Source organism: Neophocaena asiaeorientalis, unplaced genomic scaffold, assembly GCF_003031525.2.
Source record: "Neophocaena asiaeorientalis asiaeorientalis breed wild unplaced genomic scaffold, Neophocaena_asiaeorientalis_V1.1 scaffold129, whole genome shotgun sequence".
Taxonomy (NCBI): domain Eukaryota; kingdom Metazoa; phylum Chordata; class Mammalia; order Artiodactyla; family Phocoenidae; genus Neophocaena; species Neophocaena asiaeorientalis.
In genome coordinates, this window is record NW_020172446.1 from 2,763,308 (window position 1) to 2,835,396 (window position 72,089).

Below are 72,089 nucleotides of genomic sequence, written 5' to 3' on the forward strand. Positions count from 1 at the left end.
GTTTTTAAGGTCCAAGCTGGGTTGGATCCAGCCCATAAACAAACTCTCAGATGGAGTATCATTCTATCTCCTGCGAAAAAGTCAGGGAGAGGCGCCTCTAACCGCAGAGAGGGGTGGGTATGGCACCATAAAGGCGATTGGTGAGTGGGGAAGGGGGTGACTCAGAAGACACACTGTGTTTGTTCTACACCTGTTTGTCCTTATATCTAACCTAGTGTCTACAGACTTATAATGGGTAACTAAATCAATGACGTCAAAGCTGGACTCTTGGTGTAAAACAGGTACTTTTCTTCAGTCTTAAGTGCCAAAACACATTCCATTGCCCCTGGACCCTTGTCCTCAGGAAGCTGGTAGGAGGCCAATCACAGTTTTCCAAGAAGCTCCAGGTGAGCTGCCAGCTGGCTGTGAATTTAGTCCCTGCTGCCCTTGTCTGGATTTGACCTGCTGCCCTAGGTGTGTGTTGCAGTGTGAGAGCCTGGTGTGTCGGTCAGGAAGCTTCCTGATGTAAGTCACTGAAAGCTCAACTCAGAATTGCTTCAACAATAATGAAAAGTATATTCACAGAACAAGCATTCTGGAAGTCGGGTGGCTTCAGAGTTGGTGAACTTACCAGTCAAATTGGGTCATCAAGGACTTAAGTTCTTGCCATTTCATCTTCAGTGTACTGGCCTGTCCCCTTCAATATCATAGGTCAGCTCCCCTCATGGTCCTAAGATGGCTGCTGCAGCTCTGTGCTTCACACTGCAGGTATCAATGCCTAGCATTAGAAAACGTCTAATTCTCGCCATTCACCTCTCTTTAGGAGCAAAGTCCTCTTTTTTAGGACTTTCCCAAAGGTCCCCAGCAGACTTTCTCTCACATCTTAATGCCTATAATGACTTCACATACCCTTGCCTATCAATGACAGGCAAAGGGAGCAGACAACTGTGATTTGCTTAGAGTCTGACCAATCAGGATTCAGCCCCTGGGGCTTGAGAGGAGGCCAACCTCCCTTGAAGCTACCACCACCTTATACCCAATTAAAGCTGAGGTCTGTTGGGTAAGCAATTAACAATGCTTGCCACACACAGGTCTCTGGTGGGCATTGCACATGCTTTATAGGTTTTTTGAGGAGGACAAACTCTTCCATTGGAGATTTTATCTGCATAAAGTAAATCTATTTTACTTCTACAAGTTCTGTTTTATTCATTTTCAACAGCCCTTGCTTGTTACTCAGACTTCTAAGTGTCCCAGTTTGAACGTCCCAGCTCTGATAATGTCAATATCAGGTGTTTTTACAAGTCTGATTCTGCATTTGTGTCCTGTAGGCTACCATTTGTGATGCCTTGTTTCCTTATGTGTTTATTGATTTTTCTCAATTTTCTTCTAATTTATCTAGAGAAATTCTTTGAGCCCAAACCTAAAAGTGGATTTTTTCAGAAAGAATCTGTGCTTGTTTCTGTCGGGCACTGGAGAACACTGTCTGCCAAAGACCCCTGTACATCCTCAGTTTGGGGTTTTAAAGTTCAGGCTGCATCCCTGGGTGAGAACCAGCTTGGGTCTCAGATTTCTTGGGGATGGGCTTAGGGAAGGAGTTCCCCACTGTCCTCAGTGCCAAGATTTAAGACAGGCTATTTTCCGTGTAGACTGCTGGGAGCAGGGTGGCATTCTTAATTCATCTTTACCATGAGGGTGTGGACATTTGGAACCCCCTATTTGTGAGGGGCTCTGTTACTAAAATCCTCACATTCTGCAGGCCCCAGAGCCTCGCTAGGTCATGGAGTCAGTCAAGTTCACCAGATCTGGCAAAGCCCTCAGGGTCAAAGCTGCCTTCATTGCTCTTCTCTGCTCCTAGCCTGAGGATTTCTAGCTTTCTGGACACTTTCAGATACCTTCCAGATGGTACTGTTGCTATTTCATTATGGTAACTGACTGCTCAGTGGGAGAGTCAGTAGTTAGCTAGTCTGCCATGTTACCAGACACACAAGCTATTTTTCTAATTCTAAATTCATATTCATCGGTTAACAAAAACTGTGAAAGAAAGATTTAAGGCGAAGGAGCCCTTTGGAAAACTCAATTTTCTCTTTTTAAAAATGTGTATTTTTAACAGGCGATTGGTCCACATAGTACAACACTCAAAAGGTCCCATAGGACATTTAGTCTATTTGGACATTAAAGTTTCCTTCCCACCATCCCCTTGCCCAGCAGCCCCTCATTTCCCTCATCTTCCAGAGACAGTCTATACACATATAGAAATTACACATATCCTTCCCCTACTCCAACCCCTTTGTTTTAAAGAATGCAAATGATGGCAGGTTATTTTTCACCGAACAATATATCTTGGAAATTGTTCCCAACTACTACATAAAGAGCTTTTTCATCCTATTCTGTTATATGGATAGTATAACCTACTTAAGCAGTCCTCTATTTTTAGACATTTAGGTTGTTCCCAGGCTTCTAAACAGTATGACAATGAATAACCTGTGGCATATATCATTTTATGCTTCATGAATATATCTGTAGGATAAATTCATGAAGGGGAATTGCTGAGTCAAAGGGCAGGTGCGTTGGTAATTTTGATAGAGATTACCATATCATTCTCTATAATGGTTGTAACAATTTGTACTTAATTCCAACATCAACATATAACGTGTGCTATTGATCTTTGTCAAGCTGATAGGTTAAATAAAGTATCTAATAAACAAGAAACAAGCTTCTTGGCATCCTAGAGAAGTAACTAGTAGGCAGGAGGCCTGAGAAAATACTGTGACCCCTGCTGACCCAGAAAACAACTCCATCAAATCAACTCCTGGGATTTCCAAATAGACAATAGACTGGATTAAAAATTGGAAGTATTGGGGACTTCCCTGGCAGTCCAGTGGTCAAGACTCCGCGCTTCCACCGCAGCGGGTGCGCGTACAACCCCTGGTCAGGGGAACTAAGATCCTGCATGCCTCACAACGCAGCACGTCCAAAAAAAGAAAGAAAGAAAAGGAAGTAGCAAAGAATTTTGGCAAAGAATTCTCTCTGACTTAGTCAAATAGAAGATTAAAAAAAAAAATTCTAGTCTTCCTTCCTAAAACAAGTTCTAAGAAAAACCCCTAAACATCCAAAGTCAACTAAGTACAGAAAGTTTAAGGCAAAGGAATTTCCCTGTGTCCCGCCAGGAAGAGGAATGTTTATAATCTCTGCACTGGCTATCATAGTTACCCAAAGAATTAGCTTCCTTTGTTTTAATTTCTATTAGGTGGGAGAGCATAAGGGATTTTCTAGACCACGGCTATCCCAGCAGAATTTTCTGTGATGATGGAAATGTTTCATATCTAAGCCATCGATATGGAAGCCACTAGCCATGTCTGACTATTGAGTCCTTGAAATGTGGCTGGTGTGACTGAGGCATTGAATTTTTAATTTTATTAAATTTTACTTAATTTAAATGTAAATAGCCATGTGTGGTTAGCGGCTACCATCTTGGACTACACAGTTCTGGGGAGACAAGTTTAGAGCTTTCTTTTGCTAAGAGAGATGCCCATTTCTTACTGGGTCAGGATACTCCAGATTGCAACATCGGGACATAACTGGGGTTGTCTTCTAAACTTTACTCCAGATTTCTCTTCTCTGCTCAGGGCCTACTTTCCCCTCAACTTGTTGAACTTCTAGCCCTTCTCCTCAGACTCTCCCCACATCATGCCCCTTCTGATCTGCTCCAACCCCTCCCAATGCAGGTTCCTTTTCTTATCTCTCCATCTTCTTGTTCACCAGTCATCTTGGCTATGCCTAGAAGGCTTCCTCTTCAAAGCCAGACATGCTCTGCGAGATATGTTCTTGAACAAAGACATTTCAGTCCCTGTGAGAAATTATGTATTCAGCGCATAAGGGAATATTCCGTCCTCCTCAGCACGCTACACTTCACCTTACTCAACAGCGTGGTTTTCCTCATGAGTGCTATGTTCCCTTCCCTTTACGATACAAGAGGTTTTCATGGTTCCCATGTTGGTTTTTTTCTACCTTTTGAGCTTTGAAAATGGAGAGATTTATCTAAATGTCCTATAAGACCCTGAAATGAGTAAAGTGATTCTCTTGGGATCCCATCACTCTCTCCCCCCACCTCCCCACCCCTCCCAGATGCAGCTTTGAGGCTCCGCTTAATTTGAAAGCCTCTTTGATTCTCAGCCTAAGGGTAGAAGGAAGGGCTCCAGGGCTATAAACTGATGGGCAGAGATTTTGATTCTAGGTGTTTGATGATGCATCTCTGCCAGCTTTCTCTGATGGGTGTGTGACAAGCCTGGGCGCCCCAGGCCCCAGGTAGAATCTAGCCTATTGCTGTGGCCACCAGCTCAGGAAGGCACTCCCTCCACCTTCTTTATGAGGTAGTCACTTGTAACCTTGGGCCTCACACACAACTGTTTTTTTAAAGGTAAAAGAGATTGCAAGTGGAGTGATGACTTAGGGCCAATTTTTACCTTTCATTTTCTGTTCCTTCTAATTAGGAGAGTCAGTGGGATCCAGGATCTCCAATTATTGCAGGACTCTGCTTCCTGAAGGGAAAAAGAGTCAAGGTCAAGGTGTTTTTCCTTCAATGCAGACTATCTGCTGTAATCCAGTAGAAATTCTTCAATGATATCCTTTTCTAGCTCTGGTACTGATGCTCTCTTACTCGTGTTTTATTCCTTTCTTTCAGGAACTGGGGTTGCAAGGTGGTATGGAATTAGATGTTAGCCTTCAAAGTCACCATCTTATCCAAAAGCACTAATAATTTCTTTCTTTCTTTCTCTAATTCATAGAAAAGCTCTTTAAGTTTAAATCAGATATTCATAACATTTTGAGTTTTGACCATGTCTGGAGAAAGGGCCTACTCAAATAAATATACTATCAAAACCTAACTGCTATAGCACACAGGGAGACAGGATAGCATTGCCTCTATTTTCAAGATAATCTTTGGATTTCTTTACTCCTGTTCTGTTAGGGGGAAAAAAATGGGTTTAGAGAAATCTGAACAGTTCCCAAAAATAATAACCAGTTGAAAATTCCTTTTGCTACAGTTTTCTCAGGAAGCCGAGCAAGGCTTTCCATTTCCTAGCAGGTCCCTCGAAGGTCAAAAGAACAGGGAATGTTTGCAAAGGCATCTTGTTTGCTTTTGTTCCCACCAGCACTTATATCCCCTGGGAACACCAGACTCTAATAAGCAAAATAATCTAAGGAGAGGAAGAAGTAGCAGGCACCTTTTAGATGGGATGCACTGCAGTCAGAACATCGACCTGGAGATGGCTTTGCACCATATTGGTATTTTGAACTTGGAAAAGTTCCATCTGTTTGGTAAATGCATAGATTATTTTTCATTTTACCTATTGACCCCCTTCATTTAAAATATAAAAATAGTTAACAAGATTTAACTAAATTTTCAAAACCCAATATACATTTTAGCTTGATGTAAGTAATTTCCATTTAAAATTTTGATATTTATTAAATATAATTGTATTGCCTTTTAATTCTAATAGCTAACATTAAGTATTTTAGAAGTAAAATAAGGGACTTCCCTGGTGGCGCAGTGGTTAAGAATCCACCTGCCAGTGCCCGGGACATGGGTTCGAGCCCTGGTCCAGGAAGAGTCCCACATGCCGTGGAGCAACTGAGCCCGTATGCCATGACTACTGAGCCCACGTGCCACAACGACTGAAGCCCGTGTGCCTAGAGCCCACACTCTGCAACAAGAGAAGCCACGGCAATGAGAAGCCCACACACCGCAACGAAGACCCAACGCAGCCAAAAGTAAATAAATAAATAAGAGCTGTGAAAGTTTATGAAAAGTAATTATTTTGATTTTATACTTCATCTATTTATTTTATTTTTATTTTTTATTTTTGGCCACGCCACACAGCATGTGAGATCTTAATTCCCTGACCAGGGATCGAACCAGTGCCCCCTGCAATGGAAGCACACAGAGCCCTAACCATTGGACTGCCAGGGAATTCCCCTTAATTTATATTTTGATAAACTGTATTCAAATTTTTTACACTTTGGATACAATAAGAACATATTTTTTTAATCCTTTAGGTCATTACTGTCAACAGAACACAACTATGTGAAAAATGTTAATTATCACGATTTTGTTATAACTTTGCTGAAATGAAGGTACAAAGTACAAAAAATAAACTTCATGAAATAAATATAGAATAACTTACAAAGTATGCTTGCTTTATTTCATTACTCTCCCAAACATCCCTGACCCATCAACTGAACAGCAAGACAAGAGTTCCAACAGTTATTCTTGGTAACCTTTGATAATTTACTGATTTGGGCATATAAACCTATAGCTTTACATGTATTTTTGAATATTGTCATTTCAAAGATACAGTTGTCAAGACTGGAGAGTGGAACACATTTTATTTAGCAGTATGTTCACCTGATCTATGATTTTTAACATTTAGGCATAGGGTGTGTGGGCCTCTGTGAGTGCATTAGTCCCAGGGCCTGCAAATGTCAGGGGTGACTCTAATCAGAGCTTCCCCAGGGATCATGGTGCGATCTTCTGCACTCAGCTTATCTCTTGAGGAGGAGTTCTTCTAGAATTCTAAGAAATATCATTCCTTCTACCACCTTACACCTAAAAGATGATTTATTTCAAGTCTCTTGACCATCAGGTTCTAGCTGTCACATAATTTGCCTTTTCAGTGCGATGCTCTCCTACTGAACCAAGGCTGGGGCCTTCCAAACAACAAATTAAGAAAAAAACCCAGTAAGAACGAAAGAGCTGGAAACAGGCTGAGTTCTGTGACACCTTGCTATTTCAAGTGAGGTCCTGGGAGCAGAAGCATTGGTGCTCCCTGGAAGCTTGTTCGAAATGCAAAATCTCAGGTCCCACCCCAGACTGACTGAATAAGAGTATATGCATTTTAATCCCCAGTTCATGGGTATGCCCATTAGGGTGTGAGAAGAACTTCTCTAACTCCAGACTGAGACAATTGGAGCAAAGGTGAGGAAGAGGGGGAGGATGGTGACACCGGATCAGCTAGATGCTTGGGGAGGGACACCCATGGGAGTACTTTGTCCTGGGTTTCACTGACAGCAAGGGCACTCGGGTAGCAGCATAGGAACCCAACGTGATGACTGGGCCACTGGGCTCCAGAGTGGGGAGGATATACCAAAAGACATTTTAGGATGTCTGCCCACGCACTCTCTCTTCTGGGGGACTGCTGTCCCTAGATCCGGTTGCACTGGAGTGATCGTGCCATAAACCGTGTGATCCTGAGCCCCCTGGTTATAACCCATATAATCAGAGATACATCTCAGGTCCAAAGGCAGCTAATTCATGGTCTGGTCAGTGACATGACTTGTGGCCTAGCTGGAATATATAAGCTAGGCCATCAGATTCCTCCCTGGAGGGTTTAGGTTGGTTAAGGGCGGGGAGGTAGGCGTTCTGGCAAGTTATAAAGAATTAAGGTTGGGTGGCCCTAACAGGCGATGTGCAGGCCTAAAGTATGAGGCAATGGTGACACTGACTAAGCAGAGGAAGTTGGCCAGAAAAGAAAGTGGGAGAGGAATGGAGGAGATATGCACACATGCAAGGGGGTGGGGGGCAGCTGAGAAAGAGAAGGAGGTGAGAGAGCAGCCTCAGTTGCTGCCCTTCCTCTGACCCATGTTTCGTTTTTCCAGGTATAAGTCTTTGATTCTAGCAACCAACAGACCCTTGACTAGAAGAGTAGGTGAATTAATTCCTAATAGTCTAAACCTGAGTAAGCTGAGGCTATTGAACTATAATCCATCTATTAGAGTTGGCTCAGAAATTGGAAAGAGTGAAAAGAGTGAACTGTGGTGGGAAGACATTGACCTCTGAGGACTGACATCTGGGTGTCTGGGCACTCAGTTTAGTACTCGTGTAGCCTAGAGATTACAACAGCGTGTCTTATTTGCCGTTACTTGGTTTGTCTGTTTTTCAAAATTGGAGGAAAATGTTCAAAAGTCCAACAGAAAGCTCAGATTAGGGATATTGCTGGTTAAGTACTTCTTTTGAGCTTGGATTATCCATATCATTTTTGTTAATAAGGTCTTAATATTTGAACATGTTAGAGGAGATTAATTAGGGAGAATTAAAATAATACTTCTGTAGCAGTCTTGGCTTGAACCTAACTGTGTCCACCACTGGGCTATTTAGACATACGTGGCCACGGGGGTGGGATAGTGCAAGTAGGGGCTCTGAAGGAGTCTGTTCTTGGGGCTCCATTTGTACAGAGTTGTTGAAGAAGGAGCATGACCTTTGCCCATGCCAGCAGAGGGGGTCTTGGGAGGGGAGTCAACACTGCCCTCTGAGCACTAGGGAGAGCGGGGCTTCCAAAGATGCTGAAAGAGCTGTTGTCCCTAAGAAATCTGAAACATCAGGGCACCAACCTCATTGTTCTGATGTCTGGGTGACATTGAAATGTGACAAAAAATGGTGGAGGGGTTCCCCCACTTTAGCAGCAGAGCCTCACGTGGGCCTCTGGGCACTGAGGGCAGCAGTATGACTCAGACACCCCAAGCCTGCTGGGCGAGCTACATTCTGTTTTAAGTTGGCTCTTACGTGTCACATGACCTTGCTTTGTTCATAGTCTACACCAGGGGTCCCAAGCCCCCAGGCCTCGGACCAGTACCGGTCCGTGGCCTGTTAGGAACTGGGTCGCACAGCGGGAGGTGAGCGGTAGGTAAGCAAGCGGAGCTTCCTCTGCCGCTCCCCGTCACTCCCCATCGCTAGCATTACCGCCTGAACCATCCCCCCTCGCCCTCCGACCATAGAAAAATTGTCTTCCACGAAACTGCTCCCTGGTGCCAAAAAGGTTGGGGACCACTGGTCTACACCTTTAAACTCTTGCCCAACACCTGTTTTTTGTTGTTGCTGTTTTCAACTCCTGATGTCATGCATATCCCAAATCTTTACTTGTCTACTTGTGTCCGACAGGACTTACTATTGTGATCTCTTATCTGTTCTCCCCACTGCCATTTTTGCTCTCCTACATTCCATGTTCAGCAGAATAGCCAGCAGGAACTTTTACAAATGGAAACGTTCTCTTAATATTCCAATGTCTTCCCGTCATCCTTAGCATAAACCAAACCCCTCACCCGTGTAGTCTGGCCCCTCCCCATCAGACATCACCTGCTTCTGCTCTCCTCGCTGGTTTCACTCCACCCCTGTGGACTTTCTCAAACACCTTTGAGCTCCTCAGAGCATTTGTGGAAACTGGTCCTGCTGCTTGGGGCTCCTTCTTCTGTCAACTCAAATGCTACCTCTATTGCTAAGCCTTTCTTGACCCCTCTGTCTAAGATGGTTAGCTCTCTGCTGAAGCCACTTTCTATTATCTCCTTGTGTTTATGTTTTCATTGAATGTGTCACTATCTAGAATTTCCATGTGTCTGTTTCTTGTTTGTTTATTGCCTTACTCCCTCCGGTACAATGAAAGCTTCGTGATAGCAGAGCCCTCATCTGGCTCATCCGCTGCTATATTGCCAGCACCCAGAACAGTTTCGGGGACACAGCCGGTGCTCAGTAAATAGGCATGGAAAGCACAATTTAACTCCCTCCTATGTCTGATCTCCCACTGGTTGCTTAGATCACATGCCTACATTTGCTCCTCTGGCTGTGGAGGTTCCCCTTTTATACCTGCTTATACCTCTTATACCTGCTTCTGGCAGTTCTGATAAACTACTCAGATCAAGCCTCATCCCTGGAATTTTCTCTAGTCCCGGAAGAGGAAAGCTAATGGGTGGTTGACTCTGTGCGTTTAGAGTTTTGTTGTTTGAAATTATTCCTATTCCACACCCACTTGACTGCAGAGAAATCCTTTCTACCAGTACTTTGCTCTGTCTTGCACTTCTCTGCATGTTGACTCTTTTCTAAGATAGCAGACCTGCTTACTGGCAGCACCTGGGCCTCACATCCGAAGAGGTCCCCACCAGCCAGATGCTGGTTCTCTCTCCTAAGTTCCCATTTGAAAACTCCTGCGGGAGGACTAGCCTGACTTGTGTCATGTGCCCACCCTGCATCAGCCAGCTGTGACAGGTGGACTGAGTCCCACAGCCCAGGCATGACCACTGGGGTCCACTCCTGAGTCTCAGGGCTATTCTTGGAGAAGGGAAGCTTGTTGTGAGCTGGGAATCTACCCCAATCTCTGTCTCTTACAGTGGCCCTCCACCCTTGGCTGACAGGACTCACAGTGGATATCTGACACAAACTGAGCCAGTAAGAATCCCTCTCTTAGAATTTTGAATAATAAATTAGTGTAGGGTCAATCAACTTTGTTGAGGCATAATTTACGTACAGTAAAACACACCCAACTTAAATTCAAAGAGTTGTGACAAATGTACACGCCCATGAAATTACCACCGTAATCAAGATATAGAATATTTAAATTATCCCTCAAAGTTCCCTCATGCCCCTTTGTAATCAACTCCTTCAAACCATACCTAGGCAAACACTCATCTATTTTCTGCCGCTACAGATGAGTTGGGCCTTTCCCAACTCCTCTGTACAAACGGGATCACACAGCACGTATTCCTCTGCGCCTGGGTTCTATCATTTGGCACAATGCCTGTGAGATTTCTGCATGTTGCCCCATCTATCGGTAATTTGTAGAACACCCAGTTTTGGTCACAAAGTAACAACCGATCAACAGACAGAGAGGAAAGAAGCCAAGATACGGAGGGAAGTAGAGACGGAAGGCCACAGGGTCTAGAAGGACTAGAGAGTAAACTCAGAGCCTGGTTCTAAAACAAAAACTTTAAAAACCACCACCACTACCCAGGAAAGTACAATACTATCCCATTTATCAAAACAAAGGGGAGGAAAAACAAGTCCATATATGAGTGTACTTGTCTAGGCAAAGGCTGGAAAGATACATACAAAGGGGTTAATTGTGGTTATCTCCGGGTGGTGGGATTATGGGTCTTTAAAAATATTATTTTTGCTTAACTAAATTTTAAAGTTTCTACAATCAACAAGGGTTATTTTTACTTTAAGGGGAAAAAGTATCTTTATTTTCAAACGTGCAGCTTTTAAAATCAGGCCGGGAAACTTCTCAAATGCTTGACATTTTTTAATGATGCAAAATGTTCCTAGCTACATTTCAAACCTCTGATGTGGAAGTTACAGCTCTGCTGCAGTTGTTTAAAAGCAAAACTTCTGAAATAGGATCATTTCTGACGAATTATTCACTAAGCTCGGTTATGTTGAAGGTCCTCTTAAGTCCTCTCAAATTCTAACTGTTCTATTTGTGGGCTAAAACCTTAACTCAGCTGTCCTTGTGATCCTTGAGCCTGTGGTCAAGTGGAAAGGATTGTACTTCCATCATTCTCAGAATGTGGGCCAGCAGAATCACTTGGGGTGGTTATAAAAATGCAGATTCCTGAACTGCACCCCAATATATTGACCCACAGTCTTTGGGAGTGGAGTTCAAAGGGTGACTTTTAACAACCCAATTAGGCTATTCTGAGACACACTCAACTTTGAGAGTCAGTGTGTTCATTTCTGACCAAATAAACTTAGTTCCTCCCCTTAAACAGGCTTCGGAGGACTCCCACAACTAACCAGCTGATCTTCACCTCAGCTCTGCCTCTGCTCCCAGGACTAGTCATAACCTCAGGCAGAAGAGAACAGAACTGGTATTGATTCTGTTTTGTTTCAAAGAACTGTGTCCTTTGCTTTCATGTGTTTACTCTCTCGGGAATACAAGCACCACCACCCCTACTCCTGAATCTCGGGCCTTTGTGGCGTTCTTGCTGTCTGGGGACCCCTTAGTGTCTAACTGGTTTGTTGCCTGCTTTCATGGACATCCTGTTATGTCCCAGCCAGGGGGTCTATTGTTTTGCATTACCTGTCTCCTGGGAGATCCTGATAATATTTTATTACTATTATTTTTTGCAGTACGCGGGCCTCTCACTGCTGTGGCCTCTCCCGTTGCGGAGCACAGGCTCCGGACACGCAGGCTCAGCAGTCATGGCTCACGGGTCCAGCCACTCCGTGGCATGTGGGATCCTCCCGGACCAGGGGCACGAACCCGTGTCCCCTGCATTGGCAGGTGGACTCTCAACCACTGCGCCACCAGGGAAGCCCGACCCTGATAATTTGATGACTGCCCTCCAGACTGACCCTTCTCTATTTGTGCTCATGTAGAGAAGGTTCAGTGCTCCTCCCCACCCATCCACTCCTACTCCTGGTCTTTGTTCTGTACTGGTGACTGTGCTTATTTCTAGATGCAAGTCCCATTCTGCTGAGTGGATCCTAAAAGATGACAAGAAGGAGATTGGCTCTAATAACTTAGATTTCTCTTGGGCTCATCCTTCCAAGTTCAACAATGGATGTTGAGCGTATTGAGTCTTATTGGGTCTCAGTGAAGTTGTCTCTAATTATTCTTAGAAGATTTTCTGGGTGCTGCTTTATCTGTACTTACCTTGTCCTCATTTCTTTTTTTAAGTTTTAATGATGGCATACATTGAATTTGTCCCCAAGAATAGAAATAGTTGGACTTCCCTGGTGGCGCAGTGGTTGAGAATCCACCTGCCAATGCAGGGGACCCGGGTTTGATCCCTGCTCTGGGAAGATCCCACTTGCCGTGGAGCAACTAAGCCCGCGAGCCACAACTACTGAGGCCGTGTGCCACAACTACCAAAGCCCATGCACCTAGAGCCTGTGCTCCGCAACAAGAGAAGCCACCTCAATGAGAAGCCCACACACTGCAACGAAGAGTAGCCCCCGCTCGACACAACTAGAGAAAGCCAGTGCACAGAAATGAAGACCCAGTGCAGCCATTAAAAAAAAAAAGAAAAAAGAATAGAAATAATCAGTAGAACACCAATGATCTATTACTATAATGTCTATATCACAGTTAAGATCCAAATAGTGTTGTTTTTTAAGTCAACTCAATCAAACTCCACTACTTCAGAATCAATAGCCTCTCTGAAATCATAGTAACACTTAAATATGGTTAAAACTCAAATTCAGAAGTTTGGCTAGTTGAAAAGCTTAATAAATTTCCAACTTGTCCAAATAGAATTACCAAGAGCAAAATTTAGGGACAGTGCACTAGACTTACTAATACTAGACAGTTGTTAGAAAATTTGGAGTCCTGAGATGCAGAAGATGGTGTTCTTCAAAGATGGCTACACAATACCTCCCACCTCACATGCTCCTCTCCCCTCAAGAGGCATTCTTGAATTCCTCTCCCCTTAAATCTGGGCTGGTCTTCATGACTTCTTAAACAATAGAATTTGGCAGAAGTGAAGTTCTGGGATTTTCAAGGACAGGTCATAAGGAGCTGCGCACTTCTCTTGAGATGCTTGCTCTGGGGCAAGTCCGCCACCATGTAAGAAATCCAACTCTCCTGAAACAGCTATGTTGTGAGCAAACCCGAGCTAGCCATGTGGAGAGAGACAGCCACGTTGCCCAGAGCCTAGCTGCTCCAGCCATGCCAGCCCAGGTACCAGACATGTGAGCCAAGTTGCCATCTTGAGCATGAGGTAACAGGGAATCCAGGTCTCTTTCAGGCAGTTTTCCTGTTGTTCTTCTGCCTAGTTAGAGGTTTGTGTCAAATTATACCACCATTGGCCATTGTGGCCTTAACGAGAGTCCTAAGTCTCCTAAGTTTCCACTTAAGTGTTTTGATATGCTTTTTGCCCCTTCAAGAGCTTCTGTGCTGAGGGATTCCTGGTTGACTGGGCAGCAGCCATTCCCACATATCCATGGCTGGCTGTCAGGGATTTTCAGATGTTGATGAACATAATGGACTGGAAACTGCTAGGCAGCTTTTGGCAACAGGAATCCACCTTTTCTTGGCCCTCCTGGGATTCTTCTCTGCTTTACCATCAGCCACATGGAATTCTGCTGAAGCTCAAACCACAAAGCAAAGGGCCAACTGCACACAGAAGAGATCACATTGCACTAAGAAGATTTCTGATACTCTCATTGAGGTCATGGAGAAGCTGTCCTACAAAAGGTAGCTGATCTAGGGCCGCCTCCTGAAGGACAGCTTTTAAAAGCATTTCTTTCAGCTCTATCTGGCTTTAACCTCTGAGGCTACAGCTTGAGGATTCACTATGGCCACAAAATAAACACAAATGCTTATTTCCTAAATCAGAAATAACTACAGAGGGATTACCTGTTGGTCTAACACAGACTACTTTGCAAAATAACAGCCAACTTGGCGGTTGGTTGAGGAGGTTGGACTGTTAAACTTGCAGGGGAGAGGGTGTTGTGACTCCTGTTAGTATCTTCATCCTTTTGTTTCTTTTGTTATATTCTTTAGTAACTTTTTGAGGCAGTGGATGGGGTTAGCTAGTAGTAGAAGGGGTTAGCTCAGGGTTACTTTTTGCTTCAGTGTGGGCTAGTGTTGAAAGACCATCCATACCCATTTAATGTTATGCCAGGGCAGCAGAGAACATACAAGAAAGCTTTAATTTTGTTCCTAGCTCTCACCAGTATTTACTGGGAAGACTGTGGCAACAGAGGCAATCTCTAGCCAATAGTTTCTTAGCTTGGGAATTCAGATGCTTTGAAAATAATGCAATATGGAGGAGAAAAAGAGGGTCTCGTTTTACAACTACCTAAATAATTTACTTAATATTGACACCCAAATTTGCTCACCTTTGTATCTATGCCTTGCTCTATACATTGAAACTTTTGTTCATCATAACAAGGGAATACTAGTGAGTGAGAACCACAGTGGTGTTGTCTTGGTTTTCCAAGGCTTCATCCACAAAGGCCTCAAAGACAGCACCAGATTTTAAAGGTGCCAGTGAAAATATTTAAACATGATTACACAGCATATTCCCCTTGAGAAGTACATCTTGCATTAGAAAAGTCAGCTCAGGAAGTCTAAAGCTTCAGAGCAGAGAAAGATGTTGCTTGTATCACGGTGAAATATGGTCAGTGTTATGTCACTGCTTATGTCAAAGCAACTGAGTAATACCACAAATTAAAAAGAAAACAATTTGCTGATTCACTGCATCCTGGATCAGAATTGCAAACAGAGTTGGTTTTAGTGAGCACAATGAACCCATGGAGAAACATATGGAGAAAGTGTTTGCTACTCTTTTGTCTTTTTTTTTTTTTTTCCAAGTAGGGATAAATGGAAATTCTGGCTATGGTAGAATTTGTAGGTTTTCCCTGAGTGCTTCCCTACTCTCCCTCCCTCCCCTGAAGCCCAACTAAATGAGACTATCATTTTGGCTTTTATTGCCTGAACAAAGCAGGGCAGGCCAGCTAGCCTAGGAGTCCAGCTCTGGGTGTTAATCCCCTAGGTGACCTTGACATCTTGCTGCTGAGACCCCACCTGCAACTGCTCTGATCTTTGAGAGCCTGGGTGTCCTGGAGAGACGTGCTAAGCTTCTGTAGGATATTTGTAAGATTATATGTAAATATTTCTGGGATATTCAGAAATTTTATTGGTGGATGTTTTATAGTTCACAGTAAAATTATAGCATCCTTTGCTATTTAATAATACAACCAATTTGCTTATTAAATTTGGCTTTTAGGGCTTCCCTGGTGGCGCAGTGGTTACGAATCCGCCTGCCAACGCAGGGGAAACGGGTTCAAGCCCAGGCCCGGGAAGGTCCCACATGCCGCAGAGCAACTAAGCCCGTGTGCCACACTACTGAGCCCGTGTGCCACAACTACTGAAGCCCACGCACCTAGAGCCCATGATCTGCAACAAGAGAAGCCACTGCAGTGAGAAGCCCGCGCACTGCAACAAAGAGTAGCTCCCGCTCGCCGCAACTAGAGAAAAGCCCACATGCAGCAGCGAAGACCCAACACAGCCAAAAATAAATAAATAAAATAAATTTATTTTTAAAAATTGGCTTTTAAAAACTCATATGCACTCTTTGAGGCATTGCGAAATAAAAAAACAATCACAGAAACACTTCTAATTTTCAACCACTTTTAACAAATAGGGGCACATACAGTGCCTTTGGAAGGTGAGCTCATCAAATCTATGCGTCTATAGAAATCTTTGCAGGTAATGGGCCTCATACTCCATAACGTGTACAGTACGTGGATAAATGAAGACATTGGTTCTTATGACAATCTTGCTGAATATAGAAAACCCATATAGTAAAGAAATGGTGGAGGAAATCTCCACCACCACGACCCCACCGCCCCCCCCAACCAAAGACGAATGCCCTATGGTATTCATTGTAAAAAGTAGAAACACTCTCAGAGATGTGAGGTCTGCAGAATGACTGAGGCAATACCCATAACACAGTAAGATGAGCTCACTGAAACTGAGCCATGAGGCTGAGCTCTGCCAGAACCCCACAAAAACCAGGAAGGCAAGAAAAATGGGGCATACCTTAGGATCCAGAGAAAAGAAGTCTGTGAAAGGGGTTTGATAACTCCTATTTGTCCGAAGCAGAAACACTTAAAAATTATTTTTAAAACTTCCTGTAATTTAAACATCTTACCTCTACCTTTGTGACACAATCACTATAATTCTTCAAGTTATCCAATTTTTATACAAAGTATTGGACTGGTTGAATGCCATTTTATGTTAGATTGATTTCCTTTATATGGTTTACAATTTTGCTTGCTTTTTGTGTTTGATATGATCAATTTAGTCTACTAAGTTCATTTTTATAAAGACATAATTTATGGGGCTTCCCTGGTGGCTCAGTGGTTAAGAATCCGCCTGCCAATGCAGGGGACACAGGTTCAAGCCCTGGTCCGGGAAGATCCCATATGCTGCGGAACAACTAAGCCCTTGCGCCACAACTACTGAGCCTGCACTCCAGAGCCCGCGAGTCACAACTACTGAAGCCTGCGAGCCACAACTACTGAAAGCCCGCCACCTAGAGCCCGTGCTCCGCAACAAGAGAAGCCACTGCAATGAGAAGCCCACGCACCGCAAAGAAGAGCAGCCCCTGCTCGCCCGCAACTAGAAAAAGCCTGCGCACAGCAACGAAGACCCAACACAGCCAAAAATAATAAATAAATAAAACATAAATAAACTTATTAAAAAAGACATAATTTATTTTGGACGAGTTTTCCTGTAGTGGAGATTTTTATGACTATCTTTTGTTTCCTAACTTTTGTTGACATGGAGAAAGCTGGGAGAAACAGATACAATGGTTTTTGTTTGGGGGGGCTTTTTCTGTTCTGTTGCTTATATTCCATGTCGTACAGTGGAAAGAATGATGAACTTCACTATGAATAGCTTAGGAGAAAAAAGGGAGACCTAAACTTAATTTATAATTAAAATTTAAAATTTAGGTATAGTCCTTCCTTTTATAAGACTTTCCCTGGGAAAAAAAAAAAAAAAAGAGAGAGAGAGAGAGAGAGTTATAATAAATGGAAACAGTTTGTTCATCTAAAAACATTAACTTCTTGGCTCCACCGTAGCACTTTTCTTAATACTCAAAATTTTTTTCTTTTTTTTTTGCGATATGCGGGCCTCTCACTGTTGTGGCCTCTCCCGTTGTGGAGCACAGGCTCCAGACGTGCAGGCTCAGCGGCCATGGCTCACGGGCCCAGCCGCTCCGCGGCATGTGGGATCTTCCCGGACTGGGGCACGAACCCGTGTCCCCTGCATCGGCAGGCGGACTCTTAACCATTGCGCCACCAGGGAAGCCCAATACTCAAAATTTAATACGTATCCAGCTTCACCTACCCTCTACTGAACAGTATGCATTGTTCTTGCTTGTTAAACAGTGTAAACAGCAATTCTTAAATTCCACTGTGATAACAGAGAAACTTAAGCCTACCTACTTTAAAAAAAAGTAAAACCACAATTCACCTAAATGCCAAGAGGTAAGAAAATAAATCAGATTACTAGAGATGATTCATTTGGAGGCCTTTTGTTTGTTTTCTTTTAAATAAAGTGGTGATTGAAAATGAAAAGGCTCTGAAGTAAAAGCCTAGCTCTGCTATCTTTTATTAAAAATTTAGGGAATACAATTTTAGAAACCTCGGTTTATCCAGCAGTTATCTTAATTTGGGCAGTAGAAAAGGAGCAGGGCAAATATCCCTGATGATGGACTTCTAGGTAATTTCCAGGAATGAAATACCACTATTCCTTTTTTCCTCTTGCAAGTCATTTTTCCCAAAGTACACATGGTCCCAGGATTGTTAGATGACTTTTCCATTGTTCTCTTGGTAAGGGGGCAGGATGCATACTTGAATCCTGAACTATTTATTTATTATGATAATAATAATTACTCAAAATTCCCTCCCTGTATGTTTCTGGCTAGGGTGAACTACAAGAGACATTTTTACACAGATCTGGGGTTTGGAAGCAAAGAAGCAACCACTTTTTTTCTTTATAAATTTTATTTATGTATTTATTTATTTTTGGCTGTGTTGGGTCTTCGTTCCTGCATGCAGGCTTTCTCTAGTTGTGGTGAGCGGGGGCAACTCTTCGTTGCGGTGCACAGACTTCTCATTGTAGTGGCTTCTCTTATTGCGGAGCACGGGCTTCAGTAGTTGTGGCACATGGGCTTAGTTGCTCCACAGCATGTGGGATCTTCCCAGACCAGGGCTCGAACCTGTGTCCCCTGCATTGGCAGGTGGATTCCTAACCACTGTACCACAAGGGAAGTCCCAAGAAGCAACCACTTTGTAGCTAACATTATTGCTTATCTGCTGGCTTATCTTGATGGCATGGGACAGTGGCTGGACCTACAACTGCTCCACCTTCCCCTTAATCATTCTCCAGCTTTTTCAGCTCCTGGGTTAGATATATAATGAAGCGGACAGCTTCTCCCACAGGCTATCTATACCATCAAGGTTAGAGGCAGTGAGAAGTGACATGGTTTCAGTCTGTCCTCCTGGGGTTTTAGCTCATGCTTGTAGGTTCCAGGTTGTACTTGCTTTTCCCTACTTTATATCTATCTTCCCTTCCAGGCTGTCTTTGCTGAAGTCTTCAAGCTCCAGGATTAGGTGTGATCACAACAGCTTTACAGAGACTGCTTAAAGAGGCCCCACAATTGCGTAAGATTAGATATGATTTACATGATACACACACACACACAAACACACACACACACCACACACAGCACACCACACACACACCACACCACATACCACACACACACACCACACACACACCACCCACACACCACCCACACACACCACCCACACACACACCACACACACACCACACAAACACACACACACACCACACCACACACACACACCACACACACCACACATGCACACAACCACACACCACACACACACCACACACACACCACCCACACACCACCCACACACCACCCACACACACACCACACACCACACAAACACACACACACCACACACGCCACACACACCACACACACACCACATACCACACACACACCACATCCCACACACACACACACCACACACACCACACATGCACACAACCACACACCACACACACACCACACACGCCACACACACCACACACACACCACATACCACACACACACCACATCCCACACACACACACACCACACACACCACACATGCACACAACCACACACCACACACACACCACACACGCCACACACACCACACACACACCACATACCACACACACACCACATCCCACACACACACACACCACACACACCACACATGCACACAACCACACACCACACACACACCACACACGCCACACACACCACACACACACCACATACCACACACACACCACATCCCACACACACACACACCACACACACCACACATGCACACAACCACACACCACACACACACCACACACGCCACACACACCACACACACACCACATACCACACACACACCACATCCCACACACACACACACCACACACACCACACATGCACACAACCACACACCACACACACACCACACACGCCACACACACCACACACACACCACACACGCACACACACACACCACACACACAGCACACACCGCACACACACACACCACACACATACACACACTACACACCACACACACCACACAAACACACACACCACACACACACCACACACGCCACACACACGCCACAGCACACACACACACACACCCCACACACCCCCACACACACCCCTCACACACACCACACACACACCACACACACCACACCGCACACACACACACCACACACGCACACCACACACACACCACACACACCGCACACACGCACACCACACACACCGCACACACACACCACACATACACACACTACACACCACACACCACACACACACCACACACACACCATACACACCACACACACCACACACACACATCACACAATAGTGCATTCTGCTCCTTCTGCTCCTGTGGGTTCCGAGGCTTCAGCTGGATCCCGGCTGACTGTATTTCATTGGCTCTATGATAGTTGGGTAAATGCATTATCTTCCTTGGGTTTGCACTTCCAAACACTTTATCATTCAGAATAGCGCACTGCAGGTTGGTTATGTACGTTTTGTACTTTGAAGACGAATTAAACTCAATGCCTGAATTTGAAGAACAATAAACTTGATCAAATAAACAGTTTGTTCACATCTTTCAGCTTTTCACAATTGCCTAACTTATAAAAATTGCTCTGGGACAAAATAAAAAGAGATAATATACACATTGTTCTTAGAAATATGGAGGTAGACATCAGAAGAGAACAATTTAACCAGTTGACCAGTTGCCTCTGGGTGGCAGGAAGTGATGATAAGGGCATCCGGAGATGCTGCTTTTGGTAGAAGACTTTTTAAGCATCATTTGACTCCCTAAACTAGCTGAATGGAATATTTTGATAAAAATAAGCATTGTTACAAGAAATTTTTAATAAAAAGCCAAGTTCTGTGCCACCTATTTGTAATAGGGCAGGCAAACAGAAAGGAAATAGTGGACTTCCCTGGTGGTCCAGTGGTTAAGCCTCTGTGCTCCCAACGCAGGGAAACTGGGTTCAATCCCTGGTTAGGGAAATAGATCCTGCGTGCCACAACTAAGAGTTCACATGCCGCAACTAAAGATCCCACACATGGCAACAAAGATCCTGCGTGCCACAACCAAGACCCGGCACAGCCAAATAAATTATTAAAAAAAAAAAAAAAAGAAGAAGAAGACGAAGAAGAAAGGAAATAGGAAAGGTTATCGTTTGAATTGGACAGTAGAATTTAGTTCTGGAGAGGTTCCAATACAAGTTGAAAGGAAGGTCAAGTTTGGGGAGGAATATGAAATAGTAAGATTTCAAGGGATAAGAGGATGAGCTCTTCCTTCTTTTAAGACTCATTTGCTACAAAAAGAAAATCTTGGCAACAAGTGTCTCTCCTCCACAGCTCTCTGCCTTCTCTTATCTGTATCTTGTGAGCTAAATGAATGAAAATTTAAGAAGTTATTGAAACAAGATAATACATTGAAGCAGCTCCTTTCAGAGCCATGTTTCATGGACTTGAGGAGCCTTGAGTTCTGGGACTGGTATAGTGACAGCCATAAACAATAATTTTCACTTAAGAAAAAACTTTAATTCCTCTCACAGCTTAATTATGTTTTAGCCTCATTTATTTCCTTTTCATGACTCAAGCCCTTGGATTTCAACTTCTTGCCAATTCTTCCACATCCTCAATTTGACCTTTCCCTTAGCATTTATTATTTTCCACCCAAGTTCACATATAGAAACATAATTTGGGAATATCAGGACTAATTTAAGTCAAGGCATTGGTGAAAAAAGTTAAGGGGTAGTTAACCCCTTAACAATGCCCTCCCCCAAAGGAGTAAATGCATGAGAGGTTTTTTTTAAAGAGAAAAAAGATAAGGTTGGGAGGAAAACAACAAGAAAGACATAAAGAAAAGTTCATGGAAAATGGTTCTACTCTGGCAGAAGAAAAACAAATTGTATATTCAGCAGCTTCACTAGTCCTATTTCAAAGCAATAAAATAGTTAGGTTTTATCTAACTCATTCACTTGTATCCATTTTAGAACTGCCTGCTTCTCCATCGTTCAGAGCTTATTCCTTACATCATTTGGTAATTCCAGCTACATAAATTTCTAATGAGTCCAATGAAGCCTGAGAGCTGAATGAAAAGTATTACATTACTATCCTGCCTTTATACATAGTTTTTCCTTCTAGAGACATAAAGCATTTCACACATACTTTCTCTTTTACTCAGCAGGCATTTCTAAGAGTGGAACAGCAGGCTGCATGCCCTAAGTCATGTGAATTGTCAGCAAGAGAGACCCAAATTCCAGACTTCAAGTTCTGGACTTTTTCCACTGAACTCTGGCACCACTCTAGATCCAAATGATGTACTTTCCAGACTGTGGTTCCTTCTGATTGATGACTGTTCAAGGGATCCCTCCTAGAGACCTTTCTCTAGGTCAGTTTCATTCTGTGATCAACCCCTCTGGTAAAAATCCTCCACTAGTTACAAATTCGGTTAATGTCTGTTCTTCCTGACTTCTCATCAAAGAGTTTCTACCCTGGCGTCATGGTCACATTTGCAGATTCTTTCCTGAGATGGGAATTGTCTGGGCCTGAAGACAAGCTCTTTTATGAGACTACCTACACTCTAAATTCCTTCTCAAGTTTTTATTCCCTTTGAGAGATGTTTGTTTGAAATCACTCTTGGTTTGAAATCACTTTTTCCAAGAGAAGAAATCAAGAGCTTGGCAAACAATGAGAGATTTTGTCTGTTGGCTTATTCATTGACTCAAGGACTTTCACTATTCCCTGCTCTGCGACTCTGAAAATAATTTCTTTGTGCTTTCAAATTGCCTATCAATAAAATTGGAATCTCTCCAGTGATAATGACTAATTTAAAAATATTTTAAAGCATTGATATCAGAGGGGGTCCCAACTTCTGAAACATCATTTACTACCCACAATCCTTACATTTATTGACAAAGAAAATGATTAGAATTTGTGTGTGTGTGTGTGTGTGTGTGTAATGGGCTGTGTTGGGGGTGAAATGGTAAATGAATTATCCAAAATTAGTGATGTTATCAGACAAGCCATTTAGAAGAAGGATATGTCACTTGCTAGCTCCTCATGTGATATGGGTCCATTAACCTTTGGCTATATTTCAATAAATAAAATTGGAAGACAGAACACTTATTTCCCCATTTGAAGGTGTTCCCCAGATACTTTACAAAACTTATGCATTAAAATATATGATACAATGGACCATGGAGATGGCAGCACCATGGCTGAGGCAGTGTGAGAACTGTAGGGTGGGACGTCCATGGAAGTTGAAGGAGGAAGTGTTTATGAATGACCTGCTGAAATGTGAAAAGAAGATGATATTCTCCAAGGCATCAGGCTGCTGGAGGACCTGCTGCCCAAAGGGAGCAAAAAGGAGCAATAGGTCTATATCTTCTACTTGGCTGAGGGTACTGCCAGCTCAAGGAATGGGAAAAGACCCTAAGATATATACAGGGGCTGCTGCAGGCAGAGCAGTCAGGCTAAGGAGCTGAAGAAAGGAGAAAACTGTCTCTGTCTCTCCTCCCACATCATCTCCTGTCCCCCCACTCCCCACCATCCCTCTCTCTATCCCCACCTCGCTTTGCTCCTCATCCCAAGTCCCTCTGAATTCCTGCTTATTAAGATTCCTCCCCCTCCCCTCACTTTAGGCCCTTTCAATCTCCCCGTTAATGGTCTCCCTCCAAGCAGGTCCCCCTCAGCCTCCGCTCACCTCCCCACCCCCTCACCAAAGGCCTTCCTGGTAAGATTTAGGAGCTAGCCAAGTCGATTTATAAATTCTCTCAGCATGTCTAATTTGGGAACTTCAATTTTTTAAACCAATTTCTCGAACTTTGCCATTGCTCTAATCATGTCACAGTACGATGCAAAATAAAATAAGGGCCGAATGGTACTTATGCAGGGAAGAGAGACGGAACGAGGGGCCTACAACGCGAATCCACTTGTGTCCCTTTGTGAGGCGATGAGAAAACTAAGGAAACCCATGACTGGGCAAAGCAGGCAGAGATAGTAATGGCTCAGGATCCTTTGATTTTTTGAACGGTGGCAAAATCAAACTAGAACCCAGGTCTCCAAATGTATAATTTCATGGTGTCAGTGAAGCACATGAGCTTAAGAAGTTGGAAGGGGAGTTCACAGTCTGGCTCTGCCTCTTAGGAGTGTGAGAATTGAGGAAAGCTACTTAGCCTCTTTGGAAATGTTTCTCCTTTTGTGAAATGGGATACATTTGCTGCAGGATTAAATGAGCTAACCTGGCAAGGGCCAAACTGAGTTAAAAGTCAGTCTTTGCCCCAGCCTCCTCAGCCCTTTGCTTGACAGGTGGAGCAAGCCACAAGGATTGCACAACTCTTAGATTCCCAGGTCACATCAAGGGAAGGAAGGTGGCCAAATCTTTATCAGGAATTTAAACCTGGCTTGTTTGCCCCTGGCTCAAACTTATCACTGTGCTGGGGTAATTCTCCAACCCTCTCTGGAACTCAGTTCATTCCTCTGTGGGATGAAGAAATACAATCTATGCCTTTAAGACACGGGTTAGATAAGAACCAATTAATGTTTATAAAATACAGTGTTACCCAAGGATGAGAGTACAGGGTCAAAATGCATTTTCAATACATGCTATTATAGGTCAGGGTAATGTTTCCCAAATTGTGGAGTTTGAATTGCTGGTGGTATACAAAACAGTTTTTGGCTGCCGCATAAAATGACAAAAAATATGTAGAGAGAAAGTGACTCCCTTTCAATTGTCTTTAATTACATCAAGAAGTAATTCTCATTTGGAGTCTCTAATACTTGTTTCTCTCTTTAAAAAGAGAGTAAACCTTGGGAGCCATGCCTTCAGCAAGAGGAGGAATTAAGGAGAATTTAGAAATATTTCCAAAGTTTTAATTTTTATGTTTGTCTTCTAGTTATAGCAAATAACACTGGTTTCCCATTTATGATAATGGCAACCTTTTTTCTTAAGAGTAAATGGAAGTTTTTTAAAAAATAAATTTATTTATTTTGGGCTGTGTTGGGTCTTCGTTGCTGCATGTGGGCTTTCTCTAGTTGTGGGAAGCAGGGGCTACTCTTCGTTGCAGTGGGCAGGCTCCTTATTGCGGTAGCTTCTCTTGTTGTGGAGCACGGGCTCTAGGCGCACAGGTTCAGTAGTTGTGGCTCGTGTGCTCTAGAGCACAGGCTTAGTAGTTGTAGCACACGGGCTTAGTTGCTCTGCGGCATGTGGGATCTTCCACCAGGGCTCGAACCCATGTCCCCTGCATTGGCAGGTGGTTTCTTAACCACTGCACCACCACGGAAGCCCGGAAGTTTTAAAATACATTACATATTAGAAAATTTTTAATTTTAAAAATAGGGAATTCCCTGGCGGTCCAGAGGTTAGGACTCTGCGCTCTCACTACTGAGGGCCCGGGTTCAATCCTGGGTTGGGGAACTAAGATCCCACAAGTGGCAAGGCATGGGCAAAAAAACCAAAACAAAACAAATAAACTTGATTCAAATAAAAATATTAATACTAACATAAATGATATGTGGATTTGGACAAATTGAAAAGGTAGTTTTCAAATGACTGAAGTTTGGGAAACACTGGCCTCATGGATGAGGAGTCCAGGGACCTGTATTCTAGCCCTGCCTCTGGTAGAAACCTACCATGTGACTTTGGTGAAGCTGAGCCTCAGCATCTTCATCTGGAACTAACAGGGCTTGCTCAGTTGGTCCCTAAGGAAACTTCCGGCTCTAGTATCCTATCATTTGAAGCAGATGATTAAGACATTTTCTGTTTTCTGGTTAAGAATCAGTTGTCCTGTTTTCTCTCCATAACCCCCTTCAGGCACTTGATACCTAATCGAAAAGAAATATGAATCTCCATTTTATTAACACTCATAAGTTTAACTAACGCATATGTTGTTCCAAAAATGCAAAAGAAAGGAAGGACTTCTTTGTAATGGAAAGAATACTGGATTTTGAGGGAGATGACACTCATTCTGGTCCTCAAATTTGTCATTTACTGAAAATGTGATCTTAGGTAACCTTAAGTTCTCTTTAGCACTAAAATTCTATGAAATGCAAACAAGTCTATAAAAAGGAAGTAGATCAGCTGAGAATTCACTGCCTTTCCTTTCTAACTGAGATATTTAATACCCCACAGTACGATTTTAATATAGACTCAGAGCTGAAAGGAGATCTTCATTTTAACTCTCATTTTGATACTAGCATTGTACTTGGTACATAGTAGGTAATCAATAAATATTTAATGAATAAATAAAAAGTGGCTTCTCATGAACATGAGGCCAAGAAGAAACACATTTCATCAGGTAAGAATTTAATCAATTCAAAGGGAGTTAATTGAGCACCTACCATTTGGCAGCCATATTTGCCAAGCATTATACCTTTTATCTTCCATAAATAGCAAGATGAAAAAGACACGGCTTCTGTCTTCTACTAACTAATGACACTTTGAGGGGAGATGACATGTATACAAATAACCACAGTATGGTAAAAGAACTACAGTGCAATGTGAAAAGTGCCAGGCCCCTCATGAGCAGAACTGTGCCCCATCTTCATTCTTTTACTAACTAGTTGTATGAATATGAGAAACTCATTTGTAGAGTCAAATATCAGTTTCATCACCTGTAAAATAAGGTTACACTGTATGATCTCTAAGGTCCCTTCCAGCTATGAATCTGAAAATGATTCTATGCCTCTGAGAAATTAGTTTAAATGCTAGTCTTGAAGACTCCTAACTATACATCGGAGATTATTTCTTCAATACACTTATTTTTCCAGGTAAGAATAATAAGCAAAATCACACAATTTTTTTTTTATTGGCTTCAATCACAATTGCCTTAATCTTTGAACTCTCCTACTAGCAAACTTTCGAATTTGATTTCTTTTGATTTTTGTAAAGACAGTAATAGGAACACCTGCTTTCTCAATTTACCTCAAATACCCTAGTGGGAAGTTAGATGAAAGAGTCAATTCAATTCCATTCAACAAACATCTATTGAATATCAATTATGTGCAAAATCCTAAAAATGACTCCAAGATAAAGAAAAGTCGTGGCCCTCAAGGAGCCTAAAACCAAGTAGAGAAAATGAAACATTTTCATTTTAACAAGAAAATTCATTTCATAGAAAGGAGAAAACAAATTCAGAAAGTAAAACAATATGGAAGATTAAAAAAGAACTTAAAAAGAAACGATATGGAGGAGGGTTGGAAATCAGTCAGAAATTCCTCAGCCTAAAAGAAACGATGACCCATATGTTAGCAAGTAAAGGTATCAGTTGGAAGATCTTGCATTCAAATCCATTCCACCAGGGCAAGACCGGCTGGGGCCAGCAGCTCAGTAGAGATAGCTTATGAGCTGTCCGCAGGACTCTCTGGGTCCCCAGAGAAGGACTCAAATTCCAGCCAATGCTGGCACCCTCCAACAGAAGGGAGAAAGAAACAGCTGACTTAAAAAGTTGCCCCCAAAGTCAGGCAACTGAAGTTGAGAAGAGTACAGAAGCATTTCCCAAACAAAGAATAGAGGGGAGGACAAGTAAGAGAAACCCTTGCCTTTCATGCAGTCGGTGAAAGATAATTTTCTTCTCCCTCATAATCTCTACAGATGGTCATAGGCAGGAACATTCAGAAAAATGAAAATGCAAAGCTCTATCGGAGGAAGAGAAAAATGATTGATATGAGGAAAATCTCCATCACTGCATGGAATATTCCATTTTATACAGATTTCTCCTGAAGGTCCAGGACTGAGCTAAAGGACTGAGCCTGCGTGTAGGTGCCCTGAGTTTGCGGGTAAGGAGAGGAGAAGGGGATGGAGCTGAGTCAGCTCAGCAACAAGCTCTGGGAATCCTACAGAACACTGGAGACAGGGTCTCCGCTTACCCTTTTAGATATAATACGATAATTTCCTATAGGCTGCCAGGAGCGTTCTGGCTCAGACATAGATGTAGAAACATCTAGACTGGCTACACCATTTTCCACACTTTCGGCCATTCTGGGTATAGTTGTAAACTAAGATCAAATTATACATCTTTGAAAACCTGATACTAACGTTCTGCTCATACCACACTGTCAAACACCTCACAAAAAATGTGAAATCAGGAGGAAAAGTGAAAAATAAGACAGCAGGGTAAAAGTAGGGGCATTTCTAGACACTTCATCCCCAGCAAGACTACCACAGACAAAAGGAGTTGCCTCCAGAATTTTCCTCTGGGCTCTATTATTTTTTCTGTATGTTCTACAACTATCAAGGTATCTACTACAGTTTATTAATGCACATGTTTGTGTGTATAAATTATGCTTGTCCAGCTAAATTCTGAGCAAATTCCACACTCTTCAATCCAGGATCCCAGACTTAACTCCACAAATCCCAAGATCCGAAACTCCTGCTCTAGGACCCAAGCACTGAATAACTTTGGGCAAATTCCTAGGCTTAGCCTGGGGGAGCTGTAGCAAGAATAGCAAAAAGGTCCAAAAAGCAAAACAAACAGGCACACAAGCAACTTTCCTATTGCTTAAACAATGAGGCTGTTCGTAACTTTTTTTTGTTTGGTCTCTGTCAATAGTGAGTCAAAAGACTATGGCGATCTTTTTCATCTTTGAGATTTAACCACACTAGAGGACAATAAAATATTTGGGATTTTGGATGTTGGTTTGTTGTTCTGTTTTTGTTTTGTTTTGTTTTGTTTTTCTGGTGGTGGTAGGCTTCAAACTCCTGTTGTACAATTATTAGTGGGTTTCTTTTTTTAAAGTCATGTTTGATTGTTATTTTAAGTAAACATTGCTTCCCTTTAGTTATAGGAAGGGAACACTTACTTTCTACTCTCACCAGGATATATATTCAGAAACAAGATCCTGCAAGAATCCTTCCCAATTTAAAGCTAATTTAGGGGTTTGTCTGTAACTTCAGAGACAACCCACTTGCATTGTTCTAACTTTTGGTGAATATGGAGTCTCCCAAAACAGGCCACAATTTTGAACTGTATACATTCATAACATCAAGGGGAATATACCTACACTGTCCATATGAGTAATGAGAGTTTAATTACAGGAGAAGCCCACCTTTCTGCACTATTAAATATTATGTATTCTGAAGAAGGAAAGGAAAAAAACTCACCTCCAAATGAAGTTAAAATTACCTACAATGATGTGGTGCAAGGTTTATCTACATAGGAAACTATTATTTTATCGTGAGAAAGAAAAAAAGCATGACACAAAATTTTATATTGTATTCTAGTCCAAAATTCTAATTATTTACATATAAAATGGTTATATTTATTGTCCTTAAACAAAAGAATGTAATAATTTTTGCTTCCCCTCTCTAATGCTATGTACTTCTCTGTCAGTATAAGAAAACAGTGTAGAAAAATACATCCTTAAGAGATATAACTACATGAAAATGCCAAATTGTGTTTTTGTTGTTGTTGTTTGTTTCTTTTTGGCCAAGCTGCGTGGCTTGCTGGATCTTAGTTCCCCGACCAGGGACTGAATCCACACCCTTAGCAGTGAGAGCATGGAATCCTAACCACTGGACCCCCAGGGAATTCCCAATGCCAAACTGTTAATACAACATTTTGCTGAGAGGTGAGAAAATGGAATAACACAGGATGTAAATTTTTTAAAAATTATATTTCAAGATAGTAAATGTTGGTTCAAAAATTTTAAAAGAAATGATATCCACATAAAAAAATCATGACTAAATCACCCTTAGTAGATAACCACACAGCAGCAATGTTTTCTGAATAACTCAAGAATGAGATTCAAGAAAACGGGTTTTTAGTGGTTGGATCAACTTTGTTTTGGAAGTGAATGCTTTCCAGAACTTTTACTTATGATTTTGATTATACATATACTTGATGTTATTTTTATGGCTCTTTGCCAATCCCTTATATTTTATGAGGTTTTGATCTTTCACTTTTGCAGGTAGCTGGGATTATTATGTAGAAAAATAGTATCTAACACATATCTTACTCTTAGTATCTGACACTCTGTTGCCAGACCCTGTTCTAAATGTTTTTCTCATATTAACTCACTTAATTCTCAAAACTGTGAAGTAGGTAATATTACCATCTCCATTTTACAGATGAAAAGATTGAGGCATAGGGAGGTTAACAAATTTGCCCAAGGACACACAGCTAGTAAAATTTTAAAAGCCTAGGAGGAAATGCACCAAGGTATTGATGGCGGTTTCTTAGGGTGTGGGGTTATAAAGGAGTGTTAAGAGAGATGACATGACAAGCTCTTGAATTAAGACAGTGGCAGCTGTTTTGGAACAGAGAAGACAGACTCCAGAACGTTTAAGAGAAAATACTGGCAGGGCTCAGGGACTGATTCATGCCACATGGGGTTGGGGGAGAGTGGCCTGAGTCTAAAAACACTCCAGCTTCTGGCTTGGGTGACTGGATGGACATGCTCACTAGGGTAGGGAATACAACAGATGGAGCAGCTTTGGGAGAGAAGATTGTTCTCAGTTGTGACATATCAGGCTTTATTGTAAGTATCTGAATATGTAAATCTGAAGCCCAAGAAAGAAGGCAGGTCTGGACTTGAGAGTCTTCACACAGAGCTGGTAATTAAACCCCAAAGAGAGGTTGTCATAACGCAGGGAGAGTGTGGAAGAAGAAAAACAGCTGTGGAACAAGAATAAAACTCAGGAGAATCTCAGCTTTATGGGATATGCAGGCGATAAGAGAGCCATTCGGATTTGACATTAACATAGCAAATATAAATATGAAATGCCACGTACGTATTTACTTCTCATGGTAGGGTTCATTTATGAGAGACAAGGTAGCATGGAAGTAGGGAAGGGCAGTAGACAAGTTTGGGTTCAAATCTAGCACTTTATCACTTCGGAGCTCTGTAACTATCGTCAAATTACTAACTGATGGTAAAATATAAATGATTAACACACTGCTCATACTGCTGTGGGTATTAAATGGGTTAATCCACAAAAGCACTTATATGGCACGGTGCCTGACATGTAGCATGGACCCAATAAATAGTACATATTATCACTAATGAGTATGCAAGTCATACAATTATTTTTCATTCCATTGTCATACTTTGCCAGTTGAGGAAATGGTCTGGAAGTCTGTTGACTAGCAGTAATAAACTAGAGTGGAATGAAACAATTGTACGAAAAAGTCACCAAAACAATTCACAGACACTCAAGAACTGGTATTTTCCATGAATTTGTTTGGTACGGTACATGTAAACAGAAGTACTAGCAGTTCGTTAGAAGAATTAGCAGGGACTGATAGAAATATTGGTATCTGAGCTACAAGACTGCATTAAATTTTTTCTTTTGTTCTACTATAAATATTCAACAACTAGCCCCAGTATCTGGCACAGAGTAAGCCATCAATAAATATGTTGACTGAATGTAACAAAATGATTTTTTTAAAAAAAGGAGGGGGGATGATTTCTTGTACCTGGTATTAAACATCTCACCATTGGAAGAATTATCCTTATGCAAAGAAAAAGATGAAGTAGCCATGCCTAGGTGCTGTCACTTGAGATGTCTCAAAAGAGTTTGGCTATGCAACTCCTCTCCCATCAGCATCTGTTGCATATTTGAAATTCCCAGCCTTAGTTGTCCTCCTTTGGAACTAGGTTTAGAGTCCACAGAAGAGCCAATTAAAATGCAAATATGTCATCTGTATACGGGAACCAACTTGGCTTCTGGCAGACACTGACACGTTTATCAGCTCTGCTGTGTGAATGGTTAGCTGCCTCCCGGAGGCCTAGACCTTGGGCGCAGGAAGGGCTGCTTCTCAGCAGACACAGTGAGGTCTGCTTTGGCCAGTGGCAGGGCCACTGCTGACCGCCAGCCTCGCTGCAGCCCCGAGGCAGGCCCAATTGCAGGAAGCAGCCAGGACAAAGACAGCCCCGGGAGGTCTCATGGTGGGGCGGGACGCCATCATGCCCGGGTCTCCCTGTTCCTAAATTCGGGTCACCTCGGCCCTTCCAAAAACCGGCTGGCTCTCGTCAGAACGTTCGCGGCCGGGCGTGTGGGTGCATAGCGATGTTCATTGTCTTCTCACTGTTTTCATCACTGCAACCTCCAGTTCCCCGGCACATGAGGGCCGGGGAGGTGGCCAAACCGAGTTAAAACCTGAAACGTCTTTTTTGTTCTTTACAGTTCAGTCAGTTTAAATTCCATGCAATCTTTACGGTGCGAGATAATATGTATTATACAATTCTGTGTGCCTTTTCAAAGGCTCTTCAACTTACAAATACCATGCTGGCCTCCCGGCCGGGAAAATAAGACAATTAAAACGAACAGTCGGTAAGCTCCAACCCAGCGTTTGGGTCTGGGCTGCGCCTGCTGCCTCCCCTTCCTCCTCCGCCCCGGCGCTCTTCCGGCTCCCCTTTCGCGTCCCCAGGACAACGCCCGCGCGCACCCGGAGAGAAGGCGGGGCGCCGAGCCGAGGCCGTCACGTCCCGAACGTCGGGAGGCTGGCCATCACCCTGTGACGTCACGAGGCACCGCCCCCGCTGCCATGCTATCCCCCGCGGCACGCGCCATTTTGTCTCCAGTGTCTCGTTTGCAGTTGGTTGTGCTGAGGGGAGCGTCTTGGTCCGTAGGCGTGAGGAAGGGAACAGCATCTATTGTCTGTGTTTGACTCCGTAGTTTGGTCCGAGGCCTCCCGGAGCTTTCCCGGGGCAGTCGGCAGAAGCCGTCGCGACCGCCCCGCCCCTCCCCTCCGTCCCCGGGACCGGGAGGGACCCAGCCCGCGTCACGCCCCTCGGCGCTCGCCTTTCCCTTCTCTGTCGTTGCGTCCGCTCGCGCCCCCGGAATCAGACGGTGCCCCATAGATGGCCAGCTTTCCCCCGAGGGTCAACGAGAAAGAGATCGGTGAGGAATGGGAAGATGGGTGAGGGTTGCTGGTGAGCGCGCGGGGGCTGCGGAGAGGCAGAGGTTCGGGAGGAAGCGTCTCTGAGTCTGAGGAAGAACAGTGAGCCGGGGCCAAGCCCTGGAGCGAAGAGAAAGGAAGCAGCCCTGCGAGTGGGTGTCGCCGAGGGTAAATGGGGTCTGCATTGATGCGGCGCCTGTTGTGTGCCTGGCACGGAGGGAGGCGGTGCGCGGATATTAGAGGCAAAGAGAACCTGGGCGCCGAGTGGCGAGGGTTGCAATGATTGTGTGGCCGAAGATGGACACGCTTCCCCGGGGACCACCCCCCCACCCCACAGTTTTCTCTCATCGGAGGTCCGCGCAGGGCCATTCTTCTGGATTTCTTCTGGCTAAGGGGCTGGGGCGTCGAGTGGGCAGGGGAGGGCTGGGCAAGTCTCCAGGACGCTTAAAAAAGTTTCCAGTGGGGAAAAGTAAACTTGTGTGACCTGAGCTGTTATGAAAGGATGGGTCTTCGTGTATACCAACAATTATAAGGAGAAATGCAGCCGAAGAGGTGCCATCAGCCTGGAAAAAGCAGTATTTTAAAAAATGGCATGGCGTTAAGAAAGGCAGCGGCTCTGGGGAGGAGACTCGGTTATCTCTCACACTCAGAGGAGCAGGGAGGAGCAGGGTGGTTGGGTGGAGTGACCGGAGAAAAGCTGATCTACGGGGAGAGCAGACTCCTGAAAAGGCTGTCTAGAAACTGGCTTAGTGGCCAGCCCTGCCAAGCAGAAGACAGGCCAACAGATGTTGAAGGTCCTGCGTCAGGACCCACCCACTGACTCAGTAGAAAGCACCTCACATTATTTAAATCCTCTCTCAAGGTAATATAACTGGAAGAACTTTGGGGCGAGTTGCGGGTGCTGTGCATTGATCGCTATGCTTGTAAACCCTTAACTTATCAAGTGATGTTATACACCTTATTTAAATACATACAGTTGTGGGGACTTCCCTGGCGGTGCAGTGGTGAGGACTGGGCGCTTTCACTGCGGGTGCCCGGGTTGGATCCCTGGTCGGGGAACCTAAGGTCCCGCAAGCCGCGCGGCATGGACAAAAAAATATAGATAGGTAGGTAGATAGACAGTTTTTATTTTAAAAAATAAAATAGATTTAGCATCTCCTCATCGCTCCCCAGAGCCCAATACAGTGTGTTAATTAAATGAAAATTGGAGGTAGCTACTGAGCAGAGAGCCTTTGCATTTTCTTGTTCTTCAACTAAACGTGTGCCTTTATTGAATCCTTGGAGGAGGTTTTCTAGAGAAAGGGAGAAGCTGAAGTATCCAAAAGGCCCTGTATCCTGTTTGTGGGTGAATTTTCATACCTAGAGACAGCTGTGTTAGAGTTCTGGACTTCTGTTCTCTTAGAGATAAGGTTGAATGGCAGGTTAGGAGGGGACTTTAACTCTGGTTTTAATGACTATTTTAAACATACAGAGAAAACAAAATTCATGTCCAATTTTTATTTTAACTGTGGAACATAGAACTCAAAAGTTCTTATTCTCAATTCAGTGCTATTTTTTTCCCTACTCACAGCAGTATTGCAGATGAGTGATCTGCCTTTCATTTATCTGTATTTTATATCATCTTGATGAATCATTTTGAAAACTTACCAATCCTCTCTTCTAAGGGATGGATAGAGGTTCTTAGCATACCTGCATAAGGTAGAACCATGCACTAAATAGCTTTTTTAATTAAAAAAATATATATTTTTTGCATATTTGCCTCAGTGTTATTTCCTGGATATAATATAAAGTTACGATATAACTATATAAAGTTACTATATAGTATAAAGTTGCTATGTTTAAAAGAACTTTGGCCTTTTGTAAGTTTTTTTTTTTTTTAACCCAGGTTTTTGTTTCTTTTTTTTAAATATCATTTGAATACAGAGTTAAACACTAATACCTCTGCGTTGCTTTGTATCTGTCAGTAAGGACTAACATTTTTTCTTGGGTATTAATTATAGCTGTTTGGATTCCATGAATGATTAAAGAAGTCTCTGTGACAGGGAGTTACTGCCTAGAGCTACTGCCCTCTTTCACAAGGTTCTGCCACAGATCCTCCCTTTCTAGTTATGAAATTGCAGGGAGGAATGTGAAGAAGGAACTGAATGTGGTTTGCTTGGTTGAGCAGTGACTTAGATGATGTGTTACTACTGTGTGGATATTAATAATGTGGTGTTGTATCCAATGGCCAAGTTCCCATGGCAGGCAGCTTTTCCCTTATACAAGGTCATTAAATTATAGTATCTTAGGATACTTAACATTCAACAGTTGCAGGTAGTATATAAAGATTTAATTAAAATTTTTTCTTCATTATAAACCTCGTGCTAGTTTATAATAGTATACCAGTAAGTATTTAAATGAGTGTTTAAATTATTTGATTAAAATGAAGTGATCATTTTATATGCCTGTTAACAAGCAAAGAAACACAAGGTAATTATTAATTCAGTACTTGTTTGTATTTATTTGGCAGTATTTTTTTAGGGTGGCCCTATTTCTTGAAAAATATATATATATATTCAAGAATAGATTAGCTTATTATTTCATGGTCTTTGTCATCTGAACCAGTTCTTTAATTTATTACCACCCTTTACACAAGAGGAGTTTTGTGATTGTGGTCAAGGTGAAAGAAGAAAAATACAGAGTGATCCTAAAATACAGATTTTAAAAAATGAGTCTTCTGTAGGAAAGTTAGTCTTGCTTATGCTTGCTAAAGGAGAAATGAGTTTTAGTCTAATTTACCAGATGTTTTTGAAGTTGAATGCAAGGGCCAGTCCTCTGTTTTTTGAGATGGAAATTATATAAGTATACTCATCTAGTTTAATCAGGGGCTTTCTCTTTTTAAGATAATGCTTGCATTTTTCAGTTGAATTTTAAAACTTGCTTCCCTTATTTGTGAACTTTGATTTTCTTTTTCTCCTAAAATTTGTGGATTTTAAAAGATAGATGTGGTTATAGAAACCCATGTTTAAAAAAAAAAAAGATTTAGGCAGGGGTTGCAAATTCAGGGACCAGGCACATAAATGAAAGACTGTGGGCTTGGAGGAATATAGGGGACATGGAGCAGCCAGCCCTTTCAAAAATCATTTGTGTGTGAGCGTTTTGGTTTTGGTTTTGTTTTTTTTGGCTGCGCCGTGCAGCTTGTGGGATCCTAGTTCCCCAACCAGGGATTGAGCCCAGGCCCTCGGTAGTGAAAGCCCAGAATCCTAACCACTAGGCCACCAGGGAACTCCCTCATTTGTATATTTAAAAAAATCATTCTACAGGCATAAGAGTGTCACCGGTTTGTGAATTTTGTATTAAAGTCATGTGATACAAGTGGGGCAGGGGTAGGTGGGGGGTTCTGCTTTGATTAAACCACACTTGAAGTATTGTGTTTGGTTGAAAAAGTTCCACTTTTTTGAGGGCCATTACTAACTGGAGTTTATCCAGAAAAGTATGAAGGTGTGGGTGGAGAATGGACTTGAAACCGTGTAATTGAAAACTCACCAGATTTTATCCTGGTGAACAGATTTAGTTGCTGATGTCATGGCTGTCTTCAATATATGAATGTCATGTGAGAGCAGGATCAGGCTTATTCTTTTAGATCAGACCCAGTACTGAGTGGGTGGAGTGTCACGGAGGAAGATTTTGAGTCATCAAAAGGAAATTTTCCGATAATTTCAGCTGTGCCAAAATAGGTGCATATTTATATTTATGAATATCATAGGAAAACAGATTTCAGTTTTGCTTTGTTTTACTTTTGAAACCATAATCTCATTGTTAACGTATCAAAGAATTGGGGAAGGAAATATTTATTTATTAATTATTGTTTTAAATATTTATTTTTGTTTTATTTATTTGATTGCACCAGGTCTTAGTTGCAGCAGGCAGTCTCCTTAGTTGCGGCTTGCCAGCTCCTTAGTAGTGGTATGCGAACTCTTAGTTGCAGCATGCGTGTGGGATCTAGTTCCCTGACCAAGGATCGAACCCAGGTCCCCTGCATTGGGAGCACAGAGTCTTATCCACTGCGCCACCAGGGAAATCCCGAGGAAATATTTAAATCACTTAAGAATGGGAGCTTATACACATGCTTTCATATTCGTTCAATAAATATTTTCTGAGCCCCTGTCACATGCCAGGTGCTACACTCCATGTTGGTGGAGCACACGTGGAGACTGGAAGTGTCACTGAATGAATACATTGTTGGGGTTTGTGTGTGTGTGTATATATATATATATATATTTGCTCTTGCAATAGGAGTATATGTGGTTCTCATTTGAACTGCAGTACGTAGAATATATTGAAGTTTAGTTGTTGGAAACTTTAAGCCCAAAACATAAAAATAGACCATAGAGTTGAACATGCAACAGATCACAAAATAGATAATAGGGAAACTAAACCGAAGGTGAGTTATAACTAAAAAGGAAGAGTAGCAAAATTTGAAATCAAGACAGACCCAAGCAAGACAGCAGTGGTGATAGACTGATTAAGATCCTTTCCCTGGTGGTGCAGTGGTTAAGAATCCGCCTGCCAATGCAGGGGACAGGGGTTCAAGCCCTGGTCCTGGAAGATCCCACATGCCGCGGAGAAACTAAGCCCGTGAGCCACAACTACCAAGGCTGCGCTCTAGGGCCTGCGAGCCACAACTACTGAAGCGCGCGCGCCTAGAGCCTGTGTTCTGCAAGAGAAGCCACCACAAGGAGAAGCCTGCACACCGCATCGCAGAGTAGCCCCCGCTCACCGCAACTAGAGAAAGCCCGTGCGCAGCAACGAAGACCCAATGCAGCCAAAAAAGAAAAAGATCCTTTTCCAGAATTGAGGAAGTAGCAGCCGCGTTTGCATGTGCACATGTACAATAGGAACTTGTTGATTATCCTTCTTGTTAAAGGCAGAAGAAAAATTCTCTGTACACTCTTAATATGCCAGTTTTATTTTAAAAGTATATTTATTTATTTATTTGTGGCTACTACTCTTCGTTGCAGTGCGCGGGCTTCTCATTGCGGTGGCCTCTGTTGTTGCGGAGCACGGGCAGGCTCCAGGTGCGTGGGCTCAGTAGTTGTGGCTCGTGGACTTAGTTGCTCCACGGCATGCGGGATCTTCCCAGACCAGGGCTCGAACCTGTGTCACCTGCATTGGCAGGCGGATTCTTAACCACTGCATCACCAGGGAAGTCCCAAATATGCCAGTTTTAGTTATGAATGCTAAATTTAAGTTCTGGTAACTAAATTTAAAATATATGAACTTGTTCTTTTTTTTTTGTCCTTAAAAAACAAAAGAATTACTTCCATTTTTGGGTCAGTTTGTGGCCCATTAGGAAGACGCTTGAGGACCACTATTCGAGAATCACAAATAACAATGCATTTTATTTATTTGGTGGCGCCGAGCAGCGTGCGGGATGTTAGTTCCCCCACCGGGAATTGAACCCGTGCCTGCTGCAGTTGAACCCCAGAGTCTTAACCACTGGACCGCCAGGGAAGTCCCAAATACAGTGCACTTTAAAGCACTGGTTGGGGAGGCTGGAGTAAGTAACCTTTAAGTTCCTTCTACTTCTGAGGATTTTGTGTTTTTTGTGACTTGAAAAAGATAAGAATATTCATGTTTGGATTCATGTTTTGACTAGACCATTTTATAGTGCTTTTTTTTTTTTTTTTTTTTAAATTTATCTTTGCCTGTGTTGGGTCTTGGTTGCTGCTCACAGGCTTTCTCTAGTTGTGGCCAGCGGGGGCTACTCTTCGTTGCAGTGTGCAGGCTTCTAATTGCAATGGCCTCTCCTGTTGCGGAGCACAGGCTCTAGGCACGCAGGCCTCAGCAGTGTGGCGCACAGGCTCCGTAGTTGTGGCGCACGGGCTTAGTTAATCCGCTGCATGTGGGAATCTTCCCCGACCAGGGATCGAACCCCTGTTCCCCCCATTGGCAGTTGGATTTTTAACCACTGTGCCAGCAGGGAAGTCCCTATAGTGCTTCCTTTGAATAATGATATAAAACTTTATTTTATAGTGGTTCATGGCTTTTGAAAGCTACAAACTTTTTGGAAGATACTTTTCCTGCAGAGCAACTAAAGTTTCTTGCATTTTAAATGTTAGTAATTTGAGGAAAACGTAAGGCAGTGCAAAAGTCAGGACTTCAGTAATTGCTAGCCCTGATTGATCATTACATTATTGTTATTCGACCAGTTTTTTTTTTTTTTGAAACTTTCTTATAAAGCTCTTGATTTGGGAAATTTTAGGAGGATCACTTTATCAAAACTTAAAGATGCTTATTCTCATTACGGGGTCTTCACACCACACATCTCCCCTCAAAGGGTAGAATGCAGAACTCATTGTACCTTGTCTACATAGAAAAAGGAAAAACTCAGTGGAGCTGAGTGGATCCCAAAGTAATATGGATGCTGTCTCAAATTCATTGTTGGTTATATATGATATCCTATATTTTTTATTTTTCTTTTAGTGAGATCACGTACTATAGGTGAACTTTTAGCTCCTGTGGCTCCTTTTGACAAGAAATGTGGTCGTGAAAATTGGACTGTTGCTTTTGCTCCAGATGGTTCATACTTTGCTTGGTCACAAGGACATCGTGCAGTAAAGCTTGTTCCGTGGTCCCAGTGCCTTAAGAACTTGTAAGACTGTTTTCTTTTTTGTATTTTGTATCTATCTGTTTCTAGATTTTATTTTTTTCTCTGTGTGGAATAATAAGATTATTTCGATATTTAAGTTTTTTCCTTTGGAGACTGTTGTAAATGAATTTTACTCATAAGCTGAATATATTTGTTGGAAAATTTGTGGGAAGAATTGTCTGGCCTTATATATTATAGAATACTTTCTCAGATACTTTGGTGTTTTTAAATTTTTCTTTTCCATATATCAAAAGGCAAGTTAATTGTGCCTTGGTAGTGCAATTTCTAAAATGTATCTACTAAGTTTAATCTTTCCCTCCTTTTTGTGTTTAGTTCACTTTTATGGTTTTTGTCATTAATGTCCTTATTACATATTAGATTAGGTCTAGAACGTATGGGAAACTACTTATTATTATGGGGTTTAAGGTAGTTTTCTGGTGTCAGCTTCACAATATCTTAATGTTCTCAGAATTTTTTGTTTTTGTTTTTTGCTTGTTTATACTTTTGGGTTAATTAAAGGAGTCCTGGTTGAGATAGGATTTCTATATCAATAAGGATATATTAAAACAAATTTGAAAATTTGAAATGAATACATTATAAATTGCTTTATTGTTGAACTTATTCTCATACAGTGAGGATTTCTTTTAGTCTGAATTTATTTGGTCATGCGCTTATAGCAACTTTTCCTCTTCCCATCTATAAGGATTCTGTTGTTATTCAGTATCACTATAATAATACTGAAGTTATTTTAACAAACACTTATCATTATTTAGTATTCACATGAGTCCAGAGTAAATAATAACTAGATTTCAATCTGACCTTTTTTTCTACCCAGTCTCTTGCATGGCACCAAGAATATCACCAATTCAAGCAGTTTAAGATTGTCAAGACAAAACAGTGATGGTGGTCAAAAAGATAAGCCTCGTGAACATATTATAGACTGTGGCGATATAGTCTGGAGTCTTGCTTTTGGATCTTCAGTTCCAGAAAAACAGAGTCGCTGTGTAAACATAGAATGGCATCGATTCAAATTTGGACAAGATCAGCTACTCCTTGCCACAGGGTTAAACAATGGGCGTATCAAAATATGGGATGTATATACAGGTATGGAGTCATAGTTTTGAAAGCAAACCTGATTATCTTATGATGCAAGCATAGCTCATAGGCACTGGAGGAATACATAATTTGAGGATTTTAACTCACAGAGAAGCAAGAATTGATGCTATGAATGTATCTTTATATTTGGCCTAAATAGCATCTTCAGCTCATAGTTTTAATTGAGGAAAATAGAGTTCATATTGCTTAATCACTCTTCAGAGAATATTATAGTAGGAAGGGCGCGTCTAAGGAATGTTTAGTTAATTATCACTTTTAAACTGGTAATTTAGTTTATGACTCAAATTGCAAGGTGTTTTCTTAAATACTTTTTCAATGATTGATAGCTTAGAGGCTTTCAAGGTAAATCTGGTTTTCAACAATCATTATCTAACCTCTGGAAAATTTTAATGACATTTTATCTAAAGTTTAACCAGATAGGTTGAGAAGTTAAATTCTTTGGGCAATTAAATGTAAATGTGTTGTGGGAATTCGCTGGCGGTCCAGTGGTTAGGACTGCAGGGGACATGGGTTCGATCCCCGGTCAGAAACTAAGATCCCGCAAGCCATGCAGCGTGGCCAAAATAAAGTAAAATAAAATAAAATTTTGAAAAGTAAATGTGTTGTTCACTACCTAAAAGTTTCTGGCTGATAGTATGTACTCCAAAATTTAAAGGATTTTTTAAAATGAGCATTAAAACTATGTACATTAGAATATAGCAAGTGATACTAACACTGAGTGGGGATAATGAGTCAGTAAATTTGATTGAATTCTGGGAAAACATTTAAAATAAGCACATTGCTTTTCATAGAAGAACAAAACTCTATAATATTAGATGAATAAAGTACCTTTTTTTCATCGAGATTATGTTTAAAAATTTAGGCTGTTATAGAATAACATGTATCTTTGGGGGAGTTTGACAGTCCATTTGTAGTCTAAGCCAAGTAAAAGAAAAGGAAAATTCTGATTTTGTATTTTAAAATCATACTATACAAAGATTTTTAAATGATGTAGATTTTCTTGATATTAAATTGACTTGATCCAGGAGTTTGTTCACATTTTAGGAATTCCCTTTTAATTTTTCTAATTTAGGCTTTGGTATCTTGGAAATAATCTATTTTGTAACAATGTAAATACTGAATCTTTAAAGATAATAGTAAAGGCACTAGTAAATAAGTCATTTTACACTTGGTAAACTAAGGAGGTACCCAGATATTTCTATTCTTTTTTTTTTTTTAATGGTGATCTCAACCCTATTTTTTTAATATGGAAGCTGATTAAAATTACTAACATTGTCTCTTTCCCACCTTCCATTGCATTTAGGAAAACTCCTCCTTAACTTGGTAGATCATACTGAAGTAGTCAGAGATTTAACTTTTGCTCCAGATGGGAGCTTGATCCTGGTGTCAGCTTCAAGAGACAAAACTCTGAGAGTGTGGGACCTGAAAGATGATGGTATGTCTTTCTTTCTAGGCTGTGGAAAAGAATTCGTTTCTGGATATTACTACTGAGAGGTATTACGAACACTTGGGGCATTTGACATTAAAAGTGACATGATCAAAGTTTCCTTTTCTCTGCTTAGTCCTTTGGTCCCTTTCCCTGTACAGATCAAACAAAACCATAAATGTGACCCAGAATAGGAGCCAGCAGTTACTCTAAGTAAACAATCTGATATTACTCAGAAACTAACTACACAGATCTGTACCAACTATTTGAGGACAAAATCTGGATCAATCTTAGGGTTTTATTTGAACTGGTCTGTGTTTTATTTCCTTTATATTGGGGAGGATTATTAACTTCCTTCATTTGCTTAGTGAAAATTTAAGTAGATCTTGACCTAACAAAAGATATAACTTAGTAATTAATAAAATGTAAATTCAAACATGATTTATACACCAGAATTTATAGGATATAAATACTACTAATAATAAGTTGGATAGTTTAAGTAAGAATTATAAAAAGTAAGAGATTTGCCCTCCAATATAGTAAAAGGAATATCAGTGTCAAGTTTTAGCTTTTTCGGAAACATTGATAATTGTGATCCTTTTACAAAGTTTTGGAGAGTCTACCTTGTTTGAGAAGACCTGAGATGAGCATCTCTTCCCCCTTCTTAGCCTCTGATGAAAGAGTTTACAGTTTTAATTAAAACCACATATTTAATTAAGATCTGCTAGTGCTCTACCAGCCTCAAGCTAGAAGTTGACAGGCTTGTTTGGGGAAATGTAGCTTAAATTGAATGTAGTAGAAAACAAACCCCTCAGATTTGGAGACTTGTTTCAGCTTATGGGTAATAACCATTGCCTGATAGAATAATACACTAATACTATTACCAAATTATGTGGCACCTCTTCTGCATTTATCAATTCTCTGATTGCTCAGCTATTGAGGGGTGAAGGGATCCTAATAGTTAAAATATTTGAAAATTAAATTTTATTTTCTTTCGCATATCATATGGAACTTGCTCTCTCAACATACTTTCAGTTGTAAGTCAGCTGACCTTTTCTTAAAGGGCCAGATGGTGAATATTTTAGGCTTGTGGACCATGCTGTCTCTGCAAGTAGTTACTCCACTCTACTGTCACAACAATGGGCACGTTCCAGTAAAACTTAGGTACAAAAATAAGAAACTGTTGTATATTGCCAACCCCTGTAATACATTAATCACTGCCTCTGTAGAAGTTTGTGATTCTGCCATTTTTGAAATGCTACTTACTTGAAGTAGATTCTAGGGTTAACCCAGGTATTTTCCTTTTGTTCAGGAAACATGATGAAAGTATTGAGGGGCCATCAGAACTGGGTGTACAGCTGTGCATTCTCTCCTGACTCTTCTATGCTGTGTTCAGTGGGAGCCAGTAAAGCAGTATGTGTCAAAGTTCTTGTGTACTTACTGTGAATTGGATTGTAATTGTGCAGATTCGTTTTAAATCTAAGCAACCTATTAAGTCTGTGCTCGGTGTCTTGAATATCTTAAATGTGTTATTCCACGATGGGGGAGAATTTGCATGAGGGAAATTAAATAAGTATAGTTACTGATTGTAAAGTGAGAAATTTGATTGTTTTAGTTAGAGATGATATTCATAAAATGAGGGGTATGTCAATTTTATTTTTTCTCAGATCTAGGAGAGCTTATGTGCTATAGAAGAGATTTAGTCCAAATGTTAAGACATTCCCTTGCTAATTATTTTCTTCTCTGTTGTTCTTTTTTTTTTTTTGGTCCAGTTTGCTGTTTAAAGTTTTAAGTCCCAGCTGGTCCTGGACATTTAACTGAAAAAAAGTAACTTAAAAATCTAATAAGAATAAAAATAACAGTCATGTATGTCCTGGAGTGAATTTCATCTAAATTTGATATGATCTGTCTTGCATAGCATACCTGTAGACAGATTAAGTATAAAGTGACTCTTAAGAGGGTTATGCTTATTGATGAACCCTCCTTTACTTAGTGTCTACCAGCTCTGAGTTAGTATAGTTAAAGAGATCTTATTAGCTTCAGGTATTTATGAAAATGGTTGAAGTCCAAATACATGTGATGATCACAATACACTTTGAATTAATGGGGGGTGGGAGGCTGGTTAAAATGCATTTTATTTAGCCAAGAAGTGTGTTAAAATGATAGTTGAAAATGTTGGCAGTTTAGAAAAAAATATTCAGTTCTTTAAAAATCATAAGAAGAGCAAAGCTAGATGTTGACATTGCTATTTTAGGCTGTGTGTTTTCCATATGCTTCTTGCTTTCCCTGTCACAGGTGGTGGCAGCAATATTGGTGTGATTGAGGTTATGCTGGCACCACTCGCACACAGGCGCACAATGGTGTTAGCTGGGCAGAAAGAGTGGCATCTCTGGCTACCGGGCTGGGGGCGACCTTTACCATAGGATGAAGTAACCTTGCATTCGGCTGCAAGGTGTACTGTACGTACACAGGTGCTGGTCGATGTCCACTTTCTGCTTTTCTTTCTTTCTTTTTTTCTTTTTAAAAATAATTTTCCCCACAGTGAAACCAACTGACTCCTCCGATGTAATTGATCTTCCAGTCTGGTGGAATTGGGAGTCTAACATGTGAAACCAATTTAATGTAATGTAGTTGGCTTTCAAATGGTTTCTCTGTGCTATTTTTTGGAATTCTTTGAGATACTAGAGATACCTTAAGTCTTTGATCCAATGTAAAATTTGTATTTATTTTTCTTTGGAAATAATATATTGTGTCTGTGCAGAAAAACGTAGCAAAAAGGATTGCTTTACTCCAAGAGGAGGAGAGTTTGTCTTATTAGGATTGTAATAAACCTCCGAGCTCATGTTTAATATAACAGATTGAAGTAAACATTAGAATCCTGTTTAGAGCTATTCTGCACAGTATAACTACTGATCTTTAGAATCTAAAACTATGTGTGAACTTGTACTAAAGTAATTTAAATGTTTTATACTTAAAATGACTAATGATTGTGGTTGGTTTGGGAAAAATAAGATTGGCAAATCTTGATTCACAGAAATGTTGTTAATTGTATTATTTTCGTAAATTAGCATTTTCATTTTGTAATGTGGTTTAACATCCTTGTTGTTTGCCAAAGAAATTTCATTTGGCTGTGAAAAATTCTCTTTGCTTGCAGTATCTGTTTCTCTTCCTAGGCTCACGTTGGTGACCCAAGCCTATTGTAAACAAGTGATTATCTCAAAGGGAGATGCCAATGGAGTAACAATTTGTTAACCTTATATTTTCTGTCTGTATATTTTTTAAAAATTTGGTAGTTTCTGGAAAAAAAAAAAAGAAGGGGGTTTGTAGTACTTAACCCTATTTATTTCTGTATATTTTAGTTAATTAGTTTTTGGAATAAATGGATGTCAGTATAACTTTGTGGTTAAATTGCATTGCTTTTTTTGTGTTTAGGCTTATTTTTAAATTAACATTTAACAGAAACATTTGAAATAGAATTTGCATGTTTACTTTAATTAACTTAAAAACTGATTTTAATCTTTGACTATGACACTGAGCATATTCTTTTATAATTATTCATAATTTATAATGTTTAATTTAATGTAATCTTAATTAAATTTAGCAGTTTTAGTTTAAGATGTGCCATTTTGTCCTCTGCATGTCTGAATGAAGCTATAACATTTGCCTTTTTTGCAGGTTTTCCTTTGGAATATGGATAAATATACCATGATACGGAAACTAGAAGGGCATCACCATGATGTTGTAGCTTGTGACTTTTCTCCTGATGGAGCATTGCTGGCTACGGCATCTTATGATACTCGAGTTTATATCTGGGATCCACACACTGGAGACATTCTGATGGAATTTGGGTGGGTACAGCATGAATTATTTTAGTCTGTAATTCATCTCTACTATCAGTACAGCTTTTAAGAAGTCATGGGGATGATGAGAATCATTAACATGTGAAATCTAAAATTGCACTCTGTCATAATTTAAAATTTCGGTATCATTTAGGCCCTTTAATAATGCATCTAAATTCTACAAATAAATTTGACTTTCTTGATACAGATCTTGTTATTGTTACCTAACAGTACATGACTCTGTAGAGGCGGTAATTATATTTAGAGTTTCCTGTTGGGAAACATAGTTAAAACTAAAGTTGGACTTAGTCTTAAACCACTCTGTAAGACGGCGATTAGTAATTAGGTTTAATCACTTCGTTTAAAGTGGATAGACTAGCTCTGCTCAGTCTTCTCAGTTGTGTTTGTTAAGGCCACTTTAAACATTATTCCAAAGACTGATGTACTCTGTACCTGGGTAGTTTTGTTTCTTGAAGTGACTCTCATTCCCACTGAAAACATGTCTTTGACCTCAGGCACCTGTTTCCCCCACCTACTCCCATATTTGCTGGAGGAGCAAATGACCGATGGGTACGATCTGTCTCGTTTAGTCATGACGGACTGCATGTTGCAAGTCTTGCTGATGATAAGTAAGTGTGTGAATTACAGCTTGACCTATTTCTTATTGTAAAGATTTCCTTTCATTCTTCTACTCAATAAAAAACATTCTTAAGGATGAAAAATATGGCCTTTCTGCAGTTTGGGTTTTAATGGCCCTTTTTCTAGACAAGACCTTGGGAGATGTTGATGTGTCTTAAAGAATATTGGCCTGCACGGTATTTATGTAAACTAAAGATAATGCCTGCCTCTCCCTGTGTTCTTTGTTTGTTAACTGGTTCAGGCAAACTGGGTGCATTTTTAATTAGCTTTTTAGCTCAGCTGACAGATTTTCTTAGTAATATCTTATAAAGGTTGAAACAGAAGAACATTTTCAAAGTGAAATAAATGATTAAAACAGAGTCATTTATTTGTATCCACTGAAACTGAGACTATAAAGATGAAATGTCACATGAGTGAGATTTGCTGCTTATTGGTAAGCAAAAACTAGATGTAGCCATTCCATTTTCTCGTACTTTTATCAATGTGCATGGATATAGCATTAAGCAATTTGGTCACATCATTCAGAAAGTGACTCATTACCATCTTTCTAGAATGTTAGCAAACGTATGGGGAGAGTTCTTTATTTGCCAGCAGCCATTGTTTTCCTGTTTGTTCAGCTAGTTTCTGACTATCAGTTGTCTGCTATTCCTAGACACACTCTACCTAGGTGAAAAGTTTCATAAACTTCTTGAAAAGAGTCAAACAGATCAGATACCGATTATATTTTAAGTGTAAGGAAGTAAGGAGAAAGTTTCCGGTTGTGGGCATATTACAGATCAGAACACTGGGAAGTGAAGGCAGCCATGCTTTATAGTCTCTTAGTGTGAATTAGTCCAAATTACCAATTGGTATAAACTATAAAATCTTTAATAAAGCAAGTTCCAGTCATTGCTGCAGTGGGGGTGGGTGTGTGTGTGTGTGTGTGTGTGTGTGTGTGTGTGTGTGTGTGTGTCTGTGTGTGTGTGTGTCTGTGTGTGTGTCTGTGTGTGTGTATTTTGTGACTCAGCCCAGAGTGGCATTTCTTTCTGAATTTTAAAAGTTGCTTTTACCTTAAATTTCCTACTAGATAATCACTGGATGGTTTATTTCCTTTCCAGAATGGTGAGGTTCTGGAGAATTGATGAGGATTATCCAGTGCAAGTTGCACCTTTGAGCAATGGTCTTTGCTGTGCCTTTTCTACTGATGGCAGTGTTTTAGCTGCTGGGTAAGTGATTTTTCTCTTTTCTTTTAAGAGGCAATTTAAGGTGGCTTTTAGTCAAAGCAGCCTGTATTTTATTGTCAGTAAATCTTCCATAAGGACTTTTTATAATATTATTAATTTGTCATAGAGGGAGATCACTGGGCAGGTCTCCTGAATTAGGTTTTAATGTGCAGTTTGTGGCTCTAATTCACAGCCTCGGTGGTAGTTGTATGAGCTTTTGGATGATGAAATACATGGATTTGTGTGACTGAGCTTGTGATTTGTTTACTTCTGTTTAGGACACATGATGGAAGTGTGTATTTTTGGGCCACTCCAAGGCAAGTCCCTAGCCTTCAACATTTATGTCGCATGTCAATCCGGAGAGTGATGCCCACCCAAGAAGTCCAGGAGCTGCCGATTCCTTCCAAAGTTTTAGAGTTCCTCTCCTACCGTGTTTAGAGGATGCTGTCTTCCCTAGTATTAGGGACTGACAACACACTTTACACAAACCTCAAGCTTTACTGACTTCAAGGTTTAGGAGATTTATTTAATTTGATACATTCTTGTATTGCATTTTGATCAGTTGAGCTTTTAAAATATTATTTATAGACCTTAGGAGAAATATTTCTGAACATATCAAATGTAAATTTTTTTCTAAAATGTAACTGTGAAAACATATACATACATGTATATATTTCGATATAAGCTGCTGTGTGTTGAATGGACCCTTTTGCTTTTCTTATTTTTAGTTCCAACATGTATATATTGCTTTAGTAGAGCCACAATATGTATCTTTGCTGTAAAGTGGAAGGAATTTTATTCTGGGACATTGAGTTAGATGGTAAATACTGACTTAGGAAAGCTGAATGCCTCATAACAAAATGTGTATTTGGTTGGGGGGTGGTCAGACAACTGACCTTCAAGTAAAACAGCTTTTGTCTAGGGAAGGATTTTGTTTTCCTTAGGAGTGGCATCTGAGAGGTAGAATTTGAATGTGACATTATTAAATGAAAAATAGCCAGGATACAACCAGGAAAAAAGGGTGTCTTTTTTTTTTTTCCTAACTACTGCTGTGGGCCTTAATTTTGGAAAGCAGCTTGCTACTTTAACCCCTGTGGTATAAGTAAAGTATTATAATAAATTTTAGTCAATTTGAAAAATCCATCTACTGCATTATTGCTAAATATTTTGTTGTTTGTACTAAGGGACAATTATTTTAAGACCGTGGTGGGTTTTTTTGCTTTTTGTTTATTTTTTACACATTTTATCCTATGTTTCTGCAGGGGATAATATTGGTGACTTGCCAAAGAGAAGCAATACAATTAGTATATCTGCTTTTGCCTTCTGTTATTTATCTTACCTGCAGACATTAAGAATGTATGCATTATGTAAAATGCTTGATTATATATTTTTGTTGAGTTTTTTAATTAAGCAGTGAAGAGGAAGAAAAAAAAATACAACCCTAGACTGTCAAAAAAAAATAATCTACAGTAGAGTGATATTTGGGTTTACTATTGTATGTTGGTTTCAAAATCATAGATAAAGCATCATTTGGAGTACTGGTTTCTTTGGTGGTCCAGTGGTGAAGAATCCGCCTTCCAATGCAGGGCACGCGTGTTCGATCCCTCGTGGGGGAACTAAGATCCCACCTGCCGCCAGGACCCGGTGCACTCTGGAGCCTGTGCACCACAGCTAGAGAGAAACCCGTGCGCTGCAACAACGAAAGATCCTGAGTGCCGCAACTAAGACCTGACTAAGCCAAAACTAAATATTTAAAACATTATAAATCCTTTGCCCTGAGAAATGAGCGCTGTTGGTAGTGACAGTAGAGTGCAACCAGGAGAAAGGCGATCATTACCATGGCTTATGTTTATGGTAAAATGTTTGGGAGGAATGAAGATCAGTTAGCAATCTCAACGTGCTCTTTCCTCTGTAAAGCTTGCCTTTAGCCAGAAGCAAAATGTCTGGTCTGAATCAAGTATAAAATGACCTATTTATATTATAGATGTTTGGGTAGCTTTGTGTGGTTGTGATATGGCATTCTTAAAGGTTTAACAGTTGAGAAATCAGAAAATAAAAAAAAGATTGAATGAGGCTAGGATTGGGGAAGGAAAAATGATTTAATTCAATTTTGATGAACAGCATTATTTTCCTTTTTAGAGACTGCAACTATGATTATCCTTGTGGTTTCTCTTTTAGAGATACGATAGAAATCTAGGAACTTTCTCTACCTGTAATACCACAGAGAAGTTGCTCTTCTGGTCTCAAAATAAACCCTAAACTTTGTCTAGGAAAATCTATAATACAGTGATGATGGTGATTTTTGTTGTTGTTTTGTTTTAAAAGAGGCTGAAGCACTAATGGCTCTTTTTAAAAATTGTTCTCCACAAACAAAGTTTGGACCATAGAAATCATCAAGTGTGGGTCAGGAATGAGATGAATGACTTGCAACAAAGATAGATGAAGTGGCGATTCCAATAAGTTTTGTGTATAAGCTGCTCAATTTTTGATTAATAATGAAATGTTCTTACAGAAAAAAAAAAATAAGGATGATGAATATTCAAAGATAATGATACAAAATAGAGCCAGGAATGAGGCTAGTATAAAATGGAAGCCATAAAGACACATTTGCACTAGGTGAACATACAGATACCCATTTCTTTGTATTCCTCAACTATCTCCTTGCCTCTAAGACCCCCCTGCTAAGATGATGTGGCAGGAATTCTGTAGGTTTTGAGTTCCCTCTTCAGTGATACCAGTTTAGCTTAGAAATGGGAACTGTGGGCCAACTGTGTTGCAAGAGTCAGCAGCCACCAATTCAAAGGTGTCCCCACCACCCCCTATTTTATGACACGAGCCTATTTCACTCAATTTCACGACATGCCCAAATCTTGTAGGTATGTGAGTTTATGACCTAGACGGTCTCTCTTTGGTGGTCACAGACAAGCTACCCCAGCCCAGAGTGGTCTTGCCCCTTTGTTTCTTGAATTCCATCCATCTTAATTTCCACACCATTTGCTTGGCCTTTCAGACATGCCCTGTTGCTGGTTACTTCTTCTTAGGGGTTGGTGCCCCGTTTTAGAAATGCCTCAAACTTAGCCGGGGCTCTCAGTGTTCTCCTACAGGGCTCTGCCCCTGGCTGGCATTTGGGTCACAGTGGCAGGTTGTTTGTGCCTTGGAAAGGAGAGACTGGCCCCTGATCAGCAGGCATGGAAGTACCCCTGGTCGGGGAGTTGGGATGGGAGGCAGAGCACCAGCCCATCCAGCTTGTGCTGTGTGGAGAAAGCAGTTATCTCAGATTGGGGCATGATGTTCAACACATGGCGAAGACCCAGCCCTTCTAGGCTTGGCTGCATCCAGCCTCAGATCAGGAGGATGTTCATATGGTACGTTGGCCCAGTTTCTCACCCCAGGGCCAGCTGCCCAGAGGACTTTGCAGAAGTGCAGGCTAAGGCGGCATCTCAAGAAAGACTTGGGTGATTGCTGGCTTGACTGCTAAATAGTATGCAGCTTCCGGAGTTTCGATATTTAAAAAATGCTGTAATAGTGCCTCTCCTCCATGAGTGGTGTTTAGCTTTATTTTCCGCACAGTGTCAGGTATGCAGTAGGCATTCGGCATGTGTTACTACCATTTGTTGAGCGTTGGCTGTGTGCTCATTGCTATTCTTGGTGCTTCCCAATGACTCTGAAGTATTATTATCCCCGTTTCATAGCTATGGAGGTTCAGAGAGACCAACTCACTCCCCAAGGTCATACAGCTAAGAAATGAGATCCAGGATTTATTTATTTTTAAAAATTTATTTATTTTTGGCTGGGTTGGGTCTTCGTTGATGCACGCAGGTTTTCTCTAGTTGTGGAGAGCAGGTGCTACTCTTCGTTGCGGTGCGCGGGCTTACTCATTGCTGTGGCTTCTCTTGTTGCAGAGCACAGGCCCTAGGCATGCAGGCTTCAGTAGTTGCAGCACGCGGGCTGAGTAGTTGTGGCTCATGGGCTTAGTTGCTCCGCAGCGTGTGGGATCTTCCCGCACCAGGGCTCGAACCCGGGTCCCCTGCATTGGCAGCAGAATCTTAACCACTACACCACCAGGGAAGCCCAACATCCAGGATTTAAATTCCAGTTACTCTGCCTCCACAGCCCTGTCTCTCTCCAAACTGGCCACGAACAGGCGCTAGACTTCAGGGAAGGCACTCACTCAGTCAACCTCAGACTCCTAAGTTAGTCCCTGCCTGTGCTGCCAACCCCCTGGGGTTAGCACGGAGGTCAGGCTTAACCTCCCCCAACACACTCCTCCATTTCCTGGATCATGGAAAAATGAACTAGAAGGAATGACTCCAAATATAATTTGGTGATTGAAACCCACGCAGACAAGAAAAATGATTGTTGAGCCCTGTGCCTTGCCCACTGCCTGGGGAAGTTACACTGGACGTTGGTTAGTTTTTCTCCCCATACTGTTCTCCTTATGAACTTACCTCAAACAAATCATTTTTTAAATTTATTTATTTATGGCTGCATTGGGTCTTCGTTTCTGTAAGAGGGCTTTCTCTAGTTGTGGCGAGTGGGGGCCACTCTTCATCGCGGTGCGCAGGCCTCTCACTATCGCGGCCTCTCTTGTTGTGGAGCACAGGCTCCAGACGCGCAGGCTCAGCAATTGTGGCCCACGGGCCCAGTTGCTCCGCGGCATGAGGGATCCTCCCAGACCAGGGCTCGAACCCACATCCCCTGCACTGACAGGCAGACTCTCAACCACTGCGCCACCAGGGAAGCCCAAACAAATCATTTTTATTGCCCATGGGAACAGTCCAACTCAGGCCAAAACAGGAAGCAGTAAAGCGGTCACTAAAGGTGAGAAAGTCAGCTGACCTTGGGACTTCCCTGGTGGCTCAGTGGTTAAGAATCCACCTGCCAATGCAAGGACACGGGTTCGAGCCCTGGTCCGGGAAGATCCCACATGCCATGGAGCAACTAAGCCCGTGTACCCCAACTACTGAACCTGCGCTCTAGAGCCCGCGTGCCACAATTACTGAAGCCCAAGCACCTAGAACCCATGCTCCACAACAAGAGAAGCCACTGCAATAAGAAGCCCGTACACTGCAACAAAGAGTAGCCCCCGCTCGCCACAACTAGAAAAAGCCCGCACGCAGCAACAAAGACCCAACGCAGCCAAAAATAAAAATAATAAATAAAATTATGTATATATAAAAAAAGTCAGCTGACCTTAAAACTACTGGCTTTAACAATCAACACCAGGTCAGGTTACAAATTACCACATCCAGGGGAAACCTGAGCCCCTCGCACCAGCTGTGTGCACAAGGTTAGACATGCTTGCCTGGAGCTGACCCAGTGGGAATACCAGCCATGAGAGTGGCGTTGGGCCATGTGGAAGAGTTATCCAGGTCAACTGACCCAGATGCGATGGAAGGAGCAGTGACAGTTCACAGCCAGGGAGGGCCCAAGTCAGGAATAAAGGATCAGATCATTCTTACCATTCATGGATTGAAAGCTATACTTTTATCCCTCCACATTTGAACGTCTCTGAAATTGGGACGTATTTTAAAATCGATCTTGTCTTTAAATTTTTTTCTTTCTTAAGTGGTACACACTGATGGTACAGATTATAATCAGTGGCATCTAGGATTTGATGAAATACAAGTCAGTGGTATTTACATACAAGTAAAACATCCGTGAGATGTTATAGATAATGTCAGGAGTAGAAGACACCAGAAGCAGATGGTGAATGAAGTGTGAGACTCGATGAGGCAAGTGAAGAGGGATCCATTAGCCCTTCCTGAAAAATGGCTTGACAATGAAATCCAGCTAACAAAAATCTATTAAAATCGCAAAATAGCTAACATTTATAGACATTTGCTATGATCTAGGCATTTTCCTAAGTGCTTAACCTGCATAATTTGATCCTTGCAACAACCCAATGAAGGAGATTTTCTTACCCCCATTTTATAAATGAAGAAACTGAGGCAATAGAGGGGTTAACGAACTTGCCAAAAAGCCACCTGATAGTAAATGGTGGAGCCGGGATTCAAACTCAGGCTTTCTGACTCCAGGTCCTGGCAAAAAGAAGGTAAAACACCCAATGTGCAAATTGAGCACAAAGTTCAACTTCGAGCTTCCTGGCAGGCAGAGCAAAATAGGATCTAAAAGTAAATATATGCTCAATAGAAATAAATCTCCACATGTACTTTTTTTTTTTTTAGATTTATTTTATTTATTTTTAGCTGCGTTGGGTCTTCATTGCTGCACGTGGGCTTTCTCTAGTTGCGGCAAGCGGGGGTTACTCTTTGTTGCGGTGTGCGGGCTTCTCACTGCGGTGGCTTCTCTTGTTGCAGAGCACAGGCTGTAGGCACACGGGCTTCAGTAGTTGTGGATCGCGGGCTCTAGAGTGCAGGCTCAGTAGTTGTGGTGCACGGGCCTCAGTAGTTGTGGCTTGCGGGCTCTAGAGTGCAGGCTCAGTATTTGTGGCTCACGGGTTCAGCTGCTCCGCGGCATGTGGGATCTTCCCGGACCAGAGCTCGAACCCATGTCCCCTGCACTGGCAGGCGGATTCTTAACCACTGCGCCACCAGGGAAGCCCCTCCACATGTACTTTTAAAGTAATGTCTTCATAACTTCACTGTTTTGAAAGGCAAATGCTCGTGATTTCTTCACGTCAAACTACATGGAAAACTACAAAGTTGACAAAAACTGCATACTATTTCTTCTCCTAGAAATGACATAGAAGAAGATCCCATGCCTGGTATCTCATTTTGTATTGGGGTGGCCAGAAAGTTCGTTCGGGTTTTTCCATCAGATCGAACGAACTTTTTGGCCAGTCCAATAATTGAGAGGGAGGGGGGCGGGGGTCAGAGAGAGAGATGTGGAGCGTCCATCTGGAACTTTTCTGTAGAAAGTGGGTCACTTTGGCCTGTTTTCTAGGCACTAAATAATTACTGAAAGGCCATTGACACATCCTCAGACAAGGCCAAGGCAGAGTCTGGTTATACACCTATGAGATCATAAGCTTCAGAGTCAAGAAATAACTTGGTTTAAAATCTTTGCTCTAACTATTGATACGTCGAAATTGTGTGGCCTTGGGCAAGTCCCTTGACCTCTCTGAACTTCCTCTTCCTCACCTGTGAAATCATCTTAGTACCTAAAACCCAGGGTTGTCAGGATTATACGAGAACAAGCCCCAAAAGCCCTGAAAGCATTTAGCATGGGGCCTAGCCTAAGATAGGGAACTGTTATTATGCCTAAGAGTCCACAGAAGAAGGGGCCTTGGGTGTTTTTGATTATCCCCTTCCCCCAGGCAAATTTGAGGCAAATCAAATTTTCTTTTAGCCTGTTGAGCCATTGTTTTTAGTTTTCTTAGTTGTTTTTTTTTCCTGAAAGAAATGCCAAAGGCCTTAAAAGCAGCCACGCCCCACTCCAGGCCTCATGTGACCAGTCAGATGATCAGGGAGGGCTGGGAGGCAGAGAAGTAGAGCTTGGCTTCCTGCCCCCAATACACAAGCCCTGGAACCCTGGGAGGAGCCTCCTTCCACTGGGGGGAAAGGCAGAGCCTGGGCGTGGGGGTGGAGGGCGGTGGGGAGGCTGCAGCCCCAAGAGGCAGAGGGTTTTGCTGGAACCAGTACTTGGGTTGTGGGCAGAGACTGTCAGAGGACATTGTTTAGCTGCCTTGGGTATGGACTGATCAGGGCACAGAACCACCCTCTTGGGCCTGAGTCCTGCCTCTGCCCAGGCAGTGGCTGTCCTACCCTGGCTTCCTCGACATCCTGGGCCTCCTTCTAACCCCGCACCTGTCATTCACAAACTCATTCATTCATTCTTGTCTTCCTTCCTTCCTTCCTTCATTTATTCGCTCAGCATATCCTGAGCACTTGCCATATGCCTGACCGTGCTGGTGCTGGGGATACCAGGACAGTGCCTGCCCTCCAAGAATCGCAGTCTCGAAAGCAGATGAGAACAAATCTTCAAACTAAACAGCTAAGGAAAGAAACCTCATAACTGCTTTAATGGGCCATCGGCAGGATCACGCTTCACGGCCTTATTCAGTGGCTTTATCACTGGAAGCAACAGAAAGAGTCGGTTGCCAGGGTAGGCACCCCAGCTCTCGACTAACTAGCAGTGGGACCTCGGGCAGGAACTGAGATTTTCTGTGCCTCTGTTTGGCTATCAAATGGGGATAATAGTAGTTATGAAACCGTGTATCTCAGACTGGGACTTGAACCAGCCAGAACCCAGATTGAAACTTGAACCCACGGTCTTTTTTTGTGTGTGTGGTATGCGGGCCTCTCATTGTTGTGGCCTCTCCCGTTGCGGAGCACAGACTCCGGACACACAGGCTCAGTGGCCATGGCTCAGGGTTCCCAGCCGCTTTGCGGCATGTGGGATCTTCCCGGACCGGGGCACGAACCCGTGTCCCCGGCATCGGCAGGCGGACTCTCAACCACTGCGCCACCAGGGAAGCCCCTAACCCATGGTCTTTTAACTGAGATCACACACCTGGTCTCAGGACTTAATGAAGCTCAGGTTCTTGATGTCTCACGGCAGAAAGAATTCAGTGAGAGACAAAGGGACAGGTAAGAAGTGGATTTATTTAGAGAGAAATACACTCCACAGAGTGTGGGGCCATCTCAGAGGCAAGAGCGGCCGTGGTATGGGGTTGTCAGTTTTTATAGGGGTGGGTACTTTCATAGGCTAATGAATGGGAGGAATATTCCAGCTACTTTGGGGAAGGGGTGGGGATTTCCAGGAACTGGAACACCGCCCACTTTTTGACCTTTATGGTTAGCTTTGGAACTGTCATGTTGCCTGTGGTTGTGTCATTTATCTTGCTGATGTGTTACGATGAGCATATACTGAGGCTCAAGGTCTAGTGGAAGCCGACTAGTACGCCATCTTGGACCTATTTTGTTCTAATCAGTTTATGTCGTGTCCTCGGGTTATGTCATTCTTTTAAAGCCTGTCCCCTGCCCCCTTCCCTCCTGTTTCAGTTACATCCTCATAGGGTTGTCATGAGGATTAACGGATTTAAGACTGGAATAGAGGCTGCTCTCTCTTTCTGAGATAGCCCACACTCAGCCTGTGGAGTGTGTTTCTCTCTAAATAAATCCACTTCTTACCTAAAAAAGAAAAAGACTGGGGCTTCCCTGGTGGCGCAGTGGTTGAGAGTCCACCTGCTGATGCAGGGACATGGGTTCGAGCCCTGGTCTGGGAAGATCCCACATGCCACGGAGCAACTAAGCCCGTGAGCCACAACTACTGAGCCTGCGCGTCTGGAGCCTGTGCTCCGCAACAAGAGAGGCCGCGACAGTGAGAGGCCCGCGCACCGCGATGAAGGGTGGCCCCCGCTTGCCACAACTAGAGAAAGCCCTCGCACAGAAACGAAGACCCAACACAGCCATAAAAAAAAAAAAAAAAGAAAAAGAAAAAGACTGGAATAGAGCCTGACATATAGCAGTGTGTTTCGGTCGGTTTTCTTCACGACGCTGCAAGTTTTTCATATAGCAATGGGGTTCTACACCCACCCCACCCAAGCTCACAGTGAGCGTGCCCCATGGCCCTCCCCAGAAAATGAATGAGCTATGTTGACCATAAGAGTTACTTGTGGAATTTTGGAAAAAGTACCTGCCAGGCCCCTTCCCTGGACATTCTGAGTTGGAACCACAAACCAGGTTGTGTCAATGAAAAAATGTTGCCTGCCATATCAGTAAACAAAGGATGCTGTAGCTACCAAGCTATCACATTACAGCCGCCCGGAGGGTGAGCCCTGAAGGAGCTCAGAATAGAAGACAGGATGCCCGCCAATCTAGCAGTCAGACACTGCAGCCACCCCGATGGTGCACCCTGAGGAGACTCAGGAGGAGAAAGCACAGACTACTGGCCCTAGAGAGCTAAGGTGCATATCAAAGGAATGATTTCAGTGAGCCCAGACTCTTGCCTCTCCCCATACATAGAAAAGTGCTAAATTCCTTAACTTGAGATATCTGGTTTTCTTTAATTAACAGTAATTTTTTAAAGTTCTGACTACCTGGTCTTTGTTGCAAAAACTCCTATATATCCTAGCTTCCCCGTTACCTCTTCGGAGCGTGATCTGAGAGGCCTGTCTCCTGGGCTTGAAGTCCATGGTATGTCTGCCGAATAAGACACAATTGTCAACTTTTAGCTTGTGCCTTTTTTTTCAGTCAACACAGGCCACGTAGGAGTATGTTCCCAGCTGAAAACCACTGATCTGGTTCAAACCCCTTAATTTTACTGAAGTCAATCCACTCCATCAAGACAAGGTGAAGTCAGCAGCAGAGCCCAGACAGGGAAGGTGAGGGGTTGTTTCCTTTCACTCCTGCTGTTGGAACCGTGGCCCCAGCGGTCGTCACAGCAAATGGGACCCTCAAAAGGCGGGGCCATGGGGGAGAGCGCCAGAAACCAGAGAGGATGCTGGGAAGCCACAGAGGATGCTGGGAAACCAGAGAGTATGCTGGGAAACCACGTGGGGTGGTGCTGCTATCCTTCCCATGGCCTCCTTACCTGGCTGCCTCTTCTAGTTCAAAGCACAGTCTCTGGCCTCCTTCTTCAGGGCTCCTTCCTTAGGCAGCAGTAGTGCCTGTTCGTGGTCAGAGCAAGGCCTTGGGACAGCAGCCTTCAGCCTTGGCTGAAGGATGGAAGGGAGAGATCAAGGGGCCAGAAAGGCTGTGAAGGCACAGATCTTCGACTTACGATGGGGTTACCTCCCAATAAACACATCATAAATTGAAAATATCCTAAGTAAAAAATGCATTTAATACACCTAAACTATCGATATCACAGCTGAACCTAGCCCACCTTAAACGTACTCAAAACACATATTAGCCTACAGTTGGGCAAAATCATCTAACACAGCCTGTTTTATAATAAAGTGTTGGCTATCTCAGGTAATTTATTGAGAACTGTACTTAAAGTGAAAAACAGAATGGTTGTCTGGATCCAGAATGATTGTAAGGGCATCTTTGTGATCGCGTGGCTGACCGGGAGCCGTGTGGCTGCCCTGCCCAGCATCATAAGAGAGCATCAGACCACATATTGCTAGCCTGGGAAAAGGTCAAAATTCCAAGTATGGTTTCTACTGAATTTGTACTGCTTTCCCACCATCGTAAAGTTGAACCGTGTAAGTCAGAGACCATCTGTATTTGTGTACATGGCTGGAGACCAGACCAGGAGGGCAGGCAGGGCCAGTCGCCTGTTCATCTCTCCATCCAATTGTTACGATTCAGAAAGTGTCAGGCGTTTCAAAGAAGGAAGGCCCTAGATGCAATGCAAAGCTTGGAGGATGAGTCGGCATTCACCAGGTTGGGTGAGGCGGGGAGTAAAGATATAGAGGTGTAAAGCAGCTTCTAGGCATTTTAGGAGAAGTGAAGCAGTAAAAGCCCGGCAGTGCAGTTACAGGGTTATTCTGCTTGTCAGCTATGTGACAGCTGAGGAAGAAGGTACCAGAGGGGCAAGGCAAGAGGCAGGGAGAGTGGAGAGGAGCTGATGACATCACTAACATTTTTTCCTCTTTGCTACATAGAATTAGTTATTATCATTTGTAATCACTACGTGATAGTTCAGAATGTTTTGACCTATTCCGTGATAATAATAGAACATTTGCGCTCACTTATACTTCACATATTTTACCTTCTTTAATTCTTTTGTTGTTGTTTTATTTTAATTTTTAAAAATTCTTTGCTCCACACGGCTTGCAGAATCTTATTTCCCCAACCAGGGGTTGAACCCGGGCCCTGGCAGTGGAAGTGCAGAATCCTAACCACTGGGCCACCAGGGAACTCCCTTGGTTTTTTCATTTTTAGATTTTTCTTTATTTTTTCTAATTTAAACAATTATTTTCTTCAAAAACTTTTTTAACTTTCTTTAATTCTTACAATAGTCTTGTGGGAATGGCCCAACTCTAATCATCATCCTCATTTTACAGAAGAGGAAACTGAGGCATGGAGAAGGGACATAACTTTCTGTAGGTCACACAGCTAGTTAGTGGCAGAGCTGGGACTTGAATCGGGTAGGCTGGCTCTTGAAGCTGCACCTCTAGCCACTATGCTGCATCTCTTGGCTCCACTGGCCCTCAGACTTTTCCGGAGGGCCCTCTTTGAGCCCGGGCTTCACGCATAGGAGGAAGTCCCTGTATCAAAGGAGCTTTTCAGTCTAACGAACAATTTCCCTCTGGTTAGACATTTAAGCTCGCTCCCTCTTTTCTCCTATTAAAAATAGCTCCCAGAAAAACAAAGCTTTGATATTCCCGAAAATGGACTAGTGGGTCAAAAGTTTTACTTTGCAGCTCTTTTGCATGCTGCCAGCTTGCTTTCCAGAAGTGTAGATTCCATTTAAACCACAGCAACAGCAAGTGTGTGGGTATGATCACTTCACTGCAACCTCACCAGCACTGGGCGTTATCTTGTCCCAAAAATGTTTGGTACCCAGCATGTTCAACAGACAACTGCTTCCTCCTGCGGTCCGCATTCCCACCGCATCCCTGAATGAAAGGAAAAACTGATGAAAGATTATTTAGCTTATGGAGAAGACAGAGGACCCGTGCAGACCTGTGAAGAGAGCCAGACTCATGGGGGGTTTTGCCTTTAGGCTGCGAATGTTACTGTCTTTTCCTTTGTCTAATATAAAAATGTATCCTTGAGGCAATAATGGGATTTCAAGAGCAAGAGGTAGAGGCAGAGAACATATAACCTCGAGCAAAAATATGTAAGTGGGAAAGAAAAGAAGGTGGATGGACAGATATCACATTCCCCGCAAAACATTTTCACCAAGAGTAAATATTCCCCTTCATTTAATGGCATCAACCTACCTCCTACTCACGCCTCCTCTTGCATCTATCTCATTGTATTGTGATTGTTTCTGCTCCTGTCTTGTGACCAGACTGTGAGGCTAGACCTAAGGGCAGGGACATTTTCCCACCTAGTTTCTGGGAGTTGACAGTGATAGCCAGTGAGTGGCTCAAGGGACCCCAAAAGAAGGTTCTCTGAGAATGCTCTATAAACTGTTCTGAGCACCCTGCTTCCACTCCCCACCACCGTAGATGATACTGATTGCTAACACTCATGGTATAGTCTTTTTTTTTTTCTTTTTAATTTATTTTTGGCCACGTTAGGTCTTTGTTGCTGCGCGCAGGCTTTCTCTAGTTGCAGCGAGCAGGGGCTACTCTTCGTTGCGGTGCACGGGCTTCTCATTGCAGTGGCTTCTCTTGTTATGGAGCACGGGCTCTAGGCGCATGGGCTTCAGTAGTTGTGGTGCACGGGCTCAGTAGTTGTGCCTCGCGGGCTCTAGAGCACGGGCTCAGTAGTTGTGGCGCGTGGGCTTAGTTGCTCCGCAGCATGTGGGATCTTCCTGGACCAGGGATCGAACCCCTGTCCCCTGCATTGGCAGGCGGATTCTAAGCACTGCACCACCAGGGAAGCCCCAGTATAGTCATTGTGAGAAAGAAGAATCACCTGCACTCATTTTTGTTGCGGAGGGGGATGGGCAGGAGGGAGGCAAAGCTCCTTAAAGCCATCATGTGCTGTGACAGGATCTGGGGAACACAGAGTACTGGGGAGAAAGTGGACCCAGGTTCGTGTTCTCTATTTTTCTTTTCTCACCCCCAGTGCTTGGCCCAGAGCTGAGTGGGCTCCATGAAGCCCTGCAGCTTGACTAGCTCTCATCAGTCACTCAAAGCCACCTGAGTGGACTGCGAACCGTGCATTAAGACAATAGGCAGACACACTCCCAGCAGAGCCCTGTGGCAGTGGGGAGGGTTTGATTTGCATTTGGAGACAAACTGTTTCTCTATCTTTGCCTCTTCCTTAAAAGGAGGGAAATGGAAATGTGTTACCAAAGCTAGTAGGCAGGGCCACTAGGCTGCAAAAGGGAGGATTTGTGAGCCCCTGGTGGCCCCCCATGGTGGGGGCCACCAGTTCTGATGGCCAGAGGGAGGTGTTTGATGGCAAATAAGAAATTTGGGGGAGGAGGTCAGGTGTGCCAGAAGGACCCCAGGGTATGTGCACAAAGGCAGAAACTTTAGACTGGGCTGCTTCCTGGCTGGAGGGTGAGGGGCAGGCCAGGGAGCGGGGGAGGCTGACATCTGGAACTGCTCCTTGAGTTGGCTCAGTGCAGCCTGCCCTGCGCCTGTCAGCCCTTTGCCATCACAAGCTTTTAGAGAGAGTAGCAGAAGCATGCACTTCCTTTGCTATCACAGTTCCACTTTTAGAAAGTTATTCCCTGCAGATGTGCCTGCAGTAAACCACAGATGTGTACTGTAAAGGTAAAACCAGGAAACTCCCTAACTGTCCATCTAAGAAGGCCGGGTTAACCGTCTGTGGGATGTTAGGAGCTTGTACAAAAGGAAATAAAACTGTAGGAAGAGAACAGAGCAAGTTCTAGAATGGTATGCTCAATTTATAGTTGAAAAATCTTGGAAGGATTTACACCAAGCTGTTAACAGTGAGATGTCAGTTGGGGGAGAATTAGACTTTCATTCAGATTCGATTTTATATACTTCTGTCTTGTTTGGACATTTTACAGCAAACATTTTTAAAAAGTCAACTTAGGACTTCCCTGGTGGCGCAGTGATTGAGAATCTGCCTGCCAATGCAGGGGACACGTGTTTGAGCCCTGGTCCGGGAAGATCCCACATGCTGCAGAGCAACTAAGCCCGTGTGCCACAACTACTGAGCCTGTGCTCTAGAGTCCGCGAGCCACAACTACTGAGCCAGCAGGCCACAACTACTGAAGCCCACATGCCTAGAGCCTGTGTTCCACAACAAGAGAAGCCACCGCAATGAGAAGCCCACACTACAGTGAAGAGTAGCCCCTGCTCAGCGCAACTAGAGGAAGCCCACGCGCAGCAACGAAGACCCAACGCAGCCAAAAAAAAAAAAAAAAGCCAATTTAGGGAATTCCCTCATGGTCCAGTGGTTAGGACTCCACGCTTTCACTGCGGAGGGCCTGGGTTCGATCCCTGGTCCGGGAACTAAGATCCTACAAGCCGCACAGCATGGCCTAAATTAATAAGTACATAAATAGTCAATTTAAAAAATGCTAAAGACAAATTTCTGCCTTCAATTCTGAGAACAGGTCACCCCAGCAAGGGCGCAGAGCACCGAGCTGCTTTCCCCTTTATTCTGGCCACATTCTCTACAGTGGGGAGCATGGGGGGCTTGGGAGCTAATCCTTTCTGCCATTCTGCCGTGTTTCCTGGCACATAATTTAGCCCTTCTGTGCCCACACGTAATGCGGGCAGAGGTGACACTGTGTTAGCAAAACTCAGTGTAAGAGAGGCCTTGCAGCAGCCCGACTTCACGGCCAGGGCAATGTGGATTCAGAGTCCGGCTCAAGCTCAAGGTGGGGAAGGAGGCAGGAAAGAGAGAAGGAGAGAGAGGAGAGGAAGAGTTCGTTTCTTCTGGACTCAGACCCTCCTCCACCTGACTCTCTCGCTGACCTCCCTGCTGGCATGGGAGGTCTTCATGTCACTTGGGCCCAGAGCTTCCTTCCCTGACGCTGCCCCCAGCTTCTCCAAGGTCCCGTCTTCCTGGGTCTCTCCAGCCATCTCCAGCTAAACAGACTTGGGCTGACAGGCCGCTTCTAGCTTCCCGAAGACTGTGTAGCTCACACCTTTGGACCAAGCGACAAAAGTGTCCTCTTTTGGACAAAGAAATGCAGACTGCAGACATCCCAGGGCAGTTTCAGAAGCAAAGGGAAGACTGGATGGGCTTGAGTGGTCATGGGAGACCGGTGGCCACTGCAGCCTGGGATACAAACACAGACCCCAATGGTTGGAAGCGGGGTATGTGTGGGATGGTGGGAGGGGGGTGACAGAGTGAGAGGGGGTGTCAGAGCCAGTCAGAGAGGTGGATCCCAAGGGAATCCAATGCCAGGATGAGGTGTCCCAAATCCGGCAGCTGAACTTGAGATGCAAAGGGGAGACCAGTGATTTGGGGACCCACCCAGGCAAGCCCAGCCTCCAGGGTCTGAGATCACACATTCTGAACTCCTGTGGCTGTGGCTCTAGAAGTTCCCTAGAAGCTGCCTGTCAGAGTGTCTCCTGACCCGCCTGGCACTTTAGGGACTCCTCAGATATCTGTCACATGAGTGCACCAGGAAGGAAATGGAGATGCCCTTCCCACTCACATCCTGCCACTGGGCCACTGATGCTCAACAGCAAACAAGGCCACCGGCCTGACCCAGTTTCCCTGCTGTGCCAGCCAAGCCCGAGGAGCCGCAGATGAGGCCAGAGCAGGAGTCCAGGGTGACTCCGAGGCGCCGCCCTGTGGCCCCGCTGCCCTCTTCTCCCATCGCCTTGGACGGGCGGCGTTTCTGACTTTGGCCCCGGCCGTGACTCCTGTGACTCATCTCTGGGAGAAGAAAGGGGCCTTTGTGGTCTCCGAGCTGGCCCGAGGCTGGCGCGTCCCTTGGGCAGCACCGCCCCCCGGTGGCCGCGGCGCCCCGGGGGCGTAGCCCACCCAGCTCTTGCCCTGCTGGCCCTGCGATCGGGAGCCCGGTCCGCCCCCGTGAAAAGGGAGGGGATCACCACCTTCCTGAGGGTGTGGGCTGCGTTCTGGGTGAAGCCTCAACAAAGGATGGAATTGTTCGTCCAGCGCTCGGGGAAGGGGCAAGCTCCGGCATCCCGGACCCCCGCTCGTGGGGAGCCCTTTTTACAGAGCGGGGCGGGGCCACTGCCTTTTTCTGGTGAAAGCCTGGCTTGGTTCCTGCTTTCCGCATCCCCGAAATCACGTGTCTGCTGCATTTTAAAAATAGATGCGAACATCTGCAGTTCCCTTTTGTGAGTGGCCTATTCATATCTCTTGTCCATTTTTTCTATTTTTCTCTTACTGAGTTTTAGAAGTTCTCCGACATGTTGAGTCTGTCACGTGCTGCAAATATTTTTCTAAGCTTAGAGTTTACCTCGATTTTGTTTTTAGCGATTTTTGACACACACACGTTACATTTTTATGAGGACCTTTTGATGTTTTGCTTTATTCTTTCCCCCTTTGCTTTCTGCTTATAGGACTGTTTCCGAGTATCAGACAAAAGATTTTCCTAATTTTCTTCTACAGCTCGATTTTTGTTTCTTTTCTCCCCCTCCCCACCTTCCTCCTTTTTTTCCTGCTCCTCCTTCTTCATTAGCTTTTTTTTTTTTTTTTTTTTTTTTTTTTTAATATTTACTTACTTGGCTGCGCCGGGTCTTAGTTGCAGCATGCGGGACCTAGTTCCCTGACCAGGGATAGAATCTGGGCCCGCTGCATTGGAAGTGCGGAGTCTTAACCACTGGACCACCAGGGAAGTCCCTTCATTCGCTTTTAAATCCTGGAATTTATTTTGCTATAAGGGTGAAGTAAAGATCTAAGCTTATTTTTTTCCAAATGGTTAGCTAACTTCCTAAATACCATTATTCAGCCTTTCTCCTTTAGGAGAATATTTCCTTACTGATTTGAAATACCACCTCGATTACAGAATAAATGCTTGGGCCCGTTTCTGGCCAGGACCCCGACCCTTATACACAAGTCAAAGGGTATAGACTTCTTAAAAAAAAAAAAATTATTAGACCACTTCTCATGGATTTAGGACATATTCACATTCTTTGAGATCCAGTTAAAAATGCAGTCCTGAGTGAGACATCTGCACATGAAAACTGGATGGGAAATATTTCATTTAAAAGTACAAGAACATTTTAAATTCTTATAATACAAAATGCCAAGCCTTCCTTCCAGAAGGGCTAGACTAATTTATATTCCACCAGAAGAACATGAGAACGCCCTTTCCCTCTACTCATGCCAAGGTTGAGTATTATTTGTAAAAAACGGGTCCCAATTTGAAAGACAAAAAATACCCCTTCATTGTTCTGTCTTAATTTACCGTTCTTTGCTGCTGGGGAAACCCTTTCAGCAGGACCACCTGGGCAGGGATGGCAACTGACCTGTTTCCTCAGCTGAGGTTCACCTGAGACCTGCCTTTGCCTACTCTCTCTACACCTTATGGATAGGTGACCGTGATATTTTTTTAAATTGAAGTGAAATCCACCTGACATTAAATTAACCATTTAAGCGAACAGTTCCTTGGCATTTAGTACACTCACAGTGTTGTGCAACCCTCACCTCCATCTAGTTCCAAAATATTTTCATCACCCGCAAAGCAGACCCATATCCACTAAGCAAGCACTATCCATTCCTCTCTCCCCACAGCCTGGTAACCATGAATCTGCTGTCTCTGTGGATTTAACTATTGTGGATTTTTAATATAAATGGAATCAGACATTATGTGACCTTCTGTGTCTGGCTTCTTACTTTTAGTGAAATGTTTTTGAGGCTCACCCATGTTGTAGCATGTATCAGTACTTTGCTCCTTTTTATGGCTGAATAATATTTCATTGTATGGCTATACCATAATTTGCTTATCCGTTCCTCCAATGATGGACTTTTGGGTTGCCTCCATTTTTTGACTGTTGTGAATAGTGCCGTGAGCATTCTTAGAGACGATGATTTTTATGAAGTAATAATTGGGGAGCGATCTGACAAAGCGGTTTTCTAATCTGTGACTTTTTTAATACGAAAATTTCATGGTGTTGTAAACGTAAATCACATTTTGACATACATTGAATGATATCAATTTTATTGATTTCCAGGAATGCCTGGGTAAAAAAAAAAAAAAAAAATCCAAAACCTGTAGAGAGTAGGGAAGTGAATGAAAAAAAACAAAACCTGTAGAGAGTAGGGAAGTGAATGAGCATTTGTTGAGCACCAACGTGCCGGGTCTAATACTGTGCCGGTAGCAGAAGCTGCCCCTGGGCCACCTGGAGTCACCTGCAGATAGTAGCTTTAGGAAGGTAGTTTTGGCATCTCTGCCTCAGGACATACCCTGGATATGGAGCCCACACAGGGGCAGCTCAGAAGTACCAAGGAATTGCCAATACCCTGGTTGTTACCCACAACCGACGAGGAGCACCGTTACCTCTCTGCCATATCCTGATGTGTGTTCTATGCAGCCCCTCAGAGGGTCCCGGTGGGAGTGACCCCAGTTGCCCACAGTGGTCACTTCCTCATGAGTGCAGATTTCAGGGGCCTTCCTCCCTTCCCTGTCTCACCTCCCCTCCTTCACCGCGTGTTGGATTTCCGACTCCTCCCCTTGTTTTTTGTGTGTTTGTTTTTTGTTTTGTCTTTTACCTGGAGCAAATTCTCAAACCCTGTGCCTTAGGGACCTATTTATAACATAGGGCTAGTCCTAGTACCTGCCAGGATGAGGACAAAATGAACTAACACGTGTGAAGTGTGTAGATAGCGCCTAGCACAGAGTATGTGCTCGAAATGTCAATCATGATAATATAAATAGGACCAGCATGGGCTGTGGGAAAAACACACCTGGCTTCAGTTTCCTCATCTGAAATGTGGATTAAAATGCCTCTTTTGGAAGATGAGGGTGAGGAGTACACGGAACAACGTAACCTATGTAAAAAAGCACAGGGCCTGGCCCTAGGTGAGGACCGATGCTGGGCAGTCCAACCACGCTATCTTTATCTACTGGCTGTGCCATCGTGAGAGAGTGACCTCCACCAAGCTGGAGGAGCCAGTGCTGGGGCACAGGTGAGATGATTTCAGAGTCCCTGGCCGCTTCCTCCTTTATCTCTGGAGAATGGTGTGACCTCAGGCGGGTTATGTCCCTGAGGCCCTGGTTTCCACATGCCCTAAAAGAAGTGAATTTAGCGGATGGCTAAATGCCCTACTGGCTCTAAAGATCTAGAGAGTGTCCTGTCCTGCGATGGACACACACACACACACACCCGGCAGAGAGGAAGCATCTGTGTGTCTGCTGGGCCACTTGAGTCACCTCCTGGAGCTGTAGGCCCCAGGCTCTGTTGGCCTTGAAAATCACCCCAGAGAAGAATAATGAGTCTGGAAAACTTTTCCAGGCATTTTCATGTGTGAAAGATGTTTTCTTCTTAGGCCCCTCCTCCCCTTTTGTCACTTTGCAAATGTCTGTGGTTGTCTTGCCAAGTCTTGGAATCGGGCCACATCTCCCTGTTGACAGCTGTGTTGAGGGGTTGGGGGGGAGCCTCGAAAGATCAGCCTGCCCCTTCCTTTCTCACTGCCCTCTCCCCAGCTCCTGCAAGAATCTAAGTAACCCAGAGGAAGAAGTAAACAGCTCACAGTGTTTTACAGGGTTCATAAAACGTGGCTCCACCCTCCAGAGAAAGTCAAGATTGGGAAGTAACCACAGAACAGATGGGGCTGGGGAGGGGCCAGCACCAAGTGCAGAGACTTAGAGGAAAGTGTTGGGAGGGACTGAGAGAGCATGCACAGTCCACGCTCTGGGCTCCAGGCCTCAGATCCACAGGCTGGGTTTTCTCTCAGTGGCCAGGCATCTCAAGGGGTGGGGAGGAGACATAGAAGTTTCTTTATTTTCTACAGCCGTGCCTCATTTGAGTCCCTTTTCCATCAGGCTGGTGGGGGAAAATATATTACTTCTTCCAGGAGCTATATCCTAGTTCTGAGATCTTAATGCAATAACGCGTGGTAGGAGGATGGCGTTTTGGTTCTCGTGAAACAATTCCCAAGTCACATCTGAGGTTCTCCTGCCCCGTCTGCAGGCCCCCATCCTTCAGGTCCGATGTTTTCCTGTTACTTCCTCGGGGTCACTGTCACAGCCCAAGGGCATCCCCAAACCATTCCCCCCAGGCTCCCACTGCCTCCTGGGGCCTCTGTCATTCTCCTTCAGGCCACGGGACCCTCCTTCTGGTTCTGGACCAGGGCCCTCTCCCCACTGCTCTGGCCGAGGTGTCCCGAACACTTGCATGAGCCACATACATTAATATATACATCCTGTTTAATCTCACCACAATCTCCTGATACTATCCTCATTTTATGGATGAGGAAACTAAGGCTTAATAAGGTCACGTAAGTAATAAGTGTCCTTTCCACCTGTATACCCAAACCACTTTGTGAAAAGGGGTGCACGAGTTGAGCGAACAAAAGCCTAAACTTTGTTGTTACACGGACGAACTCTTTTTTTTATTTTTCATTTTTTGCGGTACGCGGGCCTCTCACTGTCGTGGCCTCTCCCGTTGCGGAGCACAGGCTCCAGACGCGCAGGCTCAGCGGCCATGGCTCACGGGCCCAGCCGCTCCGCGGCATGTGGGATCTTCCCGGACCGGGGCACGAACCTGTGTCCCCTGCATCGGCATGCAGACGCTCAACCACTGCGCCACCAGGGAAGCCCACACAGATGAACTCTTTATGCAAACAGAACTTCCATGGAAAACCTCAAAGTGTGTTTCTGCTCTGGTTGAAGGTGACTGGTCGGAGGCTCCATGTACAGCCTCCTCCCCCTCCCCCCTGGGGGGGCACCTGGGGCATTTTAGTGATGTCCCAGGCCCAGGAGCCATCTGGTCTGTATGGCCTCCAGGCCGGCTCTACAGTCAGGCCCCCAGACCTGGATGGGGACATTTCTTGGTGCCCAGCCCAGTGGATTTCCTTGGAAGACATCAACTTCATGGCACACGCAACCGTAACTTCCTGCTTTGCTCTTCCTCTGAGACTGCCGGGCCCCAAGCCTGGGCACCGTGTCAGGGCCAGATCTATGGGCTTCTGAGAGGGTTTGGAGGCTGGCCCACCCCCGCTGCCCAGTCTCTCCACTGTATCCACTGCAATCAGCCAAGGCTGCATGGGGCCAATTGCTTTAAATAAACGTTAATCCTGCTCAGAGCTAGATTGACAGGGCCTTTGGGAAGGGCCAGAAGGAATAGGGCTATAATTTATCCCCTGAGACTGTTTCTGTTTTTACTTTTTGGCAAATCTCTTCTTTGAGGCTGCTGCTATCTCATCCCGTTTGATTCATAAAATGGATGTTTCAAGAAACACTAATAGCCCTTGAGCTTCCATAGCTGGTCATTTCATACATTCCCTCACTGGATAAACATTAGGTGAGCACCTACTGAGTACCAGGTGCTGTGCTAAGCACCGGGGATGCAAAGGCAAGGAAGATGCATCTCCTTCACAGTCCACAGGTCATAGGTCACAGGTCACAGTTCATGCCTCTGTGCTTTTCTAGCCCTGGGAAATTGTAGTGGACATTTGCTGGCCCTTGGCCACTCAGCATTCACTTCCCCTAACAGCTCTCTGGTTTCCTTTCCCATGACCTGCCCCCCACAAGCACAGCCTTGCTGAGACAATGAATCAGGGGAAACTTGCCCTCCCCTCGTGGAAATCAAAGGGGTGTCTGGAGGTTTTCTCAGCCACAGCTGTTCCTCTCTCTGACCCAATGAGACCAAAGCCCGGAGACACGGCCCAAGGCCTGCTAGTCAGACCCCTTTCCAGGACTTTGAAACAAGGTTGGGAGAGACAGTGGTATACTCACCCCAGCAGCATAACCTAACTGCCAAGGAACTTCTCTTCTGCTTCCTATACTTCTTCCAAGCCTAGTTCTCCAGCCTTCTTATGGATTTTGGGGACCTCCCAAGTTTTCTTTTCTTTTCTGTAAGACAGCCAGAGTTGGTTTCTGTTGCTTTCAATCGAAGAACCCTGACCAGTATCCCAGGTTCCAGCTGTTATCTCAATTGCATCTAACTCGCTTGCCACATCTGTTGCTGAGCACCTGTTCTGGGCCAGGGATTGTGTATACATCGATCTGGAGGAAGACTGATAAGCAAACAGCTAGTGTTTCAACTATGAGAAGTGTCCTGGAAGCTCAGGGAACAAGGGAGAAAGAGGCCAGCTCCACCTGAGGGCAGGAGGAAGCCAAGAAAGCAGGTCATCCAAACGGATCCCTGCTCTTGCCCTCTCTCTCCTCCCCTTCTTCAACCTTTCCAACACAGCAGCTGGAGGGATCTTTTACGAATCAAATCAAGTCACTGTGAGCTCAAAACCCTCACTCAGAGTACAAGCCAAGTCCTACGATGGCCTACAGACCCTATGTAACCTGGCTCCCCAGCAAAGGACTGTGTCTCCTGATCCTGTGCAGTGGGGCAGGGCCACGGGGTCAAGCTCTCTCCGACCAGAAGGAGAGAGGCTGCCACAGAGACTGTTTATTTTTAAATTTTAATTACGGGAAAATACACATAACCTAAAATTTATGAATTTAACCATGTTCAAGTGTATAGTTCAGTGGCACTAAGTACACCCACATTGTTGTGCAACTATCACCACCATCCATCCACAGAACTCTTCAGCTTGTAAAACTGAAACTCTATACCCATTAAACAATAACTCCATTCCCCCCACCCCACTCTGTCCCTGGCAGTTCTTCTAACTCTGAGAAGTTGACTGCTCTGGGTACCTCCTATAAGTGGAATCTTATAGTATTTGTCCTTTGGTGACTGGCTTATTTCACTTAGCAGAATGTCTTCAGGGTTCGTCCATGTCGTAGTGTGTGTCCGAATTTCCTTCCCTTTAAGGCTGAATAACATTCCACTGTATGTATATATCACATTTTGTTATTCATCCACCTGCAGACGGACACTTCGATTGCTTCCAACTTTTAGCTATTGTGAATAATGCTGCTGTGGGACTTACCTGGTGGCGCAGTGGTTAAGAATCCTCCTGCCAATGCAGGGGACACGGGTTTGAATCCTGGTCCGGAAAGATCTCACATATCGCAGAGCAACTAAGCCCGTGCGCCACAACTACTAAGCCTGTGTGCCACAACTACTAAGCCTGTGCTCTACGCGAGCCACAGCTACCGAAGACCAGCACCTAGAGCCTATGCTCCGCAACAAGAGAAGCCACCGCAGTGAGAAGCCTGTGCACGGCAACGAAGAGTAGGCCACGCTTGCCGCAACTAGAGAAAGCCCGCACGCAGCAACGAAGACCCAACGCAGCCAAAAATAGATAAATAAATTTATTTAAAAAATAATGCCGCTATGAACATGGGGGTACAAACATCTCTTTGAGTATCTGCTTTCAGTTCTTTCTGGCGGACACCCAGATCGAATGAGGAAGCACCATACGGTTTTTGTTTGTTTTGTTCTTGGCTGCACCACACAGCTTGCAGGATCTCAGTTCCCTGCCCAGGGATTGAACCCGGGCCCGGTGAGTGAAAGCGCCAAGTCCGAACCACTGGAGCGCCAGGGAAGTCCCGACCACCGTACTGTTTTTGACAGCAGCCACAGCATTTTGCATCCCCACCAACAGTGCACAAGCGTTCCAGTTTCTCCACATCCTTTTCAACGCTTCTTGTTTTTTGATAATAGCCATCCTAATGGGTGAAGTGGTATTCCACTGTGGTTTTGATTTGCATTTCTTTTATGATTAGTGATATTGAGTATGTTTTCTTGTGCTTATTGACCAGTCCTATATCTTCTTTGGAGCAATGTCTATTTAAGTCCTTTGCCCATTTGAAAATCATATTGTGTGTTGTTTCGTTGTTGATTCATAGGAGTTCTTTATATAGTCTGGATATCAACCCCTTATCATGTATAGAGTTTGCAAATATTTCCTCCGGTTCTGTGGGCTACCTTTCCACTGTGTTACTTGTGCCCTTTGACGTACACCATGGAGAAGATTTTAAAGGGTTGGTGGAAGTCAGCCAGTC

At 43.4% G+C, this 72,089-nt stretch overlaps 1 protein-coding gene and 1 long non-coding RNA gene across 2 annotated transcripts; one reads left to right on the forward strand and one right to left on the reverse strand.

Annotated features, from left to right (window-relative positions):
* Window positions 1-654: 654 nt before the first annotated feature.
* LOC112394466 (uncharacterized) lies at window positions 655-32,193 on the reverse strand. Its single transcript, XR_003002147.1, has 3 exons — window positions 31,308-32,193; window positions 4,443-4,517; window positions 655-741 (listed from the first exon to the last, which is right to left on the reverse strand). It is a non-coding gene; the product is annotated as an uncharacterized LOC112394466 (long non-coding RNA).
* Window positions 32,194-32,405: 212 nt separating this feature from the next.
* Window positions 32,406-48,728, forward strand: WSB1 (WD repeat and SOCS box containing 1). The gene is made up of 9 exons (XM_024735290.1): window positions 32,406-32,734; window positions 39,198-39,366; window positions 40,199-40,467; window positions 41,783-41,914; window positions 43,218-43,318; window positions 45,581-45,753; window positions 46,260-46,373; window positions 47,481-47,588; window positions 47,864-48,728. The coding sequence occupies exons 1-9, from the start codon at window positions 32,695-32,697 to the stop codon at window positions 48,021-48,023; spliced, it is 1,266 nt and encodes a 421-aa protein (XP_024591058.1). The 5' UTR covers window positions 32,406-32,694; the 3' UTR covers window positions 48,024-48,728.
* The last annotated feature ends 23,361 nt before the right edge of the window (window positions 48,729-72,089 follow it).

Excerpts from the sequence above, each read along its gene's own strand:
- WSB1 (XM_024735290.1), top strand. The coding sequence starts at position 32,695 with ATGGCCAGCTTTCCCCCGAGGGTCAACGAGAAAGAGATCG. Across the intron at positions 32,735-39,197 it reads GGTCAACGAGAAAGAGATCG|TGAGATCACGTACTATAGGT; the intron begins GTGAGGAATGGG and ends TTTTTCTTTTAG. Across the intron at positions 43,319-45,580 it reads CAGTGGGAGCCAGTAAAGCA|GTTTTCCTTTGGAATATGGA; the intron begins GTATGTGTCAAA and ends CCTTTTTTGCAG.